General features: G+C 37.0%; 2 protein-coding genes and 1 long non-coding RNA gene across 4 annotated transcripts; 2 read left to right on the top strand and 1 right to left on the bottom strand.

Moving 5' to 3' along the window:
- The first annotated feature begins 4,206 nt into the window (after positions 1–4,206).
- Positions 4,207–6,888, top strand: LOC133791798 (uncharacterized). Its single transcript, XM_062229716.1, has 2 exons — positions 4,207–5,119; positions 6,304–6,888. Exons 1-2 carry the CDS (start codon positions 4,286–4,288, stop codon positions 6,727–6,729), a joined length of 1,260 nt encoding a protein of 419 aa, XP_062085700.1. The 5' UTR covers positions 4,207–4,285; the 3' UTR covers positions 6,730–6,888.
- Positions 6,889–7,465: 577 nt separating this feature from the next.
- On the bottom strand, positions 7,466–8,882 carry LOC133791792 (uncharacterized). The gene is made up of 3 exons (XM_062229711.1): positions 8,528–8,882; positions 7,916–8,057; positions 7,466–7,703 (listed from the first exon to the last, which is right to left on the bottom strand). Exons 1-3 carry the CDS (start codon positions 8,818–8,820, stop codon positions 7,620–7,622), a joined length of 519 nt encoding a protein of 172 aa, XP_062085695.1. The 5' UTR covers positions 8,821–8,882; the 3' UTR covers positions 7,466–7,619.
- Positions 8,883–31,565: 22,683 nt separating this feature from the next.
- LOC133824531 (uncharacterized) lies at positions 31,566–33,123 on the top strand. Of its 2 annotated transcripts, none has more exons than XR_009888540.1 (3): positions 31,566–31,652; positions 31,829–31,918; positions 32,825–33,123. It is a non-coding gene; the product is annotated as an uncharacterized LOC133824531 (long non-coding RNA). The 2 variants fall into 2 exon arrangements; XR_009888537.1 differs by lacking the exon at positions 32,825–33,123 and adding an exon at positions 32,115–32,818.
- The last annotated feature ends 38,966 nt before the right edge of the window (positions 33,124–72,089 follow it).

The raw sequence follows: 72,089 nt of genomic DNA, 5'->3' as shown, positions 1-72,089 counted from the left end.
GTAGCTTCAAACAATCCCTTATGGGAGACTAGGAATAGAGTTTTTTGGACAATAATTCAATTGTGTCAAGCCTTTATGATCCTCTCCATTGATTGTTTTTACATTATAACAAAATTTTATGATTTCATGTAACTAGGGTTTCTACCAAGAAAGGGTTCACTCTTTCCTTTGATTTCATTTGTGTTTATTCATCCATTATTTAAGAGATTGTCTAGAGTTATGTTCCTTTGAATACATTAGTCTGCTGTGATTGATTATCCTAAATTACAATATTCCAGTTATGTTGATTAGCCATAATCCCAGCACATGGACCAATAATATGCTGACACCTGTCAGCTTAATAAGCCCAATCAACACTTAACAAACTATGTAGTAACTGCAGCAACAAAAACGTAACAAAATAGAAAACTTTGGATATTTATGATGCAAATACCCCTAAGTTTTTTAAAGTATTTTTGAAATTAATTTACATTATAGGTATATATATGTAAATTTTCCTAATGAAAATTACCTATTCTTTTTTTTTTAAAGTTACAAAAAATAGAGAGGTTTACATAAATATGGTAAAAAATAAGTTAGTTTCTATATTTATGGGAAAAAAAAAGACACAAAATAAGGTGAGTTTTGCAAAAAAAAAAAAAAAAAAAACATAATAAATATGGGAATTCCATCAAATATATATAAAAAAATTGATTACCATATTTTTACACAAAATTATCTCTCATTCTCTCCCTCACAACAACTCTCTTACTTTACTTCTTTCTCCCTCTCTCCTCCCCCACTTAGTTCCTTCTTCTCAGCCCTCTGTTAGCGTCACCACCTTCGTCCTCTGTCGGCAGTGTAACTCTGCCCCCTCCCTGGACGGCAACAGCTCTGCCCTCTGCCCTCTCCTTCTTCTTCTTCTTTGTTTTGAGATCTATTGATATTTTTTTCTAGATCTATATGATTTTCTATTTCGGATCTAATATTGTTTTTCCAAATTTGATATTCTTTTTCCAAGTCTAGCTAAGTAACCGGTTACCATCGCGGCTAGTTCCATTTTTTCAGATCTGATTTTTTTTTTTTTAGATCTAGTTGTAACTAGTTATGATTATGATTAATTTAGATTTTTTGTTTGGATCTGATTTTTTTCGCACCTAGCTAAGTAACCAAGTACCATGGTGATTGGTTCTTTTTTTTTTTTCAAACCTTGTTGTGACCAGTTATGATCACGATCAGTTTAGATTTTTTTTGTTTGGATCTAATTTTTTTTTTTTTACATTTAGCTAAGCAACCATGTACCATCATGGTCGATTTTGTTTTTTTTTCTTCCTATTTTAGACTTGATTAAGTAACCAATTACCATTACAATCAATTTAGTTTATTTATTCATTTCTTTTTTCAAATCTAGCTAAGTAACCAATTACAATTCAGTTGATGTTTTGATAGTGGTAACCGATTACCATCACATTACTAACAAATCAAAATTATTTTTATAGTTCTAACCAGTTAACACCACATCACTTAAAAAAAATAAAAATGATTTTGATAGTGGTACTACACATCACTTAAAAAAAATAAAAATGATTTTGATAGTGGTACTACACATCACTAAACACGACTGACAATGGCATATAATTACTACAACATCATAAAATCAAAACTATTTTGATAGTGGTAACCGGTTACTGTAGATAAAAAGCTGAAGAAGAAGAAAAAGAAACGAGAATAAAAAATATGGTGAAGGATCAATATTTTTTTCAAAAAAATAATGAAAGAAAAAAATATTTTATAAAATATGAATGATAAAAAATATTACAAATAAATTAAAATTATAAAAATAACTTCAAAATATATTAAAACTAGCAACTAAAACGGTATAAAAATAAAATATGATCTATAAATACATGAGAAAAAATCTCTCATAAAAATGTAAACAAAATAAATACTATATGAAACTTAAGAAAAAAAAAACTGCATATTTTTTTTTAAAAAAATTCTCATATTTTGTGTAATTTCTAAATTCATATTTGGGAATTTTTCAAAAATATAGTTTTTATACCATTAATGTGCAAAAATATGATAATTATACTTTTCTTAATTTATATGGGAAAATTTATTAAAGATAAAATTAAAGTATGTGAAACACAATTAGCAGTTAACTAAAATATGGAAATGTCACATTTTTTTTTATCATAGTTATATTTTTATTTTTTTATTTTGAAGGTGATTTTATTTTATTTTTTCCTCCATTTTTAATTATTTGTTCATTTTTTTTCTTACTTATTTTTTCTTCCATTTTTTCTACCAATTTTTCCTTTATCCTTTTTTTTTCTTTCCATTTTTCTTCTTTTCATTTTTATTCATTTATCTATTTTTTTTATTTCATTTGTATTGTTTTTTTGTTCATATTTTTTTAGTTTTCTTTATTTTTTTTCTTTATTATTTTTTCATTCCATTTTCCCCTTTTTTTTCTACCAATTTTTTCATTCATATTTTTTTCTTTCCATTTTTTCATTATTTTTCTTCTTCTTCTTTTCATTTTTATTCATTCATCTATTTTTTTTTTCTTCTTCATTTCTTTTGTTTTGTTTTTATTTTGTTTTTTCATATTTTTTTAGTTTTCTTTTCTAAGTTTTTTTTCCTTATATTTTTTCTTCATTTTTGTATTTATTATTTTCTCCTTCCATTTTTTTTCTTCTTCCATTTCTTCTTTTTTTTTTCTTTTTTTCTACCAATTTTTTCATTCATATTTTTTTCTTTCTATTTTTCTATTATTTTTCTTCTTCTTCTTTTCATTTTTATTCATTCATCTATTTTTTTTCCCTTCATCATTTCTTTTGTTTTGTTTTTTTTTTTTTCATATTTTTTTAGTTTTCTTTCCCAAGTTTTTTTCCTTCTATTTCTTCTTTTTTTTGTACTTATTCTTTTCTCATTCTATTTTTTTCTCTTTTTTTTTAACACATATTTTAACATTACATAATTATTTTATTATTTTTTATTTATATCTTTCATTATTGTAAATTTTTTTATAGTTTTTTCCACTATATGTAAAAAAATTCAAATCAATTTTTTCAGCATTTTCTTTTTACTATAACCCTTATAGGAACACCAAAATTTGGAAAGAAAACTAACAAAATATGAAAACGTGAATAGGTAACCAGTTACCCTGATGAGAACATTCAAATTTAGAAAAAAAAATTATATGAAGAAGATGGGAGAGAAGGGAAATGGGGTAGATCTGATTTTTTTTTCTATCTTTATATTTGTGGAAACTGGTTACCTTCTTATTCTTTGTGTGTATATTTCTGGGTGTAACTGGTTACATTCACGTTATTTGTATGTATATTTTTGGGGGTAACTGGTTACCTTCACGCTATGATGTGTGTATATTTCTGGGTTATTTATGGTAACTTGTTACCAATGTTACTAAAATCATAGTTACTTATTCCTTTTTAAATGAAATGTTCTTCATCTTTTTCATTCAAATTTGATGTTTCTTTTCATATTTAATATGAGTAACCCGTCACCCCTCTTATGGTAGCTGGTTACCTCTCTTATGGCAGAAGGTTACTCATTTCAGGGTAGCTGGTTACTCCTCCTGGTACATGTTATTTAACCTAGCTCTAGGATTTTTTTTACATAATTGTCAAAGATCAATCAAATAACTGGTTACCTTACCCGGGATTTGAAAAAAGAAACGTACAATATAAAAACAAGGAAAAAATATTTATAATAAATAAAAAAATAATAAACACAATTCATATCATAAAAAAAAGAATTTTTTTTTTTTGCAAAACAACCAAAGAAAAATTTAATATAAAATTAGTTATATGAAAATAATATAAAAAAATAAGCTAAAAAATAATAATCATATTACAAACATACCCTTCCAAATTAATAAAACTGGATTAATAGTAAAACTATAACACAAACCAACTTTTATACAAAAATATTAGAAAATAAACCCATAAAAGTGAAAAATATTAAAAAAAAGCCATTGATTAACTTTTTAAAAAAAAAAACTATATTTTTGCACACTTTATTAAAAATCCCATATAAAATGTAATTTCTTCTACATTATTTAGAGTAATTTCCTCAACAAATAGCCATCTAATTCAATTGGGCCAGAAAGGTAGGGAAACTAAGTTGGGCCATTAGATTATTTATGACCCGTTACAGAGGGGTATAACCCGAAGACCCATCTAAAATATCACTCTACTACTGCTGATTCTGATTTGGATTCAAATTGAATCAACTTTGTTCTTCCCAATCTACATTGCCCTAGAACTCAGATAAGCCATAGATGGATCTTCTCAAGCAAGAGCTCCTCCGAAAGCGCCAGAGCCTAGCCGCAGACACCGGCGGCAAGCGAGTTTTCAAGCGCTCCGAGATTGAGCAGAAGAACATTCAGAAGCTGCGCGAGCAGGAAAAACGCGAATTGGAGGCTAAAGCTCAACTTCAAACTACCGCAGCCACCACTGCCGTCGCCGGAACCAACAAATCGAATTCCTCCTCTACCACAACAACCGTCACAACGACGAATTCATCAACTGCGACCACTTCCAAATCCCTAACCGACGAGCGAAACATCGATAACCTCGTGTTACCCAAGCAAGAAGTCATTCGCCGACTCCGGCTTCTCAAGCAACCTATAACTCTCTTCGGTGAAGACGACGATTCTCGGCTCGATCGGCTGAAGTACGTGTTGAAAGCTGGGTTGTTCGAGGTGGATAGCGACATGACTGAGGGGCAGACCAATGATTTCTTGAGAGATATCGCGGAGCTAAGGAAGCGTCAGAAGGTGGGAATGATGAGCGAGAGAAAGCGAAAGAAAATTGATGTTGATGGGGTGGTGGAGGATGGGGAAGGAGGTGGGGCGGAGGAGGAATTGACCGATGGCGAGTCAAGCGGGGTCGATGCAGACAAGGATATGAAGCGAATGAAAGCAAATTTCGATGACTTGTGTGAGGAAGACAAGATTCTGGTGTTCTTCAAGAAGCTGTTGAATGAGTGGAAGCAGGAGTTGAATGAGATGCAAGACGCCGAGAAGCGTACTGCTAAAGGGAAGTCCATGGTTGCCACGTTCAAGCAGTGTGCGCGGTATTTGCATCCACTCTTCAAGTTCTGTAGGAAGAAGGTAAATATTTTAACTTAAATTCTTATCACTTGCTCTCTTTTTTTCCCTTTGTATGTTCATGCAAAAACTATGACCCATAAAATATCCACAAGCTCTGAGAATTGTATGTCACTTTTGCCATTTTGTTCTCTGGTTTAGCTATTTTTGTGGGGATTTATGCGATTAGGAGAAAACTAATTCGATGATAATAAGAAGGTTTACAATCTCATAGGAGCGGTAGAATGACTTAGAAATAGGTTTGCTGATTTTGGGAGACTTTTTAATGATTTCTAGGTGTAGCATGAATTGAAAGAGGTGCTGAATGTGAGAAGTCTGTAATACTTTGTAATCCGTTTACCCTGATCGTTTACGATCGTTACCCTGAAACTTTTACTAATAAGTAGCAAATTGTAAAAGGAATAGAAATCAATTCAGGGAAGTACTCCCCTTTTGTATTCATTTATTTCTTTACTCACACCAATCTGAGACGCAAGATTCAGGGAATTCTTTTACCATACTTATTAGGAAAGAATACACTTGATTTTTTATTCCTCCCCACTCATCTACAAACTCTTGCCATTTACTATCATGTGGTATTGAAATTGCTCAATGACTATCACAAGTTTTGATTGACACCTTCATATGCTTATAAAACAAAATTAACTAATCCTTGCTTGTTTATTCTTGTTGATCTTATTTCATTTTTATACACAATAAGTGTGAAGTGCTATTGCATTTACATAGTTGCAACTTTATCGGCTAAGCCTAAGATAATGAATTAATTGACTATAAATCTGCAAAAGCAACTGCAAATCTTTCATTATACCTTTATGAAGTCTTAGTTGTCATTCCAAAATGATACTACTAGAAAAACTTTTTGTCAAGGTGTTTAATTAGTTCCTGGTTGGTTAAGTAATACTACTATGGTCTTCAAACTTAGTTCTACGTGTTTTAAGTTTTTGGAATGGTGGAATTGGGAATATGTGCCCCCTCGTTTTTCCTGCTTTGTGCAAGCATCTCAATGCTGGGAGGAAAAACAATAGGTGCTGTTGTTGCATTAACACTATGAAAAGGAGCTATGCCATTCTTTTTTGTTCTGCTTCAGGGCATGCGGTCACCATTTTCTACCACCAAAGCACTTTTTGGAGTGACATAATGTGTATTTGCGCTAGTTATATTCATCTTGTGATAAATTCTGTGTGTAGGTTCTCCCTGATGATATCCGTCAAGCACTGATGCTGTTCGTTGATTGCTGCATGAGGCGAGACTACCTAGCCGCAATGGATCACTACATTAAGCTGGCCATCGGAAACGCACCTTGGCCTATTGGTGTTACTATGGTTGGTATTCATGAACGTTCAGCTCGTGAGAAGATCTACACCAATAGTGTGGCCCACATTATGAATGATGAAACAACTCGTAAGTACTTGCAATCTGTCAAGAGATTAATGACTTTTTGCCAACGACGCTACCCAACAATGCCTTCAAAAGCAGTTGAATTCAACAGCCTGGCCAATGGTAGTGACTTGCAGTCTTTGCTAGCTGAAGAGGGGATTTCATGGGGCAGTGGTAGTAGTAATCAAACCGGAGAGGAAAGACTTCGACTAATGCCTGCCCCGAAAGAGAGCTAACCTTGTATATGATCATCTGTAAACATGTTTGAATTTTCTTAATGCTGTCAGTCAACTTATGCTTTCTTTAGTTGAGCTTTCGATAATTTACCATTACTTAATTTGGTGCGGAAGGAAAGAAAGACACGATAATTTATAGTAGTTTTTGCCATTTTGTTACATGTAATCTTCATTTTCTAGCTAAATTTGGGGGAAAAAATTATCCTAATGCTAAAAATAACACATTAATATAATTAGAGGGTCACAGTGGTGTTACTTAGTAATTTACACTGGATTGGATTATGTTAAATTGGGATTGAGATAAATTTAATAATATACTATGTTTGGTATAATATTGTATTGGAAAATATTATATTGATTTTAAGACATAATTATTTTAATGTTAATATTTTAGTTTACTTTTCAAATAATTTTATTTAAATAAAAAATAAAAAATAATAATTGTGGGGTTCATTGATATTAGAATGTGTAGTTGAACTGAAACTAGTAAAAAACTTGAGTGATAAATAATCTCACATTTTTTGGTTGGATAAATAATCCCATATAAATGTGATTATTTTGAGGTTTTACTTTATTTATCCTGTTCCTATGGGAGCAACATGCAATCCTAATCCCATTCCTAGTCCAATGCACCAAATGGGGAAGGGGCAGCAAAGTTTATCACACTCATTATTGCAACGTTCAAAATTTCTCCTCTACTCAACCAAACTTTGCGTGTAATCTTCTTTTCAAGAAATGTAGTCAATTTTTTCTTCGAAATTCATTCATTTGAAGTCAACACATTGCTCTGAATTTTAACAAAGAAATCATACGATTAATAGATAGACCTACATACAAACTTTACAAAGACAGAAAAGAAAGTCATCGTGTCAATTTTCTTTTTACCAATATCACTGACTCTTTCTCAAGCCAAACGTGTCTTCAACACCGTTTGTCACCCTCTTCCTTCGTTCAGCAATCATGTCCTCGTATGCCTTAACAGAAAAATGAAATCTTCAATGGAAATTATATACAAACTCGATATATATATATATATCTATATATCTATATACATTACATATTTCATTGATTATTACAAAGGCTACCCTCATCAGCAAGATATTCTATCCCCATAAATCCATAATACAATGCACACAAACAATATGAGGTAGGACAAGAGAGGGAGAAAGAAAAATAGAAGGTGTACCTTGGGATAAGAATACAAAAATATGTACCACCACGCGCATATCAGTAATGATAAGATTGCAGTGACTAATATTGAGTGTAAAATCAGCCAGCTACAGGCAATTGCCGAAGCCCCAGTCAAAGTAATTGTCCATGGTTGACACCTATAAACAAAATGGCACAAAAGGAAGGAGAAAACAGATTATGAATACTTAATTATAGTCAATTAACAAAAGGCTACTTTTATCTATTCCCTAAACTATATTTACAACTCTTCAACATTGTATTTCATGTATATATTAAAAGGAGGAGCTGCAGGAGCAATGCTCACAGCAAATAAATAAGGAGGCCAATTAAGCTACTTCAATTGTTTAGTATTCAAGATATGTGACTAATGTGTTGAAGGGGAGGGTTTCGTTCGAGTAATTAATACTTTTTTTTACTTGAAATTTTGAGATTTGAGATGATGTACATTTCCAAAAACCAGTCACGGTCACAGAAGAACAGGATTACTCGTTTTAGAGATGACCCAGATGCTAAAAAATCCAATTCAAACATCTGAGAGCAATATTTCGACCAAATTCGAAACATTAAGCTAACCAAGGACAAAGAAGTACATATTGCAAAAGCTTACCAGGATGGTTTAGTATCCCAAACGGAATCATATTCAAGCGAAAGGTAGTTGAGATAGCCATCCATATCATCAACAACTCCATTTTCGTCCAAGAACTGGGCTTCGTTTGGGTCGCTTGACTTGGTTCCGAAGACCACAGTTTTATCCCGAAAGCCACTCAATTTGAGAGAAGTAGAAGCAGTAAATGAGGAGAGGACGGGGTTGGAGAAATGGGGTTGGGGAGAGGGAAACCAGGGACGCAGCTGTAGTATCGGAACTGAATGGGAAAGAGAGAAGAGAGAAAGTGTTGCCATTTTTGTCTTTGTTAAGACGCAAAAAATATCTCCTCTCTTCCTCGCCTAGTATTCTATAAGATTCAGTAGCCTTTTTAGCTATAAGTTATACTGTAAATAAATTCCATAAATGATTATTAATAAATTGGTGGTTTTTATTAATATATAACTTTTTTTTTCTTTTTCTTTCATTATCTCTTTGTGAATTTCTCATACTTTTTGTAAATTTCTTTTCACATATATATTTTTTAAAAGCTATAAGAAAATTACCATTACAAATATATATATTGGTCTCAGTTCTCATATTTTATTCACTCAGGATTGACGACATGACAATATTAGAATACTCATTTTTTTTAGTTTGTTGACACCTAATTTAGTTTTTAGTCTAAGTATATATATACGTGTCTCTTTTATTTGTAAGGGGGATTTATTTATTTATTTTTCTTTGAGATATATATGTAAAGTTTTTTAGCGTGAGAACAGAGGCTAGAGAGATCATTATGTACAGGGCAAGGGGTTGATTTGTAAGAGAAGAGGATTGTTCTTCTCGGGTAGACTTGCTTGGATTAGTGATCTCAAGAGGGGTTCTTGGTAGTATTTTCAAGGAAAAGAAGGAGACTGATATATCATCACTCTTTACTGTGTATCAAACTTGTTCAATAGTGCAGAACTGAACTACTCTAAGGGGAGTTCATAGGGACGTAGGCAAAATCATTTTTGCTGAACCTCGACAACAAATACTTGTATCTATTTCTCAATTTGGCTTTGTATTGTTATTATTCTTTGAGCTTAACTTGTATACTGTATTTTTTTTTATCGTCTTTTGTATTTCTTGATAGGCGAAGCAAGAGTTGGTGGAATCCAAAGAGCAATATCAGAGCCAGGTTCCATTGGCTGAGTTGTGGCTTCGATTGAGGAAGAAAATCTTCAAGGTATCAAGAGGAAAAGTAGCTGACAAGAAGGTTAAGCTAGGTCAAGATTTTTCTGATTTTATTTCAAGAAATCAGAAAACAGAAGTAATACTATGGCTACATCCAAAACTGAAGTCGAGAAATTTAATGGGAATAATGATTTTTATCTTTGGAGGGAAAAGATGGTTGCTCATCTTGGTAACCTTGGGCTAGATGAAGCTTTGAAGGGAGATGAGAGCTTGTTTAAAGATCTGAGTTCAAAGCAAAAAGAAGATGTTCTCAAGCAAGCATGACACACATTAATCCTCAGCCTTGAGGATGAAATCTTGAGGAATGTTGTAAGAGAAACTACAACAGCTGCTATGTGGTCGAAGATAGAACAGATGTTCATGACCAAAACCTTGCCAAGTCGTGTGTACCTAAAGCAAAAGTTCTATGGTTTTAAAATGGATGAAGGTAAACCTTTAGATGAAAATATAAATGAATTTTATAAACTAATCTCTGATCTTAGCCGCTTGAGTGTAAAGATTGAAGAGGAAGACAAGTCAATTTATTTGCCGAACTTATTGCCAGGCCAGTATGAGCAGTTCGGAGATACCATTCTCTACTCAAAAGAAAATTTGGTTCTTGATGAGGCAATAGGTGCAGTCACTTAAACAAAATGGTAAGTTGATGAAATTAAGTGGTGACAACTACATGGTAAGAGGCAGAAATCAGCATAGAAATTTTCATTCACAACGAGGGAGAAGCAGTAGCAAGCCTCGGGGAAGATCACACTCAAAAGGGCCAAAAGATTCAAAAGGATGTTACCATTGTGGGAGGACAGGTCACTTTAAGAAAGAATGCTACTTATGGCTCAAGAAAAATAAAGAGAGGACTTATGATCACAAAGAAAGAACTGACGATCATCATTCATGCAAGAATGATCAAGAAGAGTTAGCAAACTTTAGTGATGGCTACGACTCGAGTGAGGTTTTAATAGCAGCAAATGAGGTAACCAATTTTGACTGTATTTTAGATTCAGGATGTACATTTCATATGACATTTAACAAAAATTTGCTGCAAGATTATAAGTATACAGATGGAGTCCATGTGGTGATGGGAAATAATCATGCTTGCAAGATTGAAGGAGTAGGGAACATGAACATGAAAATGTTTGATGGGTCCATTCGTACATTAACAAATGTCAGGAATGTTCCAAATTTATCAAAAATCTAATCGTTGTTGGCATTTTAGATGATACTGGATACACAAGAGAAATAGAAAATGGCATCATGAAATTTAGCAAAGGGTCACTAGTAGTGATCAAAGGGGAGAAGAAAAATGGACTCTATTATCTGGTTGGAGAAGCTCAATGGAAATGCTTCTGTGGTAACAAATAAAGAAGATCAGAATGAAACTCTATGGCACAGGAGAATGGGGCACGTTAGTGAGAAAGACCTAAAGATAATCTATGACCAAGGGTTGTAAGGAAATGACAAGACCAGTAAGGTAGAATTTTGTGAAAATTGCATCCTAAGGAAGCATCACAGGCTAAGATTCAAGGCAGCTAGGCATGAATCTAAGTCAATCCTAGAATACATTCATTTAGACTTGTGGAGGCCAGAAAACACATCAACTCATGGAGGTAATATTTACTTTATGTCAATAATTGATAATTTTTCTAGGAAAGTGTGGGTATTTTTATTAAAACATGAATCACAGGCCCTAGAAAAATTTAAGAATTGGAAACAACAAATAGGAAACTTAACTAGCAAACGAATAAAGACTTTGAGGACAGATAATGGACTAGAATATTGCAATTTAGAGTTTGATGAATTTTGTCAAAAGGAGGGCATCCAAAGACATAGAACAGTATAGTTAACCCCTCAACAAAATGGGGTCGAACTCTTTTAAACAAAGTAATGTGTTTATTGCTTAGTTCAGGACTTCCTAAAACCTTCTGGGGCAAGGCACTTATGATAGCCACTTATTTAGTCAATAAGAGTCCATCAACTGCAATTGAATTTTTAACACCAGAACACAAATGGCCAGGTAAAGCATCTGATTTGTCTCACCTTAGAGTGTTTGATTGTGCAGCATATGCACACCAAAATGAAGGGAAATTGCAACCTAGGTCTGTCAAGTGTGTGTTTTTAGGTTACTCCAAGGAGTTAAAGAGTATAGACTGTGGTTAAAATAAGGAAAAGGTTTTAAAACAATAAATAGTCGAGATGTAATATTCAATGAAAATGATTTTCCATGTTTGAAATTTACTAACAATGCTAGTGTAGAAATTGAAACTCAAAATTCTGTTAGTATTTCAAAGTCAATTACAGTTCAGGTGGAACAAAAGAAGGATTTAAATGCAAATCAACAAAAGGATACAAAGATTTCTTTAGAGCATGAAGAAATTGATGAGCTTGAACAAGATTAGATTGATGGCAGAGAACATCTTGCTAATTATCAGCTATCAAGAGACAAAGAACGAAGAGTCTCAAGGCTAACCCAAAGGTATGGATTCTCTACTCTAACTGAAATGTTAGCTTATGCCTTTATCACTGCTGTGAGTGTAGGTAAACAGGAACCAAACACTTTCCTAGAAGCAATGTCATGCTCTTAATCAAAGCACTGGAAAAAGGCAATGGATGAAGAAATGCATTCATTACACAAGAACAAAACTTGGAGGCTTGTTCAAAGACCACAAAAATAGAAAGTTATTGCTTGAAAATGGTTATACAAGATCAAAGGAATGAAAAATGAATGAACTATTAGGTATAAGGCAAGCTTAGTGGCCGAAGGATTCACACAGAGAATGAATAGATTTTAATGAAATATTTTCCCCAGTGGTGAAATACAAAACAATTCGAATTATGTTGTCATTGGTAACACAATATGACTTAGAATTGGAACAGATGGATGTCACCACTACTTTCTTAAATGGTGATTAGAAGAAACCATATTCATCGAACAACCAGAAGGGTACAAGGAAGAACCAGAAAAGGATCTTGTGTGTCAATTGGATAAGTCTTTGTATGGGTTAACGCAAGCTCCTTGGCAGTGGACACAAGAAATTTAATGAATTCATTACCTCTCAAGGATTTAATAGGAGTATGTATGACACTTGCCTATATTTCAAAGGAGAAAATATATTCACAACTAAATATCTTTTACTCTATGTGGATGATATGTTACTCATCAGCAAGGACAAGGAAAAGGTGGAACAATTGAAGAAGGCCCTCCATTCGAAATTTGATATGAAGGACCTCGGGAATGCTAGCAAGATTTTAGGCATTCATATCAATAGAGACAGACAAAAGAAGACTAGTAATAAATCAGACAAGTTATCTTAAAAGACTAATGGGAAAGTTCTCTATGAAGGGATCTAAGCCATCAAAGATGCCTCTCACAAGCCAGTTGCATTTATCTACAAAACAGTGTCCTGTAACTAGTCAAGGAAAAGATTACATGGAGAAACCTTCATCTTTCACATTCTACAAACCACTGAGTTGAGAAACCTTCTACTGAAATCTATGTCGATACACAATTGTCCCATCAAACACAACTTTCCGGTTTCTTCCTTCAGACCAGCATTGACTTCCCCCCAGCCATCGTCTGCGTCTTCTGTAGTAGATCTTCCAACTAGGTCACGCAACAAAGTACAAACTATGAAGGAGGCCCTTCTCAGGAGAGAGATCATAAACCCTAGCAGAGCAATATTTCTTTAAGTGAGATTTTCAGCTGTTAATTTAATTTACATTAAATATATATATTTCAAAATAAACATTTTTTACTCCTATAACTTGTTGCTTTAAACAAATTTAAATATCTTTGACAATTTAACATCAATAATTAAAATTAAAAAATTATTTCATTAGAATAAAAAATATTAGTAAAATATAAATGTTGGTGATTTTCAAACTAATTGATTTGATACATTATAGCATCCCAAATTTGCTAATAAGGCTTAGGGCTTTGATTAGCGTGCCTGGAGGGCAATAATTGATTTAATTACGTAATATGTGAATTTGATGATTATGTGATTAGAAATGCATGTTTAGGTGAATTAAATATGCACGTGGGTCCCATTTGGCTATTAGAAGCATATTTGTAATTTTATCCCGTTGAGGGCGTAAATGCAATATTTGTATATATTGTGGTCGATACCACGAGTGAGTGGTGATATATTTGTGATGCACGATCTGAGACGATCCTAGGGAGCAATTTAGCTAGAAAGTCACAACATGGTCAAATACCCGGCTCGGGAGGAGCCTAGGGGTATTTCAGAAATGTTATATGTGTTCGGGATTTATTGAGTAATGGGTAGTAATTTAGTAATGATTTGGATATGTCGGGATTAAACGAGGATTTATGGGAACACTCGAGGAATTAGCAGAATTTGGCAATTGACGAAATTGACCTTAGTGGCACTTGAGGACTTAGATTGACTTGAGGGGTAATTTGGTCTTTTGATAAGGGATATACATGGTTTAGAATAGGCTAGGTATTCTTGAGAAGTCACTGGAACTAAGGAGAAGGAAAGGAAAAAAAAAAAAAAAACTCTCAGCCAACCCTCTTGGTTTCTCTCTCTCGGCTACCACTATTTTTCTTAAGTGCTTGAAAGCTTGAAGGTTCTATTAGAGATTCAGACTAAGGGACTGAAGGATTGAAGGCTTGAAGTGTATAGGAATTGCTCAAGCTGAATCTGTAACAGAGGTATGGATCTAGAGTTGTTATTTTACTGAATTCCACTGTAATCCATGAACTTAGTTGAGTTTTGAGCTTAAGATTTAATTGGTGTGAATTGCAGTGAATTAGTTAGTTTATGGGGTTCTAGCACTGCTTAAGGTGTATTAGAATGGTTATGGGACTCAACTCTGATTTTGGTGTGTGTTAGAATGATTTTCAAGGAAGTTTGCTCGTAAAATTTGCATGGGATTTCTGGGTTTCGGTCTCGCGTCGCGACCTTGTTCATCAGGCACTGCGGCCCGCTTGAGTTTATAGGCCAGGGGACTTTAGAAAATTGCCCATGTGTCGCGACACAAGGTTTGGGCATTGTGGCCCGTGTCTCTTAGCAGAGAGGCATTTTGCCTCTGACTTGGGGCGCACCGCGACCCTTAAGGGGGACTGGGTCGTGGCTCAAATGCAGAATTTTGGCTGTTTGAAGGTTATTAGCTCGGGAACTCAAACGTTAAGGCTCGGGAAGGTTTCTACTACCCAGTTTGGTAGAATCCAAGGTCCCAGAGGCTAGATTTATGTCTCGAGACTATTTATTGGATTATAATTTGATAAATGGCTATTATATATATGTTGTGACTAGGTTTTCAACGAGGCTCGTGTTAAAGGATTGTGCTCAGGATTGCGGTTGTAACGTCCCAAAATGACCTAATAAGGCTTAGGGCCTTCATTAGGGGGCTGGGATTGCATTATATGGAATTACGTGTTTAATTGCTATATTAATTGTAAATTATGTGATAATATGATTAAATGCACATATTTAGGGATATTAAATATGCATGTGGGCTTGCTTTTTATTAGAAGGGCGATTTGGTAATTTGTCCTGTTGCGGGCATAAATGTGTATTATGTGCATATATGTGATGTGTGTGAGAGATCACATTATTATGTGTGTTTATTTGAACTATTTGGCATGAGGCGATCCTAGGGAGCAAGTTAGCGGGAAAGTCACAACGGGACCCAATACCCGACTCGGAGCGAGTCAAGGGGTATTTTGGGTAATAGACATTTAATTGGGTTATCGGGTTATGAAAATAAATAATTGAAGATATGTTTGAAGTTAGAGAGTCTAAGAGGGAATGTTGGGGAAACTTTACCATTTTTTTCTTGGGGACGTTTTTGGTACCCAAGCCTTGGGATTAACTTAAGTGACTTAAGTTAGAAAACAAAAGACAAAATAATAGAAACACTTAGCACTTTGTCTAAATCGACCCTTTTCTCTCTCTCTCACTCTTGTTTTCTCTAGACACTTTTCCAAGAAAAGCTTTGAAGCTAAGTGGGATTTTTGGGCTAGAAGTCACAAATTGGAGTTATAAACTTGGGAAAGAATTTAGTAACAATTTGGGGGATTCAATCTTTATTAGAGGTAAGCTTTGAATTATGGATTAAGCATTTAAATTATGAGTTTTTTTTGGTTGTTTTAAGGATATTCTTGAACCCTTTTAGCTTATGGATTGAATTGGAGTTTTGATGAGATTTTAAGACTAAGTTTTGTTGGGTTTTGTTGCTGAGAACATATTAGAGTGATTGGGATAGTTGAATTATGTTTTCGGGTGAAATTTGGTATGGTTAGGATTGAATTTGGCTGGTGAAATGGAGGTTATTAATGGGTTCGAGGGGCCAAGTCGCGACCTTGTTCTTGACAAGTCGCGACTTAGCTTGAACCATGCGCCTTTGGAGGTCTCTGCCTGGGGGGCGCGCCGCGAATTGAGAGGCCAAGTCACGGCCGATGCCTCTGGACAGAGAGGAGCATGAGGCTGGTCAGGGGGCGCGTCGTGACCCACAGGGGGGCAAGTCGCGGCCCGCCTGGGTAGTTTTTCCTTGGGGAGTTTGTTTTAAAATATAACTTTTTCCTTAGGGCTCGGGTTTGTTTCCACTGCCTGGTTTGGTGGAACCCGAGGCCCCGGAGGCTAGGACTTGGTCTGGAAGCCTTTGATCGCTCGATATTAATAGAATCCTATTTTATGGTTGTGACCTAGGGTATCGCTAGGGGCTCAGAACCTGGATCGTGCTCGATGGTCGTTCTTATTTGCGCTTGCTTAGACCTAAGGTAAGAAAACTGCACCCAGAACGTGTTGTATGTGATTAGGGCTTGGCTCGTCTGTTATATATTAATATGATTAGGGCTTGGGCCCCAGGATTGGTTATGTTAGGCTATTGTTCTAAATGCTTGTTGATAAATGCTTAAGTGCTTATATTCGTTGCATGAATTCTATGGTTAGGGCATGTGGCCCCGTTATATAAATATGTTTAGTATTATGAAAATGGTTATCCAATGGGGTTATGTGATTAGCTTGAATATGTGCTTAATTTGTCGGGATGTGCCTATCCACATCTGTTTCTTATAAGTAAGGTATGTAATCCTGGATCAGGGCTTGACTTATGAGTCAAGGACAGCAATAGCGCGCTGTGCGCTAGTCAAGAGGCATTGGCCTAAACCAGCAACATATTATTACGTTGATCGAATCTAAGGTCGGTGGTGAACCACAGGGGTTGGTCTAGCTCTATGGCTAGTGAAATAGAGCTAAGGGCGAGGCCCCAGGTGACTCTATGGTCACATAGCTAGGGCATACGCCCGGGGAGTTGGCTTAAAAGCCAATTGAATAGGACAACGGCCCCAGGTTGATCCAATGATCATGTGATTGAACTTAAATGACATTAGCTATGAATTAATGTTATTGATTATTGTTGAATGGTTATTTTAAAGTTATATTCTTTGTTGTTATACGTTCTGTTTTCTTGCTGAGCCTCGGCTCACGGGTGCTTTGTGGTGTAGGTAAGGGAAAGGGAAAGCTTGACTCTACATGAGTTGGAGAGCTTCGGTGGCGGTGTGTACATATGCGGCTGCTCGACCATCATGGTCGAGGCTATCTCAGAGGAACTAGGGTTATAGCCCTGTTTTGCCGCTTAGGCCAGCTAATGTAACTTTTGATATGTATTTACCCTTTTTAACACTTGGGTTGTAATATTTTGGGATCCAATGTTATATAAAAATTTTGGAATAAAAGTCAATGGTTATTTGAACAAAATTTTTAACCATAACCCTTGTCATTAACCTTAGTTACACGTTTTAGCCAAATGACCTGATTAGTAGGTCTGACACAATTTTAAGTACATAGTGTAATGGTCCTGGATTAGGAGGACGTTACAACTTGGTATCAGAGCTGCCAAGGTTTAAGGGTTCCTGAAGACTGGCTGGGCATGTACACTCGCCACTAAAGACAAGCTCGACTCAGGGTTCGGTAACTGTTATATGTTTAAATACTTAAACATGATATGAATGCCTTATGTGCATGCCTGTTTAGGAAGCATGAGACTATCTAATAGGGTCTGGCTCTTGACTGTTGCGTGAATGTTAAAGAACGTGCTTATTAGCATCGTTATTGCTTGTGGATGCATGGGAACCGCTTATCAGCACTATTATTTGTATATAGGTCAGGGGAAAATGTTTATTAGCATTGTTATTACTGGCAGGAATTACAAGAACATGCTTATTAGCTATGTTGGATTTGTGAAACTACTTGCATATGTTTGTATGTATTGTTATTTGCTGATGGATATCAAGAGGTGCTTATTAGCACTATGAATGAATATATATATTATGTGATGGCATGATTATTAGCATTGCATATGCTTGTTATTTGATGATCTTGGACCGTCAGGCGGCAAGTGGTATAGTTATGACTTACCTAATGGCCGATTTGATCTCTGTAGGGTGGATAGAGTGTCATAATGAATCCACGAAGGTCAGAGAGGCTGGCTGGCCAAGAGTTATAGGCCAGTGAAGGGAATGACCAGGGCCAGGCCCCACCGCCAGCTCCAGAGAACTAGCAACAAGTGCTTGCTGACATGTAAGCCAAGTTAGAGAGGCAGGAAGAAGAGATATGCCTCTTAAGACAACAACAGGTTCCAGTAGGGAACCTACAGGCTGCGGTACCTCCAGTGTCACAGATAGAGGTACCGGCAGTTGTACAACCCCAAGCAGGGGAAGATAGGTGGGAACCCCTATATTAGAGATTCAGGAAGCAACACCCTCCAGTTTCTTAGGGTGGTTCTGATCCACTGAAGGCTGAGCAGTGGATGACCATGATAACCAATAACCTGGACTTTATGAGGGTAGATGGTAATGAGAGAGTGGTCTGTGCCACTTATATGTTTCGGGAGGATGCCCAAATATGTTGGGAGGTGGAATCCCAGACTAGAGCAGTTACCACAATGGAGTGGGAAGAGTTCAGAACCTTATTCAATGAGAAATACTACAATGATGCAGTTAAGGCTGCGAAGGCTAAGGAGTTCAGCAGGTTACTTCAGGGTAACATGTCAGTGACCGATTATGCCCTGAAATTCGATAGATTGGCAGGGGCTACAACCTATGATAGCCCGGGATGTTCGCATTACTACTGTGCCAGGAGTGACTACCTATGCACAGATTGTGGAGAAGGCGCTTACCGCTGAGAATAAGATCTGGCGTGATAATGTAGCCAAAAGGGAATCTAGGAGGCCGAGACCTCCATTTCCAGGTTTTGGTAAGGTCAGAGGCCCCATTGATCAGAAAAGGAAGACCCCAGACACAGTTTCAGTTCCAGGGCCAGATAGGAGGCCACGGGGTATACAGATGGGCCGCCAGAGTGGCGGTAGACATGGAGGGCATTCCCATAGTGTCCTAGGTGCAGAAGGCGCCATGTTGGGGAGTGTCGGGCGAAGGCCTGTTTTGTTTGTGGTAGTACGGGGCATCTGAAGAAAGATTGCCCGAGAGCCAGAAAGGAAGAGCTGAAGAAAGTGGACAGCCTGACACCAGCTCGGGTGTTCACTTTGACCCAGACAGAGGCCGAGGCTAGTCCCTCGGTGGTTACAGGTCAGCTTTCTAGTGCTGGAACCTTTTGCATTGTTCTTATTGATTCGGGTGCTACACACTCCTTTGTTGCTAGTAGGAATATAGATGGGTTGTGTAGACCTTGTGATTTCTTTTCTGTGGGGTTTGGTACGGTATTTTCTACTGGAGAGTTAGTGGTGTCCAGAAGATGGATTAGGTCACTACCGGTTACAGTGGATGGCAGGGAGTTGTCAGTTGACTTGGTGGAGTTAGAAATGACTGATTTTGACATAATTCTTGGTATGGATTGACTATAGAAGTATGGGGCATCGATAGACTGTAAGAAGAAGATGGTAACTTTTGAGCCAGAGAGTGAGGACCCCTTTGTTTTTGTTGGTACTATGCATGGACCTCGTATACCTATGATATTAGTACTTAGAGCTAGAGACCTGTTGCAGGGTGGATGCATTGGGTTCTTAGCTAGTGTGGTGGATACTACTCAGGTCGTGTCAGTGGGCCCAGAATAGACTCGGTTAGTCTGTGAGTTTCTGGATGTGTTTGTAGAGGACTTGCCAAGGTTACCTCCACTTAGGGAGATTGCGTTTGTGATTGAATTGGCATCAAGGACAAAGCCAGTGTCTAGGGCACCTTACAGGATGGCTCCAGCAGAGCTAAAGGAACTAAAGGTTCAATTACAGGAGTTACTGGACTCGGGTTTAATCAGGCCCAGTTTCTCGCCATGGGGCGCACCAGTTCTCTTTGTGAAGAAGAAAGACGGTTCTCTGAGGATGTGCATCGATTACAGGAAACTGAATAAGTTGACTATCAAGAATAGATATCATCTGCCAAGGATTGATGATCGGTTTGACCAGTTGCAGGGTAGAACAATATTTTTTAAGATAGATCTTCGATCTGGTTATTACCAGCTGAGGATCAAGGAGGAAGATATACCGAAGACAACTTTTCGCACCAGGTACGGGCATTATGAGTTTTTGGTTATGTCATTTGAATTGACTAATGCCCCGGCAAAATTTATGAATTTGATGAACAGAATGTTCAAAGACTACCTGGACCAGTTTATGATCGTCTTCATTGACGATATATTGATATACTCTCGGACGGAGACAAAGCATGAGCATCACCTCAGATTGGTATTAGAGAGGTTGAGAGAGCACAGGTTGTATGCGAAGTTCAAGAAGTGCGAGTTTTGGTTTCCATAAGTGACTTTCTTAGGTCACATAGTCAGTAAAGATGGTATTAAGGTGGATCCAACGAAGATTGAAGTGGTCAGAGATTTGCCAAGACCGAAGAACGCTTCAAAGATCAGAAGTTTCTTGGGTTTGGTAGGTTATTACAGGCGCTTTGTGGAAGGGTTCTCCAAGGCTGCATCATCATTGACAGAGTTGACAGCAAGAATCAGAAATTTGTGTGGTCGGACAAGTGTGAAGAAATTTTTTAGAAGCTCAAGGAGAGTTTGATCACCGCACTAGTTTCGAGCCTTCCTACAGATCAAGGTAAGTTTGTGGTTTATTGTGACGCTTCGAGGTAGGGTGATTTCCTATGCATCACGTCAGTTGAAGGATTATGAGCAGAGATATCCCACACATGATTTAGAGCTGGCAGCGGTTGTGTTTTGCACTAAAGGTGTGGCGACATTACTTGTATGGTGAGAAGTGTGAGTTATACACTGATCACAAGAGCCTGGAGTACTTTTTCACCCAGAAGGATCTGAACATGAGGCAGAGACGTTGGTTGGAACTAGTAAATGATTATGATTGTGAGATCCTCTATCACCCTGAGAAGGACAACGTGGTAACAAATGCCTTAAGTCGAAAGGGGCCGAGACAGTTATATAGTGCTAGACAGATATCGAGGAAGTTGGCTGATGAGATGACTTGAGCGGGGATTGAGTTAGTGGTCGGCCATTTGGCCAACATTACTTTACAGTCTACTCTCTTGGAGAGAATCATGCAGAGACAGTTAGATGATTCACAGTTGGGACATGTTAGAGAGGATGTCCTAGCTAGAGTAGCTAAGGACTATTCAGTGTCGAGTATGGGTTTACTGAGGTATAAGGGTCGGATTTGTGTTCCGATGGACACCGAGATCAAACGAGAGATTCTGGATGAATCTCACACCACCCCTTATTCTCTTCATCCAGGCACCACGAAGATGTATCAGGGCCTGAAGGTTTTATATTGGTGGCCTGGGATGAAGAGGGATGTGACCGAGTACGTGGCAAGGTGCCTGACTTGTCAGCAGGTCAAGGCTGAGCATCAGAGGCCAGCGAGGCTGTTGCAGCCTCTGATCCCAGAGTGGAAGTGGGAAGATATTACAATGGATTTTGTGGTAGGCTTGCCCAGGACAGTAGGCCAAAATGATTCTATTTGGGTCATCGTAGATCGGTACACAAAATCAGCTCATTTTTACCAGTAAGGACCAATTACACAGTTGACCAGTATGCAGATCTCTATGTGAAAGAGATAGTTCGCCTTCATGGGACTTCAATGTCTATCGTGTCTGATAGGGACCTTATCTTTACTTCCAAGTTTTGTGGGAGTTTGTAGAGGGCAATGGGTACACAGCTGAAGTTCAGCACAACTTATCATCTTCAGACCGATGGTCAGTCTGAGAGGACTATCCAGATATTGGAGGACATGCTGAGAGCGTGTGTGTTGGACTTTGAAGGGTCCTGGAGTAAATATTTGCCTATGATAGAATTTTCTTATAACAACAGTTATCATTCTACCATCAGAGTGGAACCTTATGAGATGTTCTATGGTAGGAAGTGCAAGTCGCCCATTCACTGGGATGGGATGGGTGAGAGGAAATATCTAGGTCCGGATGCAGTCCAGAGGACCACTGAGGCTATCGAGAAGATTAGAGCTTGGATGCTCGCTTCTCAAAGTAGGCAGAGGAACGTAGAGTTCCAGGTGGGAGACTATGTCTTCCTTAGGGTTTCACCTCTGAGCGAGGTGAAGAGGTTCGAAAAGAAGGGCAAGCTGAGCCCCAGGTTTGTGGGACCGTTTGAGATCCTGGAGAGGATCGGGCAGGCGGCCTACAGATTGGCCTTACCCCCTGCACTGTCTAGTGTGCATAATGTATTCCATATTTCCATGTTGAGGAAGTATGTGTTAGATGAAACTCATGTACTGAGTTATGAGGATTTGGAATTGGAGGCAGACTTGTCTTAGGAAGAACAACCAGTTCAGATTCTTGACAGGAAGGACAAGGTCCTGAGGAACAAGACTATACCTTTGGTTAAGGTCTTATGGAGGAATAGCAGAGTCAAGGAAGCGACCTGGGAGTTGGAGGCAGATATGCGAGCTCAGTTTCCCGAGCTGTTCAGGTAAAATTTCGAGGACGAATTTTCTGTAAGGAGGGGATAGTTGTAACGTCCCAAAATTACCTAATAAGGCTTAGGGCCTTGATTAAGGGGTCGGGATGGCAATATATGGAACTACGTGTTTAATTGCTATATTAATTGTGAATTATGTGATAATATGATTAAATACGCATATTTAGAGATATTAAATATGCATGTGGGCTTGCTTCTTATTAGAATGACGATTTGGTAATTTGGCCCGTTGCGGGCATAAATGTGTATAATGTGCATATATGTGATATGTGTGAGATACCACATTATTATCTGATTTTTTTGGTTGTTTTAAGGATATTCTTGAACCCTTTTAGCTTATGGATTGAATTGGAGTTTTGATGAGATTTTAAGACTAAGTTTTGTTGGGTTTTGTTCCTGGGAACATATTAGAGTGATTGGGATAGTTGAATTATGTTTTGGGGTGAAATTTGGTATGGTTAGGATTGAATTTGGCTGCTGAAATGGAGGTTATTTATGGGTTCTAGGGGCCAAGTCGGGACCTTGTTCTTGACAAGTTGCGACTTAGCTTGAACTAGGCGCCTTGGGAGGTCTCTGCGATCGCTCGATATTAATAGAATCCTATTTTATAGTTATGACCTAGGGTATCGCTAGGGGCTCAGAACCGGGATCGTGCTCGATGGTCGTTCTTATTTGCGCTTGCTTGGACCTAAGGTAAGAAAACTGCACCCAGAACGTGTTGTATGTGATTAGGGCTTGGCTCGTCTGTTATATATTAATATGATTAGGGCTTGGGCCCCAGGATTTGTTATGTTAGGCTATTGTTCTAAATGCTTGTTGATAAATGCTTAAGTGCTTATATTCGTTGCATGAATTCTATGGTTAGGGCATGTGGCCCCGTTATATAAATATGTTTAGTATTATGAAAATGGTTATCCAATGGGGTTATGTGATTAGCATGAATATGTGCTTAATTTGTCGGGATGTGCCTATCCACATCGGTTTCATATAAGTAAGGTATGTAATCCTGGATCAGGGCTTGACTTATGAGTCAAGGACAGCAATAGCGCGCTGTGCGCTAGTCAAGAGGCATTGGCCTAAACTAGCAACGTATTATTACGTTGATCGAATCTAAGGTCGGTGGTGAACCACAGGGGTTGATCTAGCTCTATGGCTAGTGAAACAAAGCTAAGGGCGAGGCCCCAGGTGACTCTATGGTCACATAGCTAGGGCATACGCCCGGGGAGTTGGCTTAAAAGCCAATTGAATAGGACAGCGGCCCTAGGTTGAGCCAATGATCATGTGATTGAACTTAAATGACATTGGGTATGAATTAATGTTATTGATTATTGTTGAATGGTTATTTTAAAGTTATATTCTTTGTTGTTACACGTTCTGTTTTCTTGCTGAGCCTCGGCTCACGGGTGCTTTGTGGTGTAGGTAAGGGAAAGGGAAAGCTTGACTCGCCATGAGTTGGAGAGCTTCGGTGGCGGCGTGTACATATGCGGCTGCTCGACCATCATGGTCGAGGCTATCTCAGAGGAACTAGGGTTATAACCCTATTTTGCTGCTTAGACCGGCTGATGTAACTTTTGATATGTATTTACCCTTTTTAACAGTTGGGTTGTAATATTTTGGGATCCCATGTTATATAACACTTTTGGAATAAAAGTAAATGGTTATTTGACCAAAATTTTTAACCCTAACCCTTGTCATTAACCTTAGTTACACGTTTTAGCCAAATGAACTGATTAGGAGGTCTGACACAATTTTAAGTACACAGTGTAACGATCCTGGATTAGGAGGATGTTACAACGGTGCTCAGATAGCTTGGGACACATGTAAGAAAATTGTTGTACCCGTAGAGCAAGGCGTGGCCCTATTGAGTGAATTGCAGGGTGTAGCCCTAATGTTTATGTTTAGTATATGTTTAAATAACTGTTGATATTATGCTATGTGATACATATTTGTAAGTGAAGGCTAAAGGTCGGGAACGGGGTTGAGCACGCGGAGTGCAAAGTCGAGTATGGCAAGGGGTCGAGAAACTGCATTGAGCATGCGGAGTGCAAGTCGTTAGGGCGAGACCGTCCTAGGAAGCTGGAGTCATCCTCTCGGTGAAGACCGCAAACCCAGGGCCTGGTAAAGCACCTCGGATGGCATGGTCGTTATGTGTTTAGCCTGTTGGTTGCTTTGTTATATGTTGTTGATAGATATGCATATGTTAATTGTTTTGTGTTGAGTTTTCTTGCTAGGCAAGGCTCACGGGTGCTCTATGGTGCAGATAAGGGCAAAGGAAAGGTCGACCAACCATGAGTATGGAGAGTGTGGAGCGATAGGTACATGTTCGGCCTACCTGGCTGCCACGGCCAGGGTTATTTTGGGAAGATGTAATGTACTGGTATAGATTTGTCACCTAAGTTGACCGTAAATGTATTTTGAGATGTAAAGCAAATTCTAAACAATATTTTTGGGATCCCAAATGTATAACTCTTTACGATTTCAATGAATTACCATGTTTTTACATTAAATGTCTTTAAACAGATTTTGTCTCAGTTTAGTCACATTTTTTTACCTAAAACCTCGATTACGCGAGCTAATAGCACGTTTTTAACTCACTTAGTAACGACTCTAAGGAAGTAGGGTTTTACATACATTCTTTCCAAAATAGATTATTTTCAGCCGCGGCCCCCACACTACAAGAATTTTAGCCTAATATTACACCTAAAAATAACAATTTTCAAAAAACGCTATGGTTAAATAGAAAAAATTAGGCGCGTTTTGGTACAGTAAATTTTAAAGCCCGCCACTAGCTTTTCCATCTCCCCCTCTAATATTCTATTAGCCCTAAAGTATCTCTCTCTCTCCTGTATCTTCTTCTTCACAAATCAACCCTAACTGCGTTCCCCTCTCTGTCTCTTTTTCTCTCCCTCTAAAAATAGCCACACACACTCAAATCTCTTGCCTTCTCTCAATCTCTCGTTCATCCCACTCACAATGACTCTCTCTTTCGCTCTCTCTGGTTTGGAACCATCGTTCACCGACCTCTCTCTCTCATTCTCTTTCAGATGTGGGTGCTAAGGATCAATGATGAAGGGTCCCAGGAAAGGGCTTTGGGACGATGATGAAAATACGCAATAAGGGGCGAAGCAGATGCTCCCCAAAGTGCTTTGACCCTTTCTTCTCCCTAGCGCGAACCAGAGGCCTTTCCTCCATGGGCGATGGGCAACCGAGTCTATCCATTATGTGAAGTAAGGTAACTTTAACCCATTTTTTTAATTTATGATATATGAAGTATGATTTATATGTAAACTAAGGTAACTGAGCCTGTCAATTTTGATTATTTTTTTTTGTGTTGATTTATGGATTTGAAAGTTTAAAATCCTAAACCTCAAACATTTAATGAGCCTCAATCAATACTTGCAGGACAAACAACTTCAGATTCAATTATAATAAAGAACACGACCACTGAACCCGTTGATCTCTGGGGAGTAAAGATTTATGCCTCAACCCCAGAAGACACGTTCACGATTTCTCTAATGGAGCCTCCGCGGGCAGATTCTGATGTAAAAACCATACAAGCATTCCTTGAATCTCATTCCTTGGAAGACAGGGTGCTTCAGCCTGGTGAGACTTTGACTGTATGGCTTTCTTGCAAACCCAAGGAAGTTTGTATGCACACTGGAATAGTGCATTTTGATATCAATAATGATACTACAGAAAGAGTTGTTTTTCTCTTGGCGGATGATAAGATTTCTCAGACACTTGCTTCCAGGAATCCTTACTCAAAAAACATTAGAAAGAAAAAACAGTTTACTGTGGATTCATATGTTACAACTCCACGTCCTTCTAGAGGGAATCGCCAATTTGTAAGAAATAGGCTTCCGCGATATGATATTCCAAGAGAAATTAGAGAACTTCTTCAAGAAAATCAGATCCCTGATTGCGTTCATGAGGGGCTTACTAGTAGAAGAAAATATTCTTCTTTCTTTAAAACTTTACTTATTATGGAAGAGCTACAATTGGAGGTAGCTTGTTTATTTTATAAGATGCGTAACAGTCAATCTTTCTTTTTCTTTTTGGGTGCTAAAAGTTGGCCATTTGTTAATTCAAGAAGACATGAGGACCTATGACATGGAGCGTGTCTATTTCAGGAGAAAGGGAAACCAATTTTTGTCCCTTGAAGTCCCTGGGCTTGCTGAGAGAAGACCATCACTTGTCCATGGGGATATTATTTTCACTAAGCTTGCCTTTGAAGATGCACGGAGTCCCTCATATCAAGTTTGATTGTACTATAATTTTATGACCTCGTTAAGTTGATGTAGCATGGACTATTGGCCATCCATGGAAGTAATTTCTTTTAATTTGTATTCATAGGAAGGAAATATATTTGAACGAATGCTCCTCTTTATTATGTGAATCACTTTCTTGTTTTGTTTATCTAATAAAAATGAGAGAATAGGAACAAAAGGCTAAAGAATAGAATTTTAACTAGGTTGATATTATACTCGAAACCAAATGACACTCTCTCAATATATTAATAAAGGAAAGAGAAACCAATACAAAGAGTATCCTAAAAAGCTAACAAAAAGAAAAACACAAATTAGAGTGAAGTCTCTTTAAAATCTTCCTAGTTCAAAACTACTAGGAAAAAAACTCATTGCAAAAGAGCACAACATTTTAACAAATTATCTTAAATTGTTAAATTCTGAACCATAAAATTCCTAGAAATAAAAGAAGATAAAAAATTTGGACAAGGAGACCACCAAGAAGATAAAAAATATGTGAGTTACTATTAATGCGTCTCTTTGAAACTATATTTATTTTTGTGGAATTCTTCCCATAGATATTGTTTATAATTTGTGATATAATTGAAAAATTCCCACAAATATTTCAGACATATGACTGGTTTTTTTCTTGTTAATCCAAATTTAGGGTTGTATCCACCGAGTTGAGGCTGACGAAGTGCATTTGAAGTTTGCCCTAGATTTTCATTCACGGCATAGAGATGATAATAGCTATAATGTACAGTTTACATATAACCGAATCAACATGAGAAGGTTATATCAAGCTGTTGATGCTTCAGCACAATTAGAGAAAAGCTTCTTGTTTCCATTATATATGTAACACTCGATCATGCTCTTTGATTGTTTTTTTTTTTTTTGCAGTTTATTTTAATATTGATTGTGTTCATGTTGCTATTTACAAACCAAAAGCAAACCGTCCCTCCCCCTCTGTTTATCTCTCCTGCTGGCTATGAGCAAGAACAGAAGACCTCTGTTTATCTCTGTGAGCGGTATAGTTTGTGATTTTTTTTTCTTTTCAGATTTCAATATCAAGAAAACATTTTGAATATTATCAGTATATATATATATATGTGTGTGTGTGTGTGTGCTTGTGTTAGAATTATTTCTAAAATCCTGACTTTCATACTCAACTCAGTTTTTTATTTTGTTTCTTAGTCATTGAGTTAATATAATATATGGCTTCAGTTTATTCTTGTTTCTTGCCTGACCTTTGCCTGACCTAGTAACTTCCCCACCGCTGCTGGATTAGCTTCCTCTGCTGCTGGTTTAGCTTGTTTTGGTAATATAAAAATTTTAAGTCTTTCTTCTTTTCATACAAATGTAGTGTTGTTTTAACCGTTTTTCTTCTAAAGTATAGTTAAAAGAACCATAGTTTTGATTGTGTTTTCTAAAGTGCTAAAGTACCATTAACTTGATTTAAAATGTATGTTAAAGTAATCTTTGATTTATTTTACTGAAAGTCCATTTTTCCATATCTGTTTTGTTTTTGTATTTCTCTCTTCCCTTCTCTATGTTGGTCTTTTTCCATTTTTTTCTTTCTTTTTAATAAAATGGCCAAATAAGTTATATGTATTTCTGATTGTTTGTTTTGGATTTAGACAGAGTTAGAAGTTTTACAATAAGTTTTCTTTCATTTGTAAATCTGGTGTTCTTGATTTTCTTAGTTGTTTGAAGCTTTTTTTTTTTTTTTTTTTTTCTTCTGGTTTTGTTACTTGTTAATTAGGAATATATATTTTGATTTGTTTTTTGAAATTGATTTGATAATCTGATATGGGAAATTTTGGGGAATTTTAGTTGGCACTTTAGATTTGATTGGTTGACAATATTCTTGTACAGTTAAAGAGTACACAAAATTTGAACTCAAGGGCTTAACTTTCTCTTGGTACTTTAACTTTAATATGCAAAATTTGAAACCATAGACTTCAATTTGAGTCCAATATGGGCTCCTTTCTGACCACAAGGATCTCAGCCAGCATATTTTTGGTTCATTTTATAGTAGTTAGAATCTACCTCACACAAAAATATGTTGAATAACTTGCAGCATAGCTAGAGAGCTTGATTTGGAGGAACGGACTTCCAGGACTGAAACTGCTAATGTGCTGAATGAGCCAGTATGTCTCTTTTCATCTCATCTCATCTTGCAAGTCATTTATAATTTAAGTAGTTTCTTTTTCTCTAGAGTTAATTATGAGAAATTCATAAACATTGTTTGGTAAATGAAAATTGTATTGTTCTGCTTTACTAACTCTGTTAGATCATTCCTTTTATTCTGTTAGCTTTCAATTTTATACATATTTGTAAAATTTGGGCTCCTTAATCTATTTCTAAAATTTAAAATGTATTTGAATGAATTAGTTTAGTGATAGTGCTAGTTCTCTCAATATCCTATCTTTCCATATCAAGTTTGAAATTCATGTCTAGATCATTTCACTGGTAGTCCTGTGCATATTTTGTAGATGCATTCATACTAATATTGATTAGCATTGTGGCTGTTAAGTTGTCAGTTGCAATTTGGTACAAAAGAATAATGCAATTTGGTACTCGTTGGCTTGCTATAGTAGTATAAACCATGCACGAATATAATATTTATGTCCTTTAATATTAATAGTGCTTTAATATCGTTGTTGTTTAATTTGGTGATGTCATATTGCTAATGTATGTATCTATCTCTGTATTTTTTTTCTCTCTTTGTAATTTAGTTAAAGCTTTTTTGGTTGGCTGCCTCCGAGAGAAAAGACAAGATACTTAGTGTGTCTGATGGGTCAATCAAATGTTTAATGCCTTTTTGCCTTTAATAAAAAAGAATCCACACATGAAGCTGTTTGAGCCACTACTCTATACAATCACTTTTCAATCTAAATGATTGAAGACAACATTTCTTTATTTCACTTTCCAATAAAAGCTTCAGAGAGTTTTATTGAGTTAACTCTAATCTAAGTTTAAAATTAGTTTTATACTTCTTTAAGGGTCCTTAGCTAAGTCCTACAATGTTGGCCATTGTAACATATTCAACAAATTTCATACAAGCTAACCATGGACCTGACCACTGGACTTACTTCTCATTAGTTGAAATGATGGGAGAAAACTTATTTTAGTATCATGTAAAGAATTTCAACTTCAAATGTCTAGTCTTAGATGATTTTCTTACAATCTATCAGCTTTTGATTCTACTTAACTTCAAAATGATGATACAACTTTCATTTTGAACTCACAGGACAAGAAGTCATCAACGGGATGATGTCGAAAACTACAAGGCTAAAGTACCTGAAGAGAATGCAGACATGCATGATATAAATGCGGCCTGCTATTGGTTCATCTCTTGGATTTCAGTTTCTTTCAGATAGTTCATCTCCTTCAGTAATGGCCATAGCACCTGTTGGCTTCACCTTTAAAGCTTTTGGTTACAGAATAGCTCTGCCTGAATATGCTCCAGGGTATGTATCCCCAAAGGAAAAATTGGGTTAAGTCTTGTGCTTTTGAAATATGGGGTTAATCTCACTTTAATCTCATTGTAGGTGGATTTACTTTTGGCTGCTGCTTGTGGTCTTTTCATCAGTGAAGAAGCTTTAAATATATGGGTCTGTCTTCTGTTCTGGTACTTCTGTTATGCTATCTATCAAACTAGAATAATTAATTCACAGTTTGATGTTGGGACAGCCTAACACTCTGTTTTTTAATTTTATTTTTAATCTTTATTGCAGGTATATATCATAGACTATGGTCTTGCAAAAAAGTATAGCGATCTTCAGACGCACAAGCACATTCCATACAGGTAACATATATTTGAGAAATATTATGGTCTTAAGTAAAGTGGAAGGTGTTTATATCATGTGTAATGATTATCACTGTGCTGAGTTTTAACTTATAAATGTTAATATTAAATAACAAGTTTTTAGATTGGTTTGGGCAAACATTAGGGTGATACTTATGTGTTTCTCATTATCAATTTTGTGTTCTTGGATCCAAATTTGCTTGAACCTTTAAATTTTTGATCATTATGTTAATTTATTGCTTCAGGGAAAACAAGAATCTCACAGTAATTTATTGCTTCATAATGCTTAGAGATAACTGAAAACTAAATGGAAGATAAAATGTAAACCGTAAATAGTAATATGGAAGAAAAGAAAACTGATTTTTAAGTAAAATTATTCCAACAGTTATTCAAGTTTAATTAGATAGGGAATTACCACAAAATAGCCTTTGGTATAACCAACCTAGGCCAATCCCTTATGTGTGGGTGGGGGTGGTCAGATATTTTTTTCCACATGATTCATTAAATCAAATCACATTTTGTTGTAGAATGAAAATAATAGAAATTAATCATATAAGCTATACAACAACCTATTAGGGGGATCCTTTTGTTCATGCAGATACTAAAAGGCCTATGAGCGTTTGGATTAAAGATCATAGCACGGTTGGTTCTAGTGTTTTGATTCATACATGATAGTCCTTAATATTAGTAATAGATACTTAAGATTGTTTCTGGTGAGTTAGTTGAAAGTTTTCATGTTGTGGGCTCTGCAAAATTAATTCTAGATTCAGCTAGGCCAATAGTTGCTATTGTTAGCATCTTAATCTTTCCTAACTGTCAAGTTAATTTAACTTCTGGAAGCATTTGTTGTACTCTAGTATTAAAACTCTCTTAGACTTGTTCTGAAACCTTTTGCTTGTTCCAATAGGACAAGGGATTTGAATTTGCCAAAGTAGTGATTCAAGATTTGAAAAATAGAGGCTATTCTGCAATAGGTGCTGCAGGCTTTTGTTGGGGTGGTAAGTTTGTTGACATACTTATTTGTTTTCCATTATGGTATCTAGATGACATTTTGGCAAATTCGAAAATAACTTGTGAACAAATTCAATCACGAGCAGTGACTGACTTTGTTATTTCAAACCATATATCTAGTTGTTACTTACGCTAAGCTGATCAAGATTTTTTCTGTTCTCAGCCAAGGCTGCAATTCAACTCGCAAAGTGCGACTCTATTAAGGCTGCTGCCCTCTTACATCAATCTTACGTCACTGTGGATGACATCAAAGGTACTACATAGTGATACTACATAGTGATATACATAGTGATATGATACTTTGAAACAACTACAAATTATAAGATAACTTTTAGTTCAAACTCTTGTGTATTTCACTTCACCAAAACTCCAATTTTTGCATTTTATGTTAAACTTGACTCATTCTTTCTCAACTCAAAAATATTAATCCATGATTCAAATACTTTCAGAGGTTAAGGTTCCATTGGCAGTACTTGCAGCAGAGTTTGACCATCCAGAGATCGTCAAACAATTTGAGGAGGTCTTAAAAGGAAAACCTGAGGTAGGATATTATATTTTTGTGTTTTCCATTGGCTGTTGAGGGTTTGTTAGGAGTTGTGTTTACAGTGGCTGCATTAACAGATGAAGCAATGGATGTTGGTGAGGTTTTTTTTTTTTTTTTGCTGTAAGAGTTCTCTGATATGTCTACAAATTAGTTTATGAATTTTGACCTATATCTAATTTGTTCATGAAATTGTTTAAAAATCATGCTTTAAAGTTTAATTAAGTGCTTGTTCTCTTTGTTTAATTAACCCTGTTCAATCCCCAAATAACATCCAGCCATTTACTACAATTCAGAGTTGTTTAAGTTCTTGGCACAATGTTCCAGTGATATTTCATTATAAGTCTGTAAAAATTATAGTATAGCATTCATTCATTACCTGGGCTAAATACATGTTAGTTTGGATTCAAAGTGGGTTAATGAAATCTTTTACAGGTCTTTGTTAATTTTTAAGCATCTCCATTTTTTTTTTGTCTTTAGCACATATAATCATTAAGCTGTGCAAAATAGCTAGTGGTATGAGGTTCATCTCATCTGATGTTCATGCATATCTATGTAATAATCTATTTGGTTTTAAGGGAAATAATATGTGTCTAATGTCCATATGTGCTGTTTTAGGTTCAGATCACTTCCAGGACTTGTCAACCAGACCCAAAGGGATATCATAGAATGTGAGAATTTTGTCTTCCGGACAAGTGCACAAAGGATGATGAATTGAAGGATGGAGCAAGTTTCATGCATGATTTACTTTTGTGTATCTTGTAATGTTTTTGTTTTTCATTTTTGAAGTAAAAAATGTTCAAGAAACTTTATTATGTTATGCTTTCAAACTTAAGTTAGAACTAAGATCTCATGAAGTAGACATATTCATGGTTTGAATTAGTTATTGTTTAATGTAATACTTATGGTTTATCAATATATTGAGAATTACATTTTATGATTAATTTTGATTTTTTTTATCAAAATACAATAATGAAAATATTTTAATTAAAAAAAAACCATATAAGTATACTTATCAAAATAAAATTTAAAATTTTATTACTAAATGTTATGATTTAAAAACATATTACAAGCGTAAAAAATCGTTATGGTTTATATAATATAACAAATTAAAAATGTTATCAAAATAATAAAATGTAACAGTTGAAAAGAGTTATGAAAAAAGTACAAGATTAAACTTCAAATTTATAACCAAAAACTCTATCTAAATGTTATTATTTGAAAATTATAGCACCTAAAAATGTGTTATTGAATAGTTTAAGATAACACCGAACATAACATTCAAAAACTGTTATAGAAAAGACTGGACTTTTAATAACAAGGGCTATGTTAGCATTTTCAGAAGTGCTATCAATAGTCCCGGTTAACAGTTTTTAAGTGTTATGAATACTGTTTTTTCTTGTAGTGCCATTCTTTACACTTTGTAACACTTAGGTCCCAAAAGTTAATTTTGTATCAGTTAGGCACCATTTCAAATTGTATCGTTTAAGTCCCTAAATGCTATTTTTGTTTATTTTTTCTTTGAAAATACACAAAAAAAATATATAAAATAAATGGTGAATCATTCTTAAAATGTTTGGACATTTAATTTATGACAATAACAAACATGACATGAGAAAAAAAAAATTTAATATTTTTAAAAATTAAATTAATATTTTATTAAAAAAAATATTCTTACCTACATCATTGTTTTATAATTAATATTAATAACTATGTTATCTCGATTATCTTGATATTATCATTTTTTATTATGTTTATGATTTTTTATTTCATACATTCTTTTTAAAACTAAGTTATTTATGTGCATATCTCTTTTATATAAAAAAAAAAATGTGTAGATGACGGAAATTCTTGGTTTTAACGATTTTTTTATTTTTTTCCGTTAACTTTAACGGAATATTCTTATATTTAATAGAATATTCTTATATTTGGCGGTAGATTGTAAACATGACTTAAACTTAAAAATAATAAAATCATATATTTTATAACTTAAATAAAATTTTATTAAACTTAAACTTAATATTATATTAAACATATATATAATATATAATCTTTTGTTGTCACTGCCAAATTCAAAAACTAGAACAAACATAAATTTAAACAATAATAAATTAATTAATTAATTTAAAGATATTTTATGATAGTTCAAATAATTAAATCATATTTATTTAAAAATAATAAATGCATACATATCAGTTTTTTTTTATCTTATAAATTTGTGTGATAATTTGTTTTTTGTCAAGTAATTGAAGCTCTTTTTCTTCATCAAATTCACCAAAGGATATTGTGAGATACATTAGAAACTAAAAATAGTTGATGTATGTATACTAGTGTCTACACTATGACTTTTTTTTATTCTTATTTTATTTCTATTATTAATTTCTTTTTAAATATTATTGTATTTTATATATATGTCATGTAGCCATGTAAATATATATATATATATAAATGTCAAAGTTGTGTTTAGATGTCATATATGCAGAGATTATTGATATAAATATTTATATATACTATAGAACTATAATTCATTCTATTATATATATATATTTAAAAAAAACAGTGAACCGATTTTTATTAAAATTATAGATAATGTCTACAAATTTAAAACTAAGCAAATGTGAATTGCACGTTCCTTCAACCTAGTATATATATATATATATGTTTATATATATATATATATGCACTTTTAATGGTTACTATCTATAATAGTTACTTTAATATTTACTATTTGATTAAGATCAATGATTCATATTTATAATTGTTAATTAATATTTCTAAAAATAAATTTTGATTTTTTCAAACTTTTGGAAGGGTTACATACATAATGACATGAATGTCACATATTTATTAATTAAAGAATAAAAAAAAATCTTATTTAATATTCATTCTCCATTCATTCTTCATTTTTGATTTGTTCCTTTTATCCATTCCATGAGAAAAAAAATATCATTGTGAAATTAATTAATGTGACCATTATCTTTCCAACTAATGTTTATTGCCTAATTAATCTAAAAAATTTGAAATTATTGATTTTATATATTTTATTTATTTATTTTAATCATTCATCATCAAAAATTTGTTTAGTGATTTATGGTAACCATCCATGGGTAATAAACTTTGAGAACTCTTCCTTTTATATATATATATATATGATTAGTTATAAGTTGCATTATAGATAAAATTTACAAAATAAAAAATAAATGTGTACATTATAAATATTGATAATCTCGTGATAGTTCAGTTATTGATATTATAAATTTGTAGGTAAGATTTTTTTTAATAAAAAACTAATTTAATTTATAAAAACCATTAAATATTTTTAAAATATCATGAAAATATATATTTTTCAATGTCATGTGTTGGTATTGTTATAAAGTAAGTGATCCAATTTTTTTTAAGATTGATTCACCATTTTTTTATATTTTCTTTATGTATTTTGAAAGAAAAAAGAAATAAAGATATCATTTAAGGATCTAAATGATATGATTTGAAAAAATTGTGGACTTAACTGATACAAAATTAACTTTCGACACCTAAATATTACAAAGTATAAAAGATGGAACTGTAGTCGAAAAAAACCCCACCCAAAATTGATCATGCTTATGTATTCGCTACATAACTTACAAAGTTTATGCTTTTGTTGTAAAGATTGATAAATGATCGGACTCTATTCTTTATATGCCAAACAAAATTAATATATATATATATATAATTTACTTTGTGTAATAGATTGATAAATAATTGTTTTATTAGCACCCACCAATAACATCTTCTTCTGAGTCATTGTTTTGCAGGTACTTTCTGGACAAACCTTTCGAAGCTTGCTTAGTGCAACTCTACCAAGATCAATGCCACAAATGTAAGAGCCAAGGTCGAGTAACACGTATGAAAAGCTCTCTCTCTTATGTTTCGATTTTCATCATACTATTTGCTTTGGTTTATGTTTTTCGTCTATTGCTTTTTATATAGAAGCACCCTTATATTAATATTATGTTTTCTAAATGTTTAGATTTAGATACATTTTAGTTCATAATTTTTATATAGGTTTAGCGTTTTCAGTTACTATGTTGTATATTTTTTTAGTTGCTGATGTTGTGAAAGTAAAATACTTACTATTGTATAACTTTATTCATGCGAAAAGATATAATTAATTACCTTTTAGTCTTTTTTTAAGTAGTCTCTTTACCGACCCAACAACCTCAAAAAAAATGATAGTCGAGAACGATGTTAATGGTAAGAGTAACACATTCAATCAGAAATGCCCTATTAATTGTAGGGTTTTATTCATATAAGAATGTGTTTTTATTGCTATATCCATCAATTGCAAAGATTTTATTTTATTTAAAAAAAATCAATTACTGATATCTCTAATTAAAAAAGTTTATAATTAATATCCAATAATTAAAATTTGCAATTTTTTTTCTGTTTGGTTATAAGAAAATATTATTTATGTAATCACCTCATTTTTTTTCTTTGATCTTTGAAATATTATGAGTATGATCCTAACTATTTATTAAATTATACATTATGGTCAATTATCATGATCATACGCTTTGGATGAATAGTCAGGATTATACCTATTCACTGCCTTTTTCGCTGCCAACTTAATCTGAGAGATTAAAAGATAAACAAGGAAAGACACAAGATTTTACGTGGTTCAGATTATAAAAAAAACACTACTCCATGAGTCTATATTATTTAGTGGGATTGAAGCTTGTGATAGCCAACTTCAATGGTGATTCTCAGGCAGTGTATATATTGCATTGAGTACAAAGTTTTTCTCTCTAAAAAACTGAACCCCTACAAGGAGATACCCCAACCTTATTTATAGAGGTTGGGATAATTAATGCTAATCCTCTTTCATTAATATCAGGGTATTAATGTTAAATTAATACACAAAGGGTTGTGTTACAATAAAGACTATGGCCCACGCGAATTCTACGGGGCCCATTGCAGAAAACCGCATACCAACTTTATGGGGAACATACATGCGTCTGTCAGGGTGCAGCATACGTTTGCCCAGGTCAAGCGGCGTTGTCGGAAATGCCGATTATCGAGTGTACGAACTCGACACCACTAATCGAGGACTACATAAAGTTGTCAGATGATCGCTTGGTGGCCCACAATTGTAGTGATTGACATCTCGTGGCTGTCTTAGGTCCGAGAACCATAATCATAGACCTGGGGGACGAGTGAGGGAAGAGAGCTATTATCGACGTGGCCTCACCTGAAGAGCCGCTGATCCTGAGGACGGACCTCGGGGGGTGACCTCACTCAGAGACACTCATGGCTTACCAACTGGCCCAAAAGGTGGCCTCACCTGTAGGAATCCTCGCCCCGTAGAGAGGCCTTAGAGGGTGACTTACCTCAGAGATGTCCACGGTGGTCCGAACTAGGCTTCCTGAGTGGTCTCACTCTGAGCATCTCACGACTTACCTCATTATTAACCACTACTAGCCGCCACGTGTCCGGAAGTGAAAATACAGACAACATTTGCCCCCCAAGTCTTCACTTTCCCTTGGGCAATGGAGACCTAGATTAGGAGGAATGATTTGGAAAAGGTGGAGGGAAACACTTGGACTTTCCTCTGACGTCACTCTGAAAAGAAACTCCACGTGTCGACACCCTATTGATGGGCCCGTCAATCCATGCAATTAATAAGGGGTCAACTCCACAATCCCAAACGCCCACTCCGTATCCGAGGTGCCTTTTCAAAAGACCAATGATCGCGATCCGCACCACTTGGACCCTAGCCATTGGATTGCCCTCGTGGTACCATCACGGTAAGCAATCTGACGGTTGTGGAGGGGTTGCTTCCCCTGTAAGTTCTACTGGGTATATAGCCTAGAGAACTTCCCTTCAGCCTCCCAGTCTGGCCATTTAAAAATTCAAAACCCTCTCTTCTCTCTTGTTCTTCCCCTACCTTCAACCATTCTTTCCAGCAGCTCTGGACGATTGGTGTGAATCATTCTATTTCTGGGAAAACGGCATGTGATATTTCAGAGTTAGGATTCGCCTTAACACCTATATGCGCTTCATTTCAAGTAAGTGCTTACTTATTTGTATTTTAATCTCGTACTTGCATTGGGCTTTACTTGTGGGTTCAGGTGCATGCATAGGAACGTCAACTGTATGGCATTTGAGGAGCTGTTTTAGTTGTCACAAGTCTTTTTAGGCACATTTCGACATTAGGAACGATCAAAATGGCCCACGATACATCCTACGCCACTTTCGCGTTTCTGGACATGTGACCAGAATCTGAGAAATTCCCAGATTTGGGTAGGTTCATCACTTCGGTGGTGTTCTCCGACCTGATCTTAGGCGATGAGGACACCCAATATTTTTAGAAAAAATCTCCACTTCTCCACGAGTAGTAGTCTTAGAGTCGTCCTTGTTTTGGCTATCTTTCCTTCGGTCAAGATACTAACTGCTTGGTTTTTGTCTCAGAAGTCCGAGGAACTTCGACGATTACACTAGAACGGTTTCTATCTCTTCGACCAGGTCTGACATGGCCCGTATGTTGGGAATAATTCCATTAAAACAACTATAGTTGACAAATATTTTAAATGAAATAAATAATTGAATTGAATTATTATTATATATAAACTATGTCCGATATTATGTTGATAATATTAAATAAATATCATAAAATTCAAAAGTTTATCTATGTGGTCTTAATCTCATATTGGTATGAGAGGATCGAGATTAAGATAATAAACTTGAAACAATTCGCAATAAAATAAATTTATGGAATCTTTAGATTAATTACTGCTAGTACAATTCGCTAGTATTATGAATACAAGTGACTTAAATCCGGGTCACTAGTGTAGTAGGACACTTTAGTGAATGTACTTTATATATAGTGATATATAGAACTGGACCAGGTGTGATTTGTTAATACTTGTTTAAACACAATTTCATAGTATTAATCAAACACATCAAATGATGATCTTAATCCTGAGGTTACTATGAACTCCTATTTATGTCATTTGATCCTTTGATTCATGCCTTAAGGTTTGTCAAAATGATCAGGCTAAAAATAATTGTTTTTGGGACTAAATGATATATATGGCTGGGAACATAGCTTAACAAATATGGAACATATACCTTCTTATAGATTGAATAATGGATCCCCATTGGGTTGACTTTTGGAACTGAAAAGGTTATGAGCGCTTACGTGACTTAGATTAATTATTGCTAGTACGGTTCGCTAGTATTATGAATATAAGTGACTTAGACACGGGTCACTAGTGTAGTAGGATACTTTAGTGAATGTACTTTATATATAGTGATATATAGAACTGGACTAGGTGTGATTTGTTAATACTTTTTTAAACATAGTTTCATAGTATTAATCAAACACATCAAACGATGATCTTAATCCTGAGGTTACTATGAACTCCTATTTATGTCATCTGATCCTTTGATTCATGCGTTAAGGTTTGTCAAAATGATTAGGCTAAGAACAATTGTATGGGTACTCAATGATATATATGGCTGGGAATATAGTTTAACAGATATGGAATCTATACCTTCTTATATATTAAATAATGGTTTCCTATTGGGTTGACTTTTGGAACTGAAAATGTTATGAGCGCTCACGTCGAAAACTTGTTGTGACACAATCTTCACTAGTAAAGTCAATGGTACACTAGGAACAAGATATAGTTAAAATGGTAAAACGGTAATTTTTTTCCCTTTTAATTATGAACCATTAATAGAGGATTAACGTTGTATGTAATGATTATATCAATGGATACTTTATTCTTTAATAAAGTACTATGTAAATATATATTTATAATTATCAAGAGTCCAATCTCATATTTATAGTGGAGTAATCATGACATTAATAAATATGATCATTTAATCAAAGAGTTTTGATTAATAATCTAATATTTATTGCAGTTTGATATTATAGGTCCATAGGTCTTTGGGGTGGCTCTATCAACACCATATCAATGTAAGAGTTGATACAAGGGCAAAATTGTAATTTAGAAATTTGAGAAAATTTTTATTCTTCAGGTCAAATATACAATTATATGATAATTGAGGTTGAATAATTAATTTAGAATTAATTATTAAAATTTTGAAAATATGTTTATTGATTTAAATATATATAAATAAATTAATTAATTTTTGAAATTTATTATTTTATTTGAGTGTGAGAAAATAAAATTGGTAAGTCAAAATAATTTTTGAATTATTGAATTTAAAAAAGATGATAATGGTGATCATCAATTTGAATTTGAATTTGAATTTTGAATTTAAAATTTAAATTTTGAAATATGGTTGTGATTTTTTTCCTAACAGGATAATACCATATTTTGTGGAAAGAGTGATTTTAATTAAATAAATAAATAAAAGAAAAGTGCAATATCCCTGAAAGGATCATCAATTTGAATTTGAATTTTGAATTTAAAATTTAAATTTTGAAATATGGTTGTGATTTTTTTCCTAACAGGATAATACCATATTTTGTGGAAAGAGTGATTTTAATTAAATAAATAAATAAAAGAAAAGTGCAATATCCCTGAAAGGGAATACTGCTATACACGCATGACACAATCAAGGGACTAGGCCATGCGTGTAGCAGTGTACTGATAAAATATCAGTATTATTTTTATTTTATTTATTTATTTATTTAATTATTTGAAAATAGATTTGTTCAAATTTGGTAAGTTAAATATTTACCTAAATCAATTCCTATCATCATTATGAAATTATTAATATATTACTATTATTATTAGGAATAATAAGGTAATATATAATCTCTATATATATTATGAAATAACAAGAAGAAAACAAGAGGGTGAAGATTCAGAAAAAGTTTCAGAATTTGTCAGACAAGAAATTGTCATCATCTTCTTCTTTTATTCTAACTCTTCTCAAGCCATAATCCAAGTTCTCATGTGTTAAGATATACTTGTGATTTCTAAATTACAAACTCATGTTCTCTATGTACCCACATATATCTTGAGGTGTAGAGAACACTCCGGAAGATCATGGTTTGAGTACTCAAAGCGTTGGATAGGAAGATCGATATATATATATATACATATACGAAAAGACTCAATGACACTTGATAGGCTTCAGGAGATAAATATTTATGTTTTTTAATATTTGTATACGTGTGCATGTGATATATATAAGTATGTGTATATTTATATATATTTTGCATGATTAATAATATTGTATATTAATCTTTCTATCTAGATGTTTTCTTGAACATATAAATTATTTATATGAGAGATGAAAATTTTGTTGTGTTTTTTTTTTTAAACTGGGCCCACCACGCTATTTTCACTGTGCACTCTGATTGTTTTTTCCAACAATTGGTATGAGACCAGGTCATTAATCTCTGCATATTATTATTGCTGTGTGGGACTATGTGCATTTTTATATTACATGTGATATATGTTTGAATGGATGGATATTTGTATTCATGATGATATATTCTTAAGGGTTGTTTGTGTTATATTATTTTATAATATAATGTAATATTATATTATAATATAATGTTTTAGATTAAAAAAATGTGACAAAGAGTGTCACATATTGTAACATATGATAGAGATTTACAATATTTAGATATATGTGATATATCCAAATATGTAACATATATGGTGTTACAAATTTGTAACTTCCAAATATTACCCTTTATTGTGTAAATTTGGTGTTACACAATATTGAGATGAATTTCATAAAGCCATATGTGAAATGGCTGTTAGAGATATGATTTTAACCCCATTAATGTGTTTTGGGGGTTACAAAATCATTTGGGAGGGTTTGGAACCGTTTGGAAAAACAGCACATTTTCAAGTGCTGAAATTGGTCAGTGGCAGCAGCCTGTGGGACAGAGAGCAGTGGCCGCGGCCACTGATGTCCCTGGTCGCGGCCACAAGTGCATTTCAGGAATTTTTTTAAGTTTTTTCCAAAAGTGTTGAACGGTTCCAAAAACCCAAATAACTCCCAAATCTCATTTTTAATTCCATAATAATCCAACTAATCATTGGTACCAACCATGGGGTTGGTGGAATTTGAAATTCAAAGGGTGTCTCTAAACTCTATAAATAGGAGCCTATAGCTCACTTGAAAGACACAACATTTCTATCCATTAGAGCACTTAGCTAGAAACACCTTGAGACTTGATAATTCAAGAAAGCATTTCCTTTAATCTGAGAGAGATCCCTTAGTGCTTGAGTTAGGGGGAAATAAGCTTTTGGACTAAGGTTTTAAACATTGTTCAAGTTGGTGATCCCCAACCCTCTTCACTTATGTTGTGTAAGTGAGAGTTTACTTGTGTTTATGTTCTTACATTTTATTCTATTGCTTTTCTTCTTATTCTCTTGTTCTATTTACTTGTAACTTTTGTTTAGAGTTGTAATCTTCTCTTTTGTTTCAAACACCTTTACTTTATTTGTAATCTTTTGCTTAGAGTTGTATTTTTCACTATTCTATTCTTCTTCTCTTCTTCTTCTTCTTCTTCTTCTTCTTCTTCTTCTTCTTCTTCTTTTTGTTTATTTGTACTTTCAGTTATAGAGTTGTAACCTTATTTAATCAATCTATATTTATTTGTAATATATTACCTAGAGTTGTAATATTCTTACCTATTTCCATTGAGGCAAAACTATTTTTCCTAACAGTTTGTAATGGTGTTTTTGGGTCTAGGACTTGTTCTTAAAATTTCTAGATGAAAAGTGTAAGCCTTTTTTGGGGCATAGGAATTTTGTAATTTTTCTTTTAAAATTTTGGATGAAATTCTAAGATGGCCCGAGCCGTGCCCCTGCACCTACGCACGCCTGCGCCCAGCTGCACTCCACGACGTGCCTGCCTAGTCGCGCGCCCCTGCCAGCACCACCCTGAGCCGTGCAGCCTACACCGCTAGACCTCCCTGCCGTCGCCCCACAATTGTACACACCTAGGGTTTGTATCATACAAACCATAATGTGTTGTTACCACAATTATTTTAATTATTCATTTAATTAAAAATCTGAAATTGAATTAAAATAGTTTTAATTTGGAAATTTCTTTAATTTAAATAATATTTATTATTTTCCTTAATTAAAAATGTTTTAATTATCCTCTTCCATAATTAAAATTGTTTTAATTAAAATATCCAAAGTTAAAATTATTATGAATTTTAATTTATTAAAATTAAATTGTTTAATTTATTAAAATTAAATTGTTTAATTTATTAAAATTAAATTGTTTAATTTTATTTTGAATTAAATTACCCAAATCCAAATTGGGACTAAGAAACTATATGGTTGTTAAAACCCAAAGTTTAATTATTTTAAAAGTTTGTTTAAAATATTAAAAAATTTGTATAATTCAAAATGGACATAGAAAAAGGTGGCATTAGCTCAACAAGACTACATCTCAAGGTTCGAGATCAAGGCGCTCTTCATTAGTCCTTAGATAGTCTAGCTTACATTTTCATGTATTTGTTTGCAATTGTTGTAATTTTTCTAGAAATACCGAAAAGTTACGAACCTGCTCTTATTTACTTATTATAAATGTTTGAATGTGATTAAAGTGTTTAATATTTTGTCATGCATTATAACATGCCATTCATATACCTACACAATATGCAATTAGCATGCATTATATTCATATAGAAAAATGCTATTAGGAACATCCTATATTTTATTATATGTTTATATATGATAATTCATATAATAATAAACTTAGTCTTAATTAGTTAAGATGGTAAATCAAAATTAAAGTTGTTTAATTTTTTATTTTAATGAAAAATATTTTATTAAAATAAAAATGATATCCTCTTAACTAAAGCAAAATTAAAATTAGAATTAAGGGCACAATTTTTATTTTTTGCTTAATTGGATTAGTAATTGTTAGAATATTATTTAGTAAAAATAATTAAATTTATTTTTACAACTAAATTTAAAAATATTAATTTTGTGAAAAACACAATTTTCCAAAATAGTGAGTGGGAGAGGGAGTTATGACAATAAGTCTCATGGTCTCCATTATTGGTTGAGCACCAAGAGGCATAAGAAGTGCCTCGTATCGCCTCCGTTTGCGGCCTCCCTTAGGAAAAACTTCAGAATTTTATTTTATCTCGATGTTGACTTCTCCTATGAGAATATAATTAGTGATGTATTTCAAGTTTGACTGACCCTAAGACACACTCTTGAGTTAAGTCATTAATTGAGAATAATGGGTTACACTCCAAAGGTGTGTCTAGGCTTTCGAGCACGACTAATCCATCTTGACTAAACTTGTGGTAGTTCATAAGTCAAAAAAGAAAAAGACGTTTTTAAGTTTTCACTTATGAAATTGAGATTTGTCTCAAAATTAATTTGAAGTTAGTCGACCTACCCCAAGGCTGGTCCATTGATTTTCAAATTAATTTATCATGGATTAATATATAATTTTTTTTATACGTTTTTATATGTTGCATTCATGCATCATGTTTACTTTTCCAAATAGTATATGGTATTTATTATATGTTTTAATTCATTATATCTTATTTATTTATTTCCATCAACAATGGTTAATTCTCTTAATCCTAATCAAGGACCTCAAAATGTGAAAGAACTAGTGAATCCTTATGACGACCACCTAAGTACTTTTCATTTAGACTTCAACAATCTTGATGATTGGTACAGAAACATACACATAGTTTTGAGTAAACTAAAAGTGTATTATGCAATCATTGATGTGCCTCCAGATGAGCCATCAACTTTATCTGATTATGATGATTATAAAAATATGCGGATTGGATGAGATCTGATTATTTGGCTCGTCATTGCATACTAAAGACTGTGTCTGGCGATATTAAATCGAGATATGTAAACCTTAGATCTACATACAAGATATGGGAAAGGATAAAAAAAGACTCTTTTGATTACTTGAGAAGTTTGCAAGAAGAAATGGTAAATATGATTTGCTCATCTCCTTTTAATATATTTGAATAGTTGATTCAAATTTTTATGCCACTAAACCATATTTTTGTCTTGTTTTCAGGAATGCATTATTCAAGAAAAGAAAGAAATGCGAAAGAGAAACAAGAAAATGATTGCAGATTAGTAGACCAAGAAATAACTGGCATGGAATTTAGTTTTTTATTTTTGACTTTGCATGAATTTCTTTCTTTATATTAGTTCTAGAATTCTTTCTAGAAACTATATTTAAGATTCATTTATTTGATAAGTGAACAAATTTGATATTTCTTTTGAATAATAAATTTAGTTGTTATTTTTGAAATATATTTGTTCCACCTATTCCGTCAATGAGTATAAATGACAATTATGAATCATTCATTATTGTGAAAATCATAGATTTAATAAATAAGACATATTATTCCAACCACAATTAAGTGAAACATATATGTGAATTATTTTTTAGATTGACTTGTAACAATTAGACACATAAAACAAATAAAAGACAGTCTTTTATTGGAACTATTGACGCGGTTTTTCGCCAACAGTGTATTAAGAAATAAAAAGATAGATTAGTGCTTAGTAATAAACCGTAATAAAAAATGAAATGAATTCACAAGAGCACAAATCTTTTACGTGGTTCAGTGGTTAAAATCCACCTAGTTCACGAGTCTATATTATTGTTGTTTTCTCTCTATTTTGGCAGAGTTTCAGTATTACAGAATAATGGTCCTCTTCCCTGTCCTACATTCCCAATATTTATAAGGGAATTCCATAGACTGGTTTGGGTAACCGCGTGAGTCAATCATGCATATACATATTTATTACATTTAATACATATATTTCTCATTTATAATGGGATATGATTTTATCATACAGTAGATGTTCTCCTAATATCTGGGACATTAAATATGACAGCCTGGTCATAAATAAACGTATAAGAGGACCCGAGTCTCTGGGGATCCATGGGTGTGCAATATATTCAAATTACCACGAGCTGAATATCTCCTCCAAGCTCGTACTTCGACCACACGTTTGAATATTATGAGCTCGCGCTTCACAACCTTCATGTCGGTAGCTCAGGTTAAACCCAGGACGCCTAATACCACTCGTGTCCACTTTAAACTTGAGTTGTCTACGTGGATAAAGCAGATATCATTCCCTTGGTTATTTCTTCGCATATTTATTTGTCAGCTGTACCCGAGCTGAGTGAATGAGCTTGGGCTAAAATTAGGGTACAACATTTTCCCCCCAAGCTCCTACTCGTGTATGACGTCGTCATTTTCTTACCTACATAGTAGAGGCTTTTAAACTTCCGTTACATAAAATCATGTCTGCCCACTACTCGAGTAATGGACACGTGGTGTACTACAATTGGCATCTGTTTGGGTTTCGAGGACTGCAATAATTGTATTTTCACCTTTTTGCCGCCGTTTTGTCTATTTAACCTTGGCCTTTGGATCTTGAAATAACCCAATTGGATGGCCCAAATCAATCTACACAATTTACGTATAAAAGTGATGGCCAAGTTTTAGACTTCACCACCTTTCATTTAAAAAATTTCCTCTTTTGCACTTCTAAACCTCTCTTCTTTTCCAGAAATCCCCGAAAATTGTTCACCGCACCCAGTAGCTCATAAGTTTTCCAAAAACTTCCCTTCGGTAATTCTACATATTACCGTCGAAGAACACACTGTAAGTATCTCATTCTTTGGTTTTAAGAGTTTTTTTTTTTTTTTTTTAAAAATGGACTTTTGTTCTTCACCAAGTCCATCCGCAATATTCACCGTAGTCACTGTTAGGCTACTTCTAAATGTTTTTAGGGAATAGGTTTCGACTTAAGTTCAACGGGTGAGTCCAAAAATAGGTCTAAAAATAAGACATTCATAAAACTGGGAAATTTCTGGGTAAATCTGGGTAATTCTAATGGTAAACTAATTTAGAGAATACCCATTCGGGATAAAGGAGACAAAGGGTTTTTAGGTTTCAAACCAGATAGCTTAGAGGTTACGTTTCTTGAGTGGTTTTGTACTAAACTGCCTCCCAAGGTAAGTAGTGGTCTGGCAGTCTGACACACGAATCCCTAAATATCAGGGGTCTGTTAGGAAACCGAGGCCCGTAACTTAGGGTATCGCGTGGCATCGCGCGATGGGACTGAGGCTAACCTCAGCTCATATAACAAAAGTAAAACATTCCCCCCTTCGTATCCTCGCGCCATAGACCTTAAATCCTCTTAGGTTGCCTACTAACTAGGTCGTTCTGCTCGTTAGGCGATCTGATGGCTCCTCAAAAGAAAACCGCCTCAAAGAAAAATGCATCAAGCTCGTCCGCTCAGAAGAATAAGGGGAAGCAGATCCCCCTAGAGTCTCCCATCCCACACTTCGGTTCCGTGGTGGAGAAGGAGCTGGTGGTTGACCCAAATGCCTACTTCGAGGCTGAACGTATCGTATCGAAGATCACGACCCAAGGGAGGGTGAACAAAATCATGCTGAGCCACAACATAGAGGTCGGGACCGGAACTCTCCTTGCTCGTCCTGCATTTGATGGAGAACAGAGCTGCTCCCCTCTCCAAGACGACTTCGCGGCTTGGAGTGATGAACATCTGAAGGCTGGGGCCTTTTTCCCCTGGACCAATACTTCGCAGACTTTTTAAATTACGTGAAGTTGGCTCCATTTCAGCTCCCCCCAAATTCTTATAGACTTTTGGCGGGGCTGAAATATTTATTTTTGAAGCATGAGTGGGAGGTCCCTACCTCGGCAGATATACTATACTTTTTCTCTCTCAAAGCTAGCCCGGAGTAGAAAGAGCGAGGTGGCGGGTTCTATTATCACATGGTTTCCCAACTCTGCCCCATCATCGAGCTTCCCAGCCATCCCAACGACTACAAAGACTTATTCTTTATGTCGAATGGATTCCAGAATTGTGAACACCGATACTTCAACCGTCCTCATAAGTTTCCTACTTTTGCGACTTCAGCTCGTGACATTTTATTCCTTTCAAGATATTTCTTTTGTACACATCTTAACTGAATTTTTTTCTCGTGCAGCCATATTTGTGAGGACGGAAAAGTCCGTGACCCTTGGGGGTCAATACGAGAAATTTTCTAGGTTTCCACCCAGTGAGAAGGACTACCGGCAGGTCATAAATGATGTCACAATGCTGGCATGCAAGTTGATTGACAAAGGTCAAACGTTGGCCTTAAGGTCCTGGGCTACCCTTCCGGTGATCCGCGAGCTTCCCTCCTCTCAAGAGGAGGCTTTACTAGCCACTGAGGGCGAGGAAGAAGAAGAGGACGAAGTGTCTCTTGTGCAAAAAAGGCGGGCTCCCGAGGCTGTCCAGGGACCTGATTTGGAGCGAGCTGCGTCAGGGGCAGTAGTCGGCCCCTCCGGCCAAGGTAACCCATACCCCTATAGGGAATTAGATAGGGTTGTTTCCAATTTTAGGTTAGTTCGATTTAACCCAAATCAGCTCGTCCATTGTCATCATCATAACCCAAATCGTAATGTAACCCTGCTCCAATGCGTAGACCACCTAGTGGTATGCCACGACCATAGTTACCCTAAGGGCACAGTTGTTGTTGACAACACTTTAAACTTTAGATCCGCCATTTTTGAGGAATATGGAACCAACCGTAGGACTTGGTATTCTCTGCTCCAGGGTGCATTTTCCCCTGGATTTAGACAGTACATAGATGAGTCCATCCCTGAGGAAGGACCTGAGCCTGAACCCCTTAGGATCCAAGAAATATTAATCGTAGACTCTCCCTCCCCTCCATTAATTCCAAGGCTAGAGGTCATGCCTATCCCAGTCAAAACACTCGTGCTGGTGATAATAGACTCCTCCCCCAGCCCGGAGGGTAGGATCCTTGATTTTTCTATCCTTGTATATGTTTTTGACAACTTTCTTTCTGAACTAACTCCCTTTTTTTTCTTTTCAGGGGAAGAGATGGAACAACTCGAAGCTCCTGACCTCCGAACTGCGTTTCAGACTAAGAAAATCGGCTTGGGCCCCGCCATAAAGAGGCTCAGGATCTCGAAGAAAACCCCCTGCAGCGGGCAACATCTCAAGATCCCCTGCCAAGGGGAAAGACGCGAGCTCAATTCAGGAATCATTTTCGGTGAGTTCTGTTACTGCTAAGGTTCCCCCTCCTCCTCCTCCACCTCAATTCGTGCCTCCTCAGGCCCAAGTAATACAAGCTGAGCCTCCAGTCCCCACCGTCCCAGCCCCGACCATTCGAATACCAGTAGATCCCCAGGATCTTGAAAAGATCCTTGAAGCTTTTTGGGGTATCATTTACGAGACGGCGAGCCATATGGTGGGGCACACTTATAAGGCCAGCTCGAGGGATCTGAGGATCATCAAGGAGCGCAGCCCGGAGAATGTCATGGAATCAGCTATGGGGATGAACCTCACTGCAAGTTGTCTTTCCTTGGTGAAAAATTCCTTCTTATTGTGATCAAGGGTATATCTCTGACTTGTTTTGTTGTTTTGCAGTTTTTCCTGGCTCAGTATCGCAGCATAGCCCGGGCTAGGGCTAGAAATGATGAGCTCTGTGTAACGCCCTAACTTTTTTTATATATAAAAAAAACTATTCAAAATAAAATATATAAATAAACAATAGATGTCGCCATATTTATTAAATGAATAAGAAATTTCGACAAAATGGGATCCCAGTAAAAAAAAAACAAATAGTCTTAACATAATCATAGCAACAATCTTTATTGGAAATAAATAAATAAAGTTGGCTTGTCCGAGATCTCCCATCGATTACATGGTCCTCACAGGATACACACACTTCTGGATCGAGTCTCAGCTTATTGCGTCTGCCCTAAAGTTTCACTTTTTATCTGCACAGAAGACAAAGAAATGAATGAGCAACTAAAGCCCAGTAAGGAAGTGCTTCACGCCTACAAACAAAAATTCTATCTTCATAAAAAATAAAAATAAAAAAAATAAAGTCATAACATGAACTTTATAGCATACTAAATTTCAAGCAATAATATATCAACAACAATATCACATATCTCTACCACAGGAAACAACATATAAACAAGTTGAGGAAGCAAGAGATCCTGATTTTGTTGGGAATAAAATACCCTTGAGACCACACTTGGTCAGAATTGTGGACCTACACGGTCAAAAACTGTGATCTCTGTAGAAACTCAACAAGTAAGACTAGATTTACATAGAACAAAGACTAGTTCTATCTAACTTCCTTACCTCAAATAAGATCAAATACTGAGCGTGAGAGATTGCAAGCGAAAACCCCCAAGAATATGATAAAAATATCACCTCAGAAAACTGACCACTATTACAAGAATCTAACATTAAAAATAATCTTATTAGTACCCTATCTATATAATAATCCAAACTATTAAAAGCTTAATACTACATACCTCAATTGAACAATCACTCAAATCCCCCAAGCAATGGAAAGAACTACACCTTTCTTTTTCTTGAACTTGGGCTTCTTCTCTTTATAGTGCTTAGTCAAAATCCTCTCTTTATGCTCTTTCAATGTCTCGAATAGTAACTCTTTATATATAGACAAGGTTCTGATAAGCCAACTCTAACAATTTGATATTTAAATTCAAATCCCAAATTATCATCCTAGAATATTTCCTAACCAACTTGACTTCACCTACGTTTATCTAGTCAAAATTTTCTAATAATATATTAGAAAAATAAGTTGTTCATTTATTATGAACCAATCACTTCATTCTCAATGATTTGACATAATGAAATATTCTTGACTTAAAACTAATGTTACTGTGAACCTTTAACCAACTTGGACCATCACCTTGATTTAAATATTTGAATAACACGTGATTCAACTAGTATTCCTATTATCTAGCTAATGACTTATCATAACTATCTGATACATAATTTCCAATATTTTTGGCTTAAAAAAATATAAACTAGAAATTATGTTGGTTGTTACATTACTCTGTTAGGAAAATATTATTTTGCCTCAATGAAAATGATTATAATATTACAACTCTATGCAATATATTACAAATAAATAATGATTGATTGAATAAGATTACAACTCTATAACTGAAAATTACAAATAACCAAAGAAAATGAAGATGATGATGAAGAAGAAGAGAATAGTGAGAATACAACTCTAAGCAAAAGATTACAAGTAAAATAAAGTGTTTAGACCAAAAGAAAATATTACAACTCTTAAACAAAATATACAAGTAAATAGAACAAGTGAATAAGAAGAAAAGCAATAGAATAAAAGGAAGAACAAAAACACAAGCAAACTCTCACTTACACAACCTAAGTGAAGAGGATTGAGGATCACCAACTTGAACAAGGTTTAAAACCTTTGTCCAAAAGCTTATTTCCCCCTAACTCAAGCACTAAGGGATCTCTCTCAGATATTGGAAAAGCTTTATGGAATTATCAAGCCTCAAGGTGTTTCTAGCCAAGTGCTCTAATGGATAGAAATGTTGTGTCTTTCAAGTGAGCTATAGGCTCCTATTTATAGAGTTTAGAGACACCCTTTGAATTTCAAATTCCACTAACCCCCATGGTTGTTACCAATGTTTAATTGGATTAATATGGAATTAAAAATGAGATTTGAGAGTTATTTGGGTTTTTTGAGCCGTTCAACAAAGATTGAAAAAACTGAAAAATTTGTCAGTTTTTGGCTTGTGGCCGCGGCCAGAGACATTGGTGGCTGCGGCCACTGGTCTCTGTCCCACAGGCCGCGACCACTGAATGTTGGTGGCTGCGGCCACTGACCAATTTCAGCACAAAAAATTGTGTTGTTTTTCCAAACGGTTCCAAACCCTCCCAAATGATTTTGTAACTCCCAAAACACATTATTTGGGTTAAAATCATATCTCTAACAGCCATATCACATATGACTTTATGAAATTCATCTCAATATTGTGTAACAACAATTTTACACAATAAAGGGTAATATTTGGAAGTTACAAATTTGTAACACCAAATATGTTACATTATTTGGATATATCTCATATATCTAAATATTGTAACTTTCTATTATATGTTACAATATGTGACACACTTAGTCACATTTATTTAATCTAAAAAATTATATTATAATATAATATAATTTTACATTATATTATAAAATAATATAACATACTCCATACCGTAGCATATCCTTTAATTGACTAAATCCTATTCCACATATTCAAGGTTGACCAAAACTATACTAATATTTAAGAAAAAAGAAATCTTCATCATTACTATTATCTAAACTAACATCAGTAGACCTTTACTCAAAGACTTAAAATATCTATTTTCAACCATTTTAGAAAAATAGCTATATTCTTACTCTAAATATATATATATATATATATAAATGAGTCTTATTGGCTGTTTCATAATAATACATAAATAAATAAATAAAATTCTAAACTTCATTATTTATAACGAGTTTATTCCATGCTATGCAATCATCTCACTTCCTAACATTATTTAAAATAATACCATAACTAAAAGTATTTTTTTTTATTACCAAAATTTATGAACATTTCACAATAATAGACAAATAAATAATTAACTAGACTACTTGGGTTCTACACTCTGGGTCAAACTAAACGCTGCCAACACTGCCCTAATAGCTACTCAAGAAGGCAAGCAGGCCGCCAAAGCTGCCTTGGTGACTGCTCAAAAGAGTGAGCATGATGCCAAGGCCGCTCTCACCTCGTCCCAGGAAAGCGAGCAGGCTGCCAAGACTGCGTTGTCTGCCCTCCAGGCTCAAACTGCGCAACTTCAGGCCGAGGTTGATGAAGCCAAAGCAAAACTGCTAGAGGCTGAGGATGCAGTCAAAGAAGAAAAGGCAGCCTCATCGACTTCCATGGAAGAGATGATATACCAGTGTTGGGCCTTCAACCAGGATGGGAACTTCTCTTTCATGGAACTCGGGCTGTGGGATTCGTTCCTTGTAAAATTCAAGGCTCAGATTTTGCAAGAACCGTCAGAGATTGGGGAGGCTTCCGGAGCAGCTGAGGAAGATGGTGAGGAGGTTACCTCGGCTGGGCAAACTGGCAGAGCTCAGTGATACCCTCATTTTTTTTGTATTTGTTTGTAATTGCTTAATAATTTTTTTTATTAAACAATTGCCTTTAGGCTCAGTTCGAGGTTTTTCTCCTCAGGATAATTTTTCTGTTTTATTTCAATATATATCTAACTTTCTGATCCATTTATCTCTCATTTACTATCTCTCATGCTTATGAATCTTTAGACTTGTACATTCAAGATTTTAGGAATTGATTTTTAGATCGGGATAGAATTTATCGAGCTTGGTTATATCCAAGTTTTGTGTGTTGATTTGTATCATACCTGTTAAAAGTCAGGCCTTGAACCCTGATATATCCAGGGTTTTCAATTTATTTAAACTTAGTTCATGCTAGGTTTATTGATAACACAAGCTTTAAAAAGCCCTTGTTATTAAACAATTTTCCCAACTTTCCAAGTTTCAGACCTAGTTGCGTCCAGGGTTTTAAATGATTTAAACTTAGTTCGTGTTAGGTTTATCGATAACTCGAGCTTTAACAAGCCTTTGATATAAAACAATTTTCCCAACTTTCCAAGTTTTGGACCTGGTTGCGTCCAGGGTTTTAAATGATTTCAACTTAGTTTGCGCTAGGTTCATTGAAAACTCGAGCTCTTAAAAAGTTGTCGAATAATCAATTTTTCCAAGCCTCTAAGTTTTGGACCTGGTTGTATCCAGGGTTTTAAATAATTTCAACTTAGTTTGTGCTAGGTTCATTGAAAACTCGAGCTCTTAAAAAGTTGTCGAATAATCAATTTTTCCAAGCTTCTAAATTTCGGACATGGTTACGTCCAGGATTATAAATAATTTCAACTTAGTTTGCGCTAGGTTCATTGAAAAATTGAGCTCTTAAAAAGTTGTCGAATAATCAAATTTTCCAAGCCTCTAAGTTTTGGACCTGGTTGTATCTAGGGATTTTAATGATTTAAACTGACCATCCAATCTCGGGTTATATGCCCCCCAAGTAACCAGAATGTAGAAACTTTCATGGGTTCTTTTACAAAACTGGAACACAAACTCATACTATCTTAAATATTATTTAATAAAATGGCTTTTATAAATGAGCCTTACATTGATGGTGGTGCTACTAATAATATTTTTTCAAATGTAGGGTGTTTCAGGTCCGTGGGACTACTTCCCCATTCAGCCGAGCTATCTTGAAAGTTCCTTCTCGCAAAACCTCAACGACCTGATATGGTCCCTCCCAATTTAGGCCTAAAACACCATCCTTGGGATCTTTATTTGCTAGAAATACCCTTCAGAGAACCAGGTCGCCCAATCCAAATCTACGTGTCTTAACTTTAGAATTAAAATAGTGAGTGGTTTTTTGTTGATAATGGGTGAGCTATAACTGCGACTCTTCTCATTTTTCTTCAATCAGATCGAGGGATGCGTTAAGTAGTCCCTCATTCTGCTCTTGGTTGAATGTACTTTTCCTGTGAGTGGCTACCATGGATTCTACTGGTAGGACAACCTCGCTTCCAAAAGTTAAGGAAAAAGGAGTATGTCCCGTGGAGGTTCTGTGAGAAGTTCGGTATGCCCAAAGTACTTGCGGGAGCTGTTCGGGCCATAATCCTTTGGCCTCGTCTAGCCACTTCTTTAGGCTCACCTTTAGGGTTTTGTTCACAGCCTCAACCTATCTATTGGCCTGCGGATATGCTATTGAGGAGACACTCTTAATAATGCCATATTTTTCACAGAAGTCAGTGAAGAGATCACTGCTGAATTGTGTCCCATTGTATGACATGATATTTTTAGGAAGTCCAAATCAACATATAATACCCTTCACCACGAAGTCTAGGATTCTCTTTGAAGTGATGGTTGCTAGAGTTTCGGCTTCTACCCACTTTGTGAAATAGTCGATCGCCACCACCTCGTAACGAGCTCCTCCCTTTCCCATAGGTAGGGACCCTATTAGGTCGATTCCCCATACTGCGAATGGCCACGGGGATGAGATCATTGTTAGCTCAACTGGAGCAGCTCAGGCAATTATGGCGAAACGTTGACATTTGTCGCACTTCTAGACATACAAGATTGAATCTTTTGTTAGAGTGGGCCAAAAATAGCCATGCCTCAGTATTTTCAATGCTAGGTTTTGCCCCCCAGCATGATCTCCACAAAAGCCTCGTGCACTTCTTGTAGAATGGCTTTAGCTTCCTCAGGCAGAACACATCGTAAGGGAGGAAATGAGTGACCACATTGGTATAATGTCCCATCCACTATCACATACCTCAGAGCTTGATATAGTATTTTTCTTGCATTCTTTCTATCCTCGGGTAGCCTTCCTGTTGTGAGGTATTCCATTATGGGAGTCATCCAGGTCGGTCTTGTGTCGATCATTTCAACTTCTACCATTTCTGTTACACTCGGATTCTCCAAGAATTCCACTGGCACTACATTCAATGCCTCAGCTTCTTTGGTGGTGTCAAGCCTTGCCAAAGCGTCAGCATTAGAGTTCTGCTCACGAGGTATCTGTTCAACAGTGTTGTACTCAAATTTGGATAGCTCTCCCTTCACCTTAGCTAGGTAGGTTGCCATCTTGGTACCTCGAGCTTGATATTCTCCCAACACCTGATTAATCACAAGCTGAGAATCACTATAGCATTGGATGGCTTTTGCCTTGAGCTCCCTTGCCACTCTTAGCCCAGCTAGTAAAGCATCATATTCAGCTTCGTTGTTGGATGCTTCGAAATCGAATCTCAGAGTTGTATGGAATCGATGCCCTTTTGGGGAGATTAAGATGATCCCTGATCCCGATCCGTTTTCATTCGATGATCCATTCACGAAGATTTTCCATAATTCCTGCACTAGTTCCTTCAAGAGCTCCTCCTGAAACCCAGTACATTCAGCCACAAAATCAGCAAGGACCTGACTTTTGATTGAGATCTGTGGCACATATAGTATCTCGAACTAGCTAAGTTTGATAGCCTATTTTAACAAACGTCCCGACGTTTCAGGTTTTTGCAACACCTGCCTTAAAGGTTGGTCGGTCATGACGTTGATTGAATGGGAATGAAAATATGGCTGGAGCTTCCTAGAAGCCAATATCAGACAAAATGCCAGCTTCTCTATCAGTGGGTATCGTGACTCAGCTCCAAGAAGTCTCTTGCTTATATAATATACTGGTTTTTGAGCACGGTCTTCTTCTCGGACTAACACGACACTGACTACATTTTCTGTCACAACCAAATAAAGAAACAGAGGTTTTCCAAACATAGGCTTAGATAGCACTGGGGGCTCAGCCAGGTGCGTTTTTAGGTCGAGTAATGCTTGTTCGCACTTCTCAGTCCATTTAAATTTCTTGTTTCCCCTGAGCAAGTTGTAAAATAGTAGGCACTTGTCAGTTGATTTTGAAATAAAACGATTCAAAGCCACCACATTACCAGTCAGGCTCTGAACTTCTTTACACGACCTGGGTGAGGGCATTTCTGCCAACGACTTGATTTTCTCGGGATTTGCCTCTATTCCCCTCGAGTTGACTATGAAACCAAGAAATTTTCCTGACGCCACTCCGAACGTGCACTTCTGAGGATTCAGCTTCATGTCATACCTCCTTAAGATTTCAAAACATTCTTTCAGATCGGATACATGGTTATCGACAGTCTTGGATTTGACAAGCATATCATTGAGATACACTTCCATATTTCCCTAGATCTAATTAGCGAACATTTTTTTGACTAAGCGTTGATATGTAGCTCCAACATTCTTCAGCCCAAAGGGTATGACTTTATAACAATATATGTTATTTGGGGTCATGAAGCTAGTATGTTCCTAGTCCGTGGGATTCATCGCGATATGGTTATATCCATAATACACATCCATGAAGGACATGAGCTCATGACCTTCCGTGACATCTACCAGCTGATCAATCCTTGGTAGTGGAAAGCAATCCTTGGGACAAGCTTTGTTCAGGTTGGAGAAGTCGATGCAGGTCCTCCGTTTTCTGTTTGGCTTTGGGACCAGCACGGGATTTGCAACCCAAATCGGGTATTTTGCTTCACGAATAAACCCACACTTTAATAGTCGAGCTACTTCTTCCTCAAGAGCTTCAGCTCGGACTATTCCTAAGCGTCTCCATTTTTGGGATTTTGCAGGCATGTTCTTGTCCAAATTTAGAGTGTGCATGATTCCACTCGGGCTTATTCCCACCATGTCTTCATGTGACCAGGCGAAAATGTCCAGATTTTCTTGTAAGAACTTGATCAGGTCCTTCTTCCTGTTATCATTTAGATTCTTCCCAATCTTTACGACTCTTGAAGCTTCATTGGGGTCAATGCTTACCTCCTCGAGCTCCTCTATAGCCTGGAGCTCTGACCTGTCTTCGCCTATCTGTGGGTAAATGTCATCGTGTTGGGCATCGTTACTGTCCTCTTTTTGCTAAGGTTCCTCTGTCCCACAAGTATCTTCTACTTCACGGGACTTCTAACCTCCGTCATTTATAACCATAGCTTGCTGCCCGGGTTGTGATTTTCCCTTCATAGAAATGCTATAACATTCTCTGGCAGTGAGCTGATCACCTCTGACAGTGCATATTCCCGCAGCTGAGGGGAATTTTATTGCTAGGTGGCAGATAAAGTTTATAGCTTCAAATGCCATCAACGCAGGTCTGCCCAAAATTTCATTGTATGCAGCTAGACAGTCAATTACCATGAACTTAAGTAACTTAGAGACAGTTCGTGAGCCTTCTCCCAATGTTACAACTAATTCGATCGTCCCGATGGCTGCTGACCCTTCTCCAAAAAATCCGTATAGAGTCATTGAGGTCGCCTTCAATTCTATTACAGACAACCCCATTTTTTCCAAGGTGAACCTAAAAAGTAGATTCACAGAACTCCAGTTATCTACTAGTGTCCTCCAGTCCCTCCAGTTGGCGAGCTGAACAGTTATGACCAAAGGATCATTATGTTGGAATTGGACGTGGCTAGCATCCTCTTCTGTAAAAATGATTGGTTATTTTTCCAATCATTGTTGTTTCGATAACCGTTGTTTCGGGACGAACTCCACTCCGTTATGGGATTTCAATCCATTAATGTACCTCTTCTGGGCCCCTCTGCTCGTCCCTGCCAGATGAGGTCCTCCTTAAATGGTGGCTATATCTCCCCCTATTATCGGAGGAGGATCGCCCTGATTCACTTGAGCTCCAGTTTGACTTACTGGAGCTTCGGGGGCTGACGAAGGGTTCGGTCCAGCGGGTTGATTAGGGACCACCCGATTTCGGGCGTACTAGGCCAAAGGACCCGCTCTAATGAGAGTTTCGATCTCATCCTTCAGCTGTCAAAAATCATCAGTGTTATGACCAATATCATTATGAAATCAGCAGAACTTTGAAGGATCTCTCTTCGCTCTTTGGTTTTTCAACGGTTCTGGCTTCTTCCATGGAACGCGAGTAGAATTTTCTAGGAAGATGCGCTCCCTAGTATTCGTGAGGTCGGTATAAGTGGCATAAATAGGCTTGAATTTCTCCCTAGACTTACTTTTCTTTGTTCCACTCTGGTCACCCTCACCATTTCCCTTCCTTCCCTTGGTTATTATGGGTAACGGTTTGAGTCGTAACTGCAACGTCTGTTACTGCTCCAACGAGCTGGATAGGGATCTGGCTAGTTCCTGCAACGAAAGCTTGTGCCTCTTCCAGGTTAATCCATCTTTGAGCTCGTGCCAAAAACTCTTCCACACTATTAACTCATTTTCTCTATAATTCTTGCCACGGGTCACCCCCAACGAGGATTCATATCCTCATTGTCATGAGCTTGGAGCTGTCATCGACATCCTTAGCTCGTGCAGCGACATTGGCAAATCTACTTAGATATGCCTCCAATGTTTTGCCAGGATGCTGCTTTACATTGGCTAACGAATCAGCCTTAACCCGAGCTATCTGGGAAGCCCGAAATGCTTTTTGAAGTCAGAAGAAAACTTTTTCCACGAACTTATAGAATGCCTCTTGTATTGCTTAAACCACTGCCTGGCTGGCCTGATCAGAGTTGAAGGGAATAAAATGCACCTTAGATCGAGTCCGACATTTTGGCCATCATCATGGTATTAAACATCCTGAGGTGGTCTGACGGATCTCAATCTCCATCAAACTTTGAAAAGTGTGGCATTCTGAAGCCTATCGAATATGTGGCCGTCACGATATTTGGAGCGAAAGGCTCGAGCTCATCCTCTGAGTCGCAATCGTCTTTATTTTTTTCAGATAAAAGCCTCTTCATTTGCTCTTCCATCAGAGCTAGCCTCTCGAAGGTTTTGTCTCTGGTCCTTAGGTTATCTGGGGGTTGTTCAACAGCTCCCATCCTATCGTACACGTTTTATGGGTTATTGTCCCTCTAAGCTCGAGCTTGGTTTGGTGGGGCATTCCCATTATCATGTACTATGGAAGGACCTCCCTCTTGCCGAGTATAACTAACATCTTCATTTCGAGCCAGATTTATTCTCTGTGAATTCAAACGATCTCGCAAATCAAGTTGTGAATCGTACCGAGGGCTTTGTCCCGAACTCAGCTGATTTCTCAAATTGCTCTCGAACCTACCACTTCAACGACTTTCGATCCAATAACTCCCGTTTATGAAGCTTACAGCTCGTGGTTAGGGCCAAGGATCTGGGTGTTCAGCACGTGTCCGTGGAACATAGGTAATGGCAGATGGAGGAGGATTTCTCATGCTGTCTCCATAAGCTAGAATGTCTCGTGTAGGACGAGGCGGCGTCAGATGTCTTATAGGTGACGGGGATGCCTTATTGGTGAGGCAATCCTTGTCCCATCAGGGCGAACTAAATTAGCCCGCCTTTGTTCTGCCCCATTATTTCTAGCTCTCTGTGCCTGACGATCCGACCGTGACGTAGGAGGGTTTGCTGGAACATTCTGTCTCTGTGAGCCTGTCCCAACCCCTCCTCGTGGGTTGCCATGGGCATTCTTAGGTGCTTGTGAAGGAGGCACCGAACTTGGGGTTGCAATTCTAACCGATCGAGTGATATGCTGATGACCCCTATGAGGGCCACTGAGATGAGCATTCTAGCGGTCTCGCCCTGTAGCAGAACTTAGGGTGGCAGTTCTGACTGAATGACTTGGTTTGGATTGGTTATTCCTGTGGGACTTATGAGACCCACTTTGCCTTTTTCTGACATTAACGTCGGTTGTGAGAGAGGGTAACCGAGCCAAAACCTCATCAATTTGCCTTTTGCCTTAGCGAGATGGCTTCTTAACTGCATATTTTCCATCTCAACGATAGTTAAGTAGTCTGAGTTTGGATTCGGTGGCAATGATGCCGAACTCCTAGTGTCTCCATGACCTGCGGGTTGTTTTCCCGGACGTTGCTGGACTTCAGGGCCATGCTCGTTCAAAACAGCGGTATGATGGGCCTCATGCCCACCAGGCTATTCTACTTCACTGTTGTGCATTGAGCGAGTGAGAACCATGATGAAATTCGACTGGGATTTTGATGAAGCACTAATTTCCCTCTCAATGAAAGCACCAAACTGTTGACGCGGTTTTTCGCCAACAGTATATTAAGAAATAAAAAGATAGATTAATGCTTAGTAATAAAACGTAATGAAAAATGAAATGAATTCACAAGAACACAAATCTTCTACGTGGTTCAGTGGTTAAAATCCACCTAGTCCACAAGTTAAAATCCACCTACGTGCCTCGCATCCATACGCTAGAGAGAACGGGGTATGTCTCGTTGATGTCCGAGCTATAGTTCTATATCCCCAAAGGACTTGAGGTAATTCCTCAGGCCATCGTCCCTTTGCTTCTTCCAACTTTTTCTTCAAAGAACTTTTGAGAGTTTTATTAACGGCTTCGACCTGACCATTCGCCTGAGGGTGAGCTACTGACGAAAAACTCTTTATTATACCGTTCTTGTTGCAAAAGTTCGTAAATAAGTCGCAATAAAACTGGGTTTCGTTGTCAGACACAATCTTTCTTGGCACTCCATATCGGCATACGATGTTCTTTATTACGAAATCTAGGATCTTCTTCGAAGTTATGGTCGCCAATGGTTCAGCCTCCGTCCATTTTGTGAAGTAATCAACCGCGACCACAGCATACTTTACTCCTCCTTTGCCAGTTGGGAGCGAGCCTATGAGGTCGATCCCCCACACTGCAAAAGGCCATGGGGATGTCAACATGGTCAGTTCGGAAGGTGGAGCTCGGGGTATCATGGCGAATCTCTGGCATTTGTCGCACTTTTTCACGTACTCGAAAGAGTCCGTTTTAATGGTTGGCCAGAAATATCCTTGGCGTATAATCTTCTTGGATAGGCTATGCCCCCCGGTATGATCTCCGCAGAACCCTTCATGAATTTCTTCAATAACCTTCTTTGCCTCGGGGGGAGTCACACATCTGAGCAATGGCATGGAATACCCTCTTCTGTATAGCCTTCCATCCAGGACGGTGTAACGAGGAAGTTGATACATTAGTTTCCGAGCCTGATTTCGATCTTTTGGAAGAATTCCATTTTCGAGGTACTCAACTATCGGGCTCATCCAGGTCGGCTCTGTCTCGATCATACACACATCTTCCTCGTCAGGCTTAGTAATGCTGGGTGCTGACAGGTGTTCTACGGGTACAGCGTTCAGCTCCTCATTTTCGGCGGAGGTGGCGAGCCGAGCTAAGGCATCTGCATTTGAGTTTTGTTCTCGGGGAACCTGTTCGATTGCATAAAACTCGAAAAACTCCAACGCGGATTTTGCCTTCTCTAGATAAGCTGCCATTTTTGTGCCACGAGCCTGGTATTCTCCCAAGATTTGATTTACCACGAGCTGGGAGTCGCTATAACAATGTATAGCTTTGGCCTTGAGCTCTTTTGCTATTCGCAGTCCTGCAAGTAAAGCCTCATACTCAGCTTCATTATTAGATGCTTTAAAGCCGAACCTTAAAGCAGAGTGAAATTTTCTCCCTGCAGGAGTGATCAGAATAACTCCTGCCCCCGCTCCATTTTCATTTGACGACCCGTCGACGTAAAGTTTCCACAGCTCGTGGGCCGTGGTTGTTACCTCTTCGTCGGCTATACCAGTGCACTCCACTATGAAATCCACCAACGCTTGTGCCTTAATGGTCGTTCTCGGATGGTAGGTGATCTCGAACTGTCCGAGCTCAACAGCCCACTTTAGGAGTCGACCAGACGCCTCTGGTTTAGACAAGACTTGCCTTAATGGTTGATCTGTCAGTACATGGATAGGGTGTGCCTGAAAGTAAGGGCGGAGCTTGCGAGATGAGTGGATTAGACTGAGGGCGAGCTTCTCCATCAGTGGATATCTTGACTCTGCCCCCAGTAATCTTTTGCTGATGTAGTAGACGGGTTTCTGTATTCTCTCTTCTTCTCGAACTAGCACCGCGCTTATCGCGTGTTCAGTTGTTGAGAGGTATAGGAACAGTACTTCTCCCGTCTCAGGCTTTGATAGGATGGGTGGTTCGGCTAAGTGCCTTTTGAGCTCCTGAAAGGCTAGTTCGCACTCTTCTGTCCATTCGAACTTCTTACTTCCTTTCAATAAGTTGAAGAATGGGAGACCGCGGTTCGTTGACTTCGAAATGAACCTGCTCAGAGCTGCCATCCTGCCAGTCAAGCTTTGAACATCTTTATGCCTCCGAGGTGAAGGCATATCGATAAGGGCCTTTATTTTATCGGGATTAGCCTCGATTCCACGAGAGTTGACAATGAAACCCAGAAATTTCCCTGAAGACACCCCAAAAGTGCACTTCTGAGGATTCAACTTCATGTTGTACTTTCTGAGCACGCCAAAGCACTCTTCGAGGTCATCAACATGGTTCTTGTTAAGTTGAGACTTCACAAGCATGTCGTCAACATAAACTTCCATGTTGTTCCCTATTTGCTCTGAGAACATCATGTTTACAAGCCGCTGGTACGTGGCTCCGGCATTCTTGAGTCCGAATGGCATGACATTGTAGCAGTAGAGCCCTTTATCTGTGATGAAGCTCGTATGCTCTTGGTCGGGGGCATGCATGGGAATCTGGTTATATCCATAATAGGCATCCATGAACGACATCAGACCATGCCCCGCCGTGGCGTCTACGAGCTGGTCAATTCTCGGCAGGGGAAAACAGTCTTTCGGGCAGGCCTTGTTGAGGTCCGAGTAGTCAATGCACGTTCTCCACGTCCCATTGGGCTTCAGGACCAACACTGGATTGGCCACCCACTCCGGGTAAAAAGCGTCCCTTATGAAATTATTTGATTTCAGCCTGTCCACCTCCTCCTTTAGTGCTTTCTTTCTGTCTTCATCCAGCTGCCTTAGCTTTTGCTGCTTCGGGGGAAAGCTTTTCTCTATATTCAATGCGTGGCTCGCTATATTAGGGCTTATTCCCACCATGTCAGAGTGTGACCACGCGAAGACATCCTGGTTTTTCTTCAGAAAGCAAATTAATTGCTATTTTGATTCGTCCCGGAGGTGTTTCCCGACCTTCACTTTCTTTGTGGGGTCAGCTTCCTCGAGCTGAATCTCTTCGAGCTCTTCCAAAGGTTGGAGGTCAACCTTCTCCTCAATCCTCGGATCGATCTCCTCATCAATTTCTAAAACTGTCCCATCTTTATTCTGTATGACGACGAGTGCTTGAGCGCTCGTTTGTTTCTTTCCCCTCAAGGAAATGTTGTAGCACTCCCTTCCTGCCAATTGATCTCCTTTCAATGTTCCGACTCCACTTGGAGTTGGGAACTTAAGGGCTAGATGCCTTACAGATGAAACTGCCCCCAGCCCGACCAGGGCGGGTCTCCCGAGCAATACATTGTAGGCAGATGGTAACTCTACTACCACGAACTCCATCATCTTGGTCACCGAGATTGGATAGTTTCCCAAGGTCACAGGGAGTTCGATGGACCCCATACAGGCGGTTCCTTCTCCAGAAAAGCCGTACAACGTGGTTGCACAAGCCTTCAGGTCGCGAAGGGAGAGTCCCATTTTTTCTAGTGTTGCTTTATAAAGAATGTTAACTAAGCTCCCATTGTCTATGAGAACTCGGCGCACTCTTTTGTTGGCAAGCTGTAGGGTGATGACAAGTGGATCATGATGAGGGAACTGGACATGGGAGGCATCCTCCTCGGTGAAGGTTATAGGCTGAGTTTCAACCCTTTGGCTTTTTGGTGCCCTTGGTTCGGGTTCATAAGGAGACCCGTCCCCTGTCTTCAGCTCGTTCACATACCACTTTTGAGCATTTCCTCCCCCTCCTGCGAGATGAGGACCTCCCGAGATGGTTATTACGTCCTCTCCATCTATCGGCGGAGGCCTGTCTTCTTCCCGAGATCGGGAGTTATTATTCTGTGCTGTCGGAAGTGCGGCTACTCTCTGGCTTGCAGTAGTCTGTCCAGTACTCTGGTTTTTGACATACTGCCGGAAATAACCTCTCGAGATCAACCCTTCGATCTCGTCCTTCAGCTGTCGGCACTCATCTGTTGTGTGTCCGGTGTCTCTATGAAACCGGCAATACTTGCTGGAATCCCTCTTGGACTTTTGATTCCTCATTGGGTCCGGACGCCTGAAGGGGGCCTGGTTTTCATTAGCCAGGTATATGTTTTCCCGAGACTCGTTGAGCTCGGTGTGCACTTTATATACGGAGAAATACCTTTCTCCTTTCTTCTTCTTTCCTCCATCAGCCTCGGGGTTATTTCCCTCGCTCTTTTTCCTTTTGGAGGGATTCTCTGAGGTAGGCTGTGGAGCTGCTGGGTCAGCCGAGGTTGAGGCGGAGTTAATGTTTATCATTGTAGTTTCGGTCTGCGAGGTCGCCTTGAGCGTTGACCTCGCCTCCTCTACATTGACAAATCTCTGCGTTCGTCTGTTAAACTCAGTTATTGACCTCACCGGTTTCCCTTGCATGTCATCCCAAAGGGCACTCCCGGGTAAAACACCAGCTCGGATAGCCATTAGGTGCCCACTGTCATCCACATCTCGAGCTCGGGCGACCTCTAGATTAAATCTTGTCAGGTAGCTCTTCAGTGTTTCGCCCGGTTGTTGTCGGACGTTAGTCAAAGTGGATGCTTCGGGTCTGACTCCCATCATAGCTCGGAACTGCTTCTTGAAGTCTCTAGACAATTGATCCCATGAAGTTATAGAATGTCTCTTGTACTTCTCGAACCAACTCTTGGCAGGTCCGGCTAACGACGTTGGAAACAACATGCATCTGAGCTCGTAGCCCACGTTACTAGCTCTCATGACAGTGTTGAATGTACTCAGGTGGCTACATGGGTCAGTTTTTCCCTCAAATGCTGGGACGTGAGGAATCCGGAACCCTTGGGGAAACTGAGTGTTAGAAATATTGGGAGCAAACGGCTCGAGCTCCTCATCAGAGTCCTCATATCGACCGTTCCCTCATTCATTCTTCAAAAGCCTAAAGGCTTTTTCGAGCTGATCAATCCTTTCTTGGACTGGGTCCTTAGGCGGTGTCTGGAATTGCCGATCATTAATCGCGATCCCAGGCTCGCGTCTCTGTGAGGGATCTCTACGCCCATTCAGATGATTCCTTAGATCCGGATTTGTCTGATCTCCTTTCCCCCTGCTCTGATTCAGATGATTTCGCAGGTCAGGATGACTCTTGTGATTTCCAGTATTTTTACGACCCCGGTTGTGTTTACTGACGGACCTAGTTTCTCCGGACTCATCACTGGTGAAACTCATTGATCGGTCATTTCGTGGTGGATCCTTTCTACGTCGCCTCGTCTCCGTAGTGCGAGATCGGGACGTTTGACTCCTCTCAGATGGCGCGCCTCTCCGCCCCTGGAACGTCTCTCTGTTTCCTTGTCTTTCCCCTGTACGCCCTTGATCCTGATCTCGACCAGGTTGAGCGTTTCTGCGGAGAGGTGAAGGATATCTTATGGGAGACGGAGGGAACCGTATAGGTGACGGTGGTTGTCGTCCTTGCCTCAGCCTGGAGGGTCCAGAATTTGCCCGAGATGGGCCAGTTGCGTTCGGTGCACTACCAGGAACCTGAGTCCGAGCCTCGGCAGGAGCTCGGTTGTTCTCAGTTCCTGCAGGCACTTCCACAGGTGGATTAGGCGGGACCCGAGCTCGGGTGCTCCTCTGAGGCCTAGAAGGAGCAGATGGCTCTGTTGGTGCTGGAGGTTGTGCTGGCCTCCTTGTGGCAGCATTTTTTCGTGGACGCCCACGGGGCCTCCGGGGAGGAACGTGCACATCCCTTGGAGGAGGGACTTGGTCTTCGCGCGGAGGCGGGGGCTGAGCCACCTGCGCCTCTGCGGCTATCCTAGTCAACTCCTCGTTACGTTTGTTGGCTTCTGCCAACAACTATTTCAGCTGCCGATTCTCCAATTCCACAATAGGGACATAACGTTCAGGGTTATAGTACATGTCCTCATCCCTTGGTTGTGGAGGTGGTCCCCGGGAATCAGAGGACCCACTCCTTTCATCAGCGTCCGGGTTCTCCATTGGCTGTTTTCCAGGACGCCTTGGGTAATTTTCTTCAGGAGTGTTCTGATTGTTTGCAGCCATGAATCTCTCAGGGATGAATGCTTAAGGCTCTCAATGAAAGCACCAAACTGTTGACGCCGTTTTTCGTCAGCAGATAAAAGAAGAGAGCACGTAAACAATTTAAGACAATGGCCAAAAATAAACAAACAAATCAAACACGGCTTTTTACGTGGTTCAGCAGTTAAATCTGCCTAGTCCACGAGTCTCTGTTATTAATCTCAAGATTATCTCTGAACAATTCTTTAGCAAGAATTTTCCAGAGTTTTCTCTCAAGGATCAGAATTTCGGTCCTTTACAATGGTGCATGCCTTCTCTATTTATAGAGAAGGGTGCAGAATACTATCCCACATATTTTGGGTAGTTACTCTTTTGTGAATACAAATATTGGCTTTAAATGCCAATAATCATATATTAAAGGAAACGTCCCCCAAAGACCAGGGGGCGTATAACTGTATTAAATAATATCCCACAATTCTTGGGGATTTACATCAATTAATGAGGGCTACATCTCATAGTTATTATACTTGTAGATGTTCAAGGTGGTTATAGCGTATCTTCAAGGCTCCAGCATTTCTGGTCTCATGTCATTGTGCGAGCCACTGACATCTCCCAAGCTAACGTTTATTTCGAGAAGGGACATCGAGCTCAAGAATCATGCTCCGAAGTTCCTGAAGATGAAGGTGTTCTCGGAGCTACCTTTCGAGATCGAGGTCATTTCGAGATCACCGCATTCGAGATCATACATCATACTCTGCAGGCTCGACTTACAATCCTAGATCACTCTAATCCTCACGAGACCATTTGTTGCGAACTCAGCTTTCGAGGTCATATTTACTATGGCTCGAAATCTGGGTATAACACTATTAATTATAGTTAACCAAAAGACTTTTCTCTAATAAAGGCTCAAAAATCACATAATCGTTAAGCTAATACGTAGAAATGTATGTTGAACATTTTTAATGTTCAAAGCTAAAAGAGATAATAAATAGTTAGTCATTATTGATTGACACTTATTTAAGATAAGTTTATTTTTAATTGGATACAAAGAAAATTTCTAGAAATTTTCCATGCAACATTCAAAGTAAAGTCACTTAAAGACTTGTTTGATCTGATCAAAAGGAAGTCTAAACTCGAATTTGGAATTCAAGTAAATTGCATGTGAACTTGGAATTCAAACCCAACTCACATACAACTAGAATGCTAAGCAAAATTAGTATTTTAGAAATGGAATATAATCATATTAGATAAGATTAAATAGATAATGAGTGATCATTATCGTCTTTATTATTTCTATAATTTTAACACTTGTTATACTTTGTACATGTTTGATTGTACAATAATAAAGGCTTAAAAATTGGGATTCACAAGTGGTTATGTGAATAAATTGAAAATTTTCCATAAAATCATTTAGTGAAACAATTTAATAATCATAAAAGATTACAAAAGTGTTTGTATCTCTTATACTTTAATGAAGCATGATTATTAAAATCACTATATTTTTCTAGTTAAATTGTACTAGAAATAATGACTATAAGTCAAGTAAGCAAGTTACTAATAATTAACAATGATAAAAACAAAGAATATCACAAATTATGTAAAGCATTATTATAGTGGGAGTGTTAGTTAGTAACTACTCCATTACAAATATAAAGTTTAGTTGGTTGTGTGTAACACAATCTAACTATATTTCATTCACATACTAGCATGTAATGAAAATATTTTTACAGAAAACAATGGTTCAAACACCATGAATCTAGAAATGGAATTTGGAATTCTATGACATTTGGATTCTTGAACATCCAACTAAAGTTCATTAAACTTCAGTTTGAAACAAGATATTCAAAATGAATAGGAGAACAGATGAAAGTACAAACTTTTCAAAGTAAGGTTAGTAGCCTAAGGCTATAAATAGAAAGAAGAATTTATTACTCGAATAAATACATTTTACTGTAACCATGCTTAAATTTTTTTACATACTCTTATCCATTGCTTTATGCATGGATTATGAGATTAATTTAAATGGATGTCTAAGTAGTCTTTACTAAATGGCTAACATGATAAAATCGTTTGAAGATCTCAACCAGAAAGATTCTGTTGTGATTATTCTTAATATTAATAACATTCTGATAATAGGGAATGATGTAGAGAAATTATCAATAGAAAATAAATTGTTTGCCGAACATTTCTAAATATTAGATTTAGAAAAGTCAAGAATGTTCAATGCATTCAAATCTATAGAGATTGAAATAGCAATCTTTTGGCACTGTCTCAAGCGACTTATATAGATAAGAAGTTTAAATACTTTAGTTTACAAAAATCCAAGAAAGGCTTTTTGCCTTCCCGGTCAGGAGGATGCATTATCTAAATAATAATGCCCATTTATTCTTTTACTAAAAAAGAAGGACATGAGACAGTATTCCTACAACTCAGTGATGGACTATTTAATGTATTGAATGTTATGTCTTCGAATTAACATTTGTTAAACGGTGGGAATAGTCAGCAGTTGTCGATCCAATGATGGATTGAGTCATTGAATAACTATAAGGACTTAATTTTTTGAGCATCTTGAATATAATCCAGATTATATGTTTGTGTATTTAGGCAGTGACCTAAAATTCCAAAGGATAAAACTGATTTTAAACCAGGTAGAAATCTTCAAAGATTGATATCAGAATCAATTTCATAACTATGGAGGAGATACATTAATCTAGAAATGTATTGGACATTTCAGATTTGTATGTTTCACCATAGAAGCTGAAATGTTATAGCTACAAGCAGTTAAATAGGCTATTTGATTTAGTTGAGTTCTTACCATTCTGGAAAGGGTTTTAAACTTGAATAAACTACTAGTATCTCATTGTTAAATCAATGGAGAAACAACTATTCTAGAAGAACTAGAAATCGTGAGAGGGTAAAGCACATGAAATGAAGTATCATTTAATTCAAGACAATTTTACATAATTGATGTAATGATCTTGAAGATAGCTTCAAAACAGTTTCTTACAAAACTGTTAATAAAGACTTTGTTAGAAAAATTCGTTCAAGATAATGTGATTGACACATTGAGAGAGATGTCTCAATTTGCTTTAGGGCAAGTGGGAGATTGTTGGGAATAGTGTCCTTAAAGAAATTGTAGTTGACAGATGTTTTAAATGAAATAAATAATTGAATTGAATTATTATATATATAGAGACTATGTCCGATATTATGTTGATAATATTAAGTAAATATCAGAAAATTCTAAAGTTTATATATCTGGTCTTAATCTCATATTGGTATGAGAGGATCGAGATTAAGATAATAAACTTGAAACAATTCGCTATACGGAATATTTAGATTAATTACTGCTAGTACGGTTCACTAGTGTTATGAATACAAGTGACCTAGATCCGGGTCACTAGTGTAGTAGGACACTTTAGTAAAGGTACTTTATATATAGTGATATATAGAACTGGACCAGGTGTGATTTGTTAATACTTGTTTGAACACGGTTTCATGGTATTAATCAAACACATCAAACGATGATCATATACACGATGATCTTAATATTGAGGTTACTGTAATGCCCTAATACTCAGGGACCGTTACATTGTGTATTTTAAATAGTGCTAAACTGGTTAAATGAGTCATTTGGTCATAACCGTGTAACTAAATATGATTAACGGTTTAGGATTAAAAATTTTGGTCGAAAATACAAACATTTCACTAAAATATTTACTGTATACATGGGATCCCAAAATACATTTAAAATGTTAATTACAATAAAAGAGTTACAATCTGCCGACCTAAGCAGAAAAATAGGGTTTGACCCTAGTTCCTTTTTAAACCCTCGACTGTGGTGGTCGAGTAGCTGCATATGTACACATCATCATTTAAGCTCTCCAACTCAAGGATGGTCTAGCTTTCTTTTCCCTTTACCTGCACCATATAGCACCCGTGAGTCAATGCTCAGCAAGAAAACTTAAACATGCTCATACGTAGTTAATAACATATTTCCAAATCATAATATGCATGCCTAGCAGTAATAACCCCTCACGCATGCACACCATTCATATAAATGACAACAGTGTCATATGGGGCCAATTGCCCTAGATAAATAATCAATGCATCATACCGAGGCCCAATGCCCAAAATACATGATTATGGAATCATACTGGGGCTCAGCGCCCAAACACACGATTAATAAATCATATTGGCTCAACGCCCTAGGATATGGGACTAATGAGTCACCCTAGGACCTTTTGCTCTGTCCTCTCTACAACCAGTCTTGGAGCTTGCCCAGCGTACCTGGCGCTTTAGTTTTTCCCCGACCAATAGATCGGTCAAGCGTATGATGCGCTCCTGGTTAGACTAAACCATATCGACCAACGCTCAGTGCACTATTGCCGCCCTTGACACATAAGTCAATGCTTTTCGACCAACACTCAATTTGATAAGGCTGTCCTTGACTAATAAGTCAATGATTTACGACCAGCACTCACCGTGATAATGTCGTTCTTAACTAACAAGTCAATGCTTTACGCTAGCACTCACCGTGCTAATGTCTTCCTTGACTAATGAGTCAATGCTTTACGACCAACGCTCAGCACTATTGTCGTCCTTGACTAATAAGTCAATGCCTTACGACTAGCACTCAACGTGTTAATGTTGTCCTTGACTAATAAGTCAATGCTTTCCTCAATTATATAGTGCTAGCAGGCATTCATCATATATCAAATATCCAGATATAAAGCATTTAACATGCTTAATCTATAATCACAAGCATAATCATAATCATGCACATACTCATGCGTTCAATCCTAATCATATTCATGTTCAACAATTTAGGCCAATCCATAATCACATGTATCACATACTGGGTGCAGTTTTCTTACCTTTAGCCCAAGTACAGGTTACCAATGAATGACCCTCGAGCATGATCCCGGTTCTGAGCCCCTAGTGATAACCTAGTCACTACCATAATATAGAATCCCTTCAATAACGAGTAATTAAAGGCTTCCAGACCAAGTCATAGCCTCCGGGACATTGAATCCTACTAAACTGGGTTGTAGGATCGATCTCGAGCCCTTAGATTTAATTTTTCATCACTAAAAACCCATTTTGGCACAGCGTGGTCACAACCTTTCTCTCTTTCCATGGCGAGAAGGAAGAAGCCTGTGCAGAAGCTAGCTAAAGTGAATGTTTCAGAGCTCCCTTCATCCAATGGTCAGATTGTTGAGGAGGAAGCCATTGAGACGGTGGTAGGTGCGTCTGAGGAGAAGAGATTTGATCCAGTGCTTCCTGGCCCTGGTGTGACGATTCCTGATGACAATGCTGAGAGATCTAACCTGATGTCCTGGGCTGCTGAAGATGAAGCACAGTCTTTCCAAGACTTGGCCAAAGAAAATTGGGCTCGGTTTAAGGAAACTCTCCCAACTTTTGGTTGTACGAGACTTCATTATCAGGACCCGATTCAGCGAGATGGAAAATTGGTGGCTCAATTGGATATGGATGAGGTTGAAGTGGAGGCCTCTTTCTA

Source organism: Humulus lupulus, chromosome 1 (genome assembly GCF_963169125.1).
Source record: "Humulus lupulus chromosome 1, drHumLupu1.1, whole genome shotgun sequence".
Lineage (NCBI taxonomy): Eukaryota > Viridiplantae > Streptophyta > Magnoliopsida > Rosales > Cannabaceae > Humulus > Humulus lupulus.
This window is presented reverse-complemented; position numbering and strand designations above follow the sequence as displayed.

What these genes read in the sequence shown, in the direction of transcription:
- LOC133791798 (XM_062229716.1), top strand. Translation starts at nt 4,286, where the DNA reads ATGGATCTTCTCAAGCAAGAGCTCCTCCGAAAGCGCCAGAGCCTAGCC. An exon ending in TCAAGTTCTGTAGGAAGAAG is followed by an intron (nt 5,120 to 6,303) that starts GTAAATATTTTA and finishes TTCTGTGTGTAG; the next exon opens with GTTCTCCCTGATGATATCCG.
- LOC133791792 (XM_062229711.1), bottom strand. Translation starts at nt 8,820, where the DNA reads ATGGCAACACTTTCTCTCTTCTCTCTTTCCCATTCAGTTCCGATACTA. An exon ending in TGGGATACTAAACCATCCTG is followed by an intron (nt 8,058 to 8,527) that starts GTAAGCTTTTGC and finishes TTTTGTTTATAG; the next exon opens with GTGTCAACCATGGACAATTA. An exon ending in TTTTGTATTCTTATCCCAAG is followed by an intron (nt 7,704 to 7,915) that starts GTACACCTTCTA and finishes TTTTCTGTTAAG; the next exon opens with GCATACGAGGACATGATTGC.